The sequence below is a fragment of the Haliotis cracherodii genome, unplaced genomic scaffold (genome assembly GCF_022045235.1).
Source record: "Haliotis cracherodii isolate W230 unplaced genomic scaffold, xgHalCrac1.p SCAF_12, whole genome shotgun sequence".
Taxonomy (NCBI): Eukaryota; Metazoa; Mollusca; class Gastropoda; order Lepetellida; family Haliotidae; genus Haliotis; species Haliotis cracherodii.
Genome location: NW_027266267.1, coordinates 10,117,671 through 10,189,759, shown reverse-complemented (window position 1 = coordinate 10,189,759; position 72,089 = coordinate 10,117,671). Strand labels below are relative to the sequence as shown.

The 72,089-nt window shown below is 39.3% G+C and overlaps 1 protein-coding gene and 2 pseudogenes across 2 annotated transcripts; 2 read left to right on the top strand and 1 right to left on the bottom strand.

Moving 5' to 3' along the window:
* Window positions 1-12,625: 12,625 nt before the first annotated feature.
* On the top strand, window positions 12,626-16,028 carry LOC139456984 (uncharacterized; annotated as a pseudogene).
* Window positions 16,029-25,685: 9,657 nt separating this feature from the next.
* LOC139458170 (uncharacterized) lies at window positions 25,686-54,177 on the top strand. 2 transcript variants are annotated; one of them, XM_071239504.1, is made up of 7 exons: window positions 25,686-25,769; window positions 27,548-27,620; window positions 34,770-35,057; window positions 36,369-36,656; window positions 37,589-37,728; window positions 38,168-38,190; window positions 50,775-54,177. In XM_071239504.1, exons 2-7 carry the CDS (start codon window positions 27,548-27,550, stop codon window positions 50,872-50,874), a joined length of 912 nt encoding a protein of 303 aa, XP_071095605.1. In that variant the 5' UTR covers window positions 25,686-25,769; the 3' UTR covers window positions 50,875-54,177. The 2 variants fall into 2 exon arrangements, with proteins under 2 accessions (XP_071095605.1, XP_071095606.1); XM_071239505.1 differs by lacking the exon at window positions 38,168-38,190.
* Window positions 30,743-32,596, bottom strand: LOC139457531 (uncharacterized; annotated as a pseudogene).
* Window positions 54,178-72,089: the final 17,912 nt, after the last annotated feature.

Below are 72,089 nucleotides of genomic sequence, written 5' to 3'. Positions count from 1 at the left end.
TAGAACACGATTCATTATCGCATTGGGAAAAAATATCTAAGATTTGGAGAAACCATAACACATAAATTGAAAAAAAAAATACTTTCCTGTTGATCATTGATCATCGGAGACGAGAAAATATCCGTAGGCGGAATTAGAAATCTACTCTTTCTGAGTTGGCCAACGTTCTCTGTGCATTTATCAGGAATATAATTAATTTAGTATTTTTGCATTCTCTTGTAATTTCGTCTGACTTAAACATAAATAAATGCTTTGGTTCTGGTGTTTAATGTCATCTAGCTGCTAGACCTAGATGAAACAAAATGGATACTCCTCACGGTGAGTTGGATATGGAATGGAGATACTAATAACGTACTAAAATACTAATACTGCAAGTGAAGAAAATGAATTCTGTAAAATTACTGAGGTGAACGAAATTGATTTTTATTAGATGAGCGATATTGACTTTTATGCCTTAATTTCGGAAATGCCAGGAATCTAGCCCCAATGAAAACTATGTCGTACGCTGCTCAGAAGTGGCCGCTGACACAGATCAAAGCGACTGCTCCTGATCAGTCACAAACTTAAACCCGATTCACTATCGTATCGGGGAAAAAATACATGAATTTGAGAAACCATAAAACATATAAAGGTAGGGAAAGAAAATGAAATGAAAAAAAACACACACAAAAAAACAGTGCCTACTTGTTTTACCGAGTGGTCATCGGAGACAATATCCGTAGACGAGATTACCATATTCCGGTTTCTGAGTTGGCTGACCTTCTCCGTGCATTTAAGGCCGAGAAGAGGCGGAACATGAGGAATGACGGGACACAGAAATGGAGCCAGTAGGACCATTTCAGGTGACAAGAGACACCAGCTAAGCAAAGTATTACGGCACACATGACAAATCCTAAACTCAAAATACAGCACATCCTGACGTTGAAAATTAACACAAAACACACAAGTTTAAGAGCACTCCGTTAAATCCCCCTGTACATTCCGCATCGTCCGAATTGGTTTGCGATTATCCAAACAAAAGCAACATATTCAGAGATATTTGGTGATATTCCCAATTTGCTAGTGCCATGAAAGGTTTCACGCGTCGGGGTGTTTTCCATAACTGCTCAATAAAAGTCATTTTCAACAGCAGTAAGTATAAATTTCATCCTCATGCTCCCGTTCGACTCGAAATGCACCTCTTTACAAACTTATGTGACGTCATATATAAATCCGCGCTTGAAGGTTGACCTTGCCTCGGTGCATCGAGGCCATATTTATATGTTTGTTCACCTTGCTGTGTTTAAGATTTGATTTATCCCAAATAATGTTTGTACATTTGTTCAGAGAATGAAATTATGTTGACATATTTCTAGATTATGTTGTATATACTCAGATAACTATTTTCTTTGTGTAACTGAGTATGAGTGGGGCGCCTGAGTGGGGAAATGTGACCGAGAGCAGGCAAATACCGACAAAATAACATTGTTGCAATATTCTTCCGCGAAACCAGAGGACTTCAAATTTAAGCAAACATTGTTACGATATTATTCGGCGAGACCAGTAAACTACAAATTATTAAATTATAAGTATTTAACGTCAGTTTGGATGGGTTCATTGAAGTGTGAACGATTTAAAAGCGCTGGTCAAACTTTCGTGACAACCTCCGAGCTTGAACCCATCCAAACTGACGTTCAATTCTTAACTATCCTGTTGCAGTGACTGTGCTTAATACATAATTCCAAATAAAACAATATTGTGATAAATTTATGGCAACTCGAATGAGCAAACATGATTTTACATCCGCACAAATTAATACTTCGAAATGATAAACTCGCCTGCATCTCACAATGTAATTTCAATAACATGACCATTCAGCACAATATATATATATATATATATATATATATATATATATATATATATTATTGTTCTACACATGAATGTACTTGAAAGGTGGATCCCTGCAAACTCATACTACTCCTTTTAATATTTCCATTCTGTCCTCACTGGCAGACATTTGCACATGTCAAGGGAAACTTCTGTAGAGAGTAGAATAGTATAAAACTCAATAAATAGAAGGAAATAATTATTTCTAAATGCTACTGGCATCATGGTAATCCTATAATAATACCATTCTTGGGCAATGTGACATGAAATTCATCAATCGGGATTGTAAAATCAATAACCACCTCCATTGATAGTGGTAGAGCGTCTGCTGAAGCGAAGGTCGGGGGCATGATACCCGACCGCATCATACTCAGCCACGTTTATAGATTATAGAAGTACGGAAGAGAATTTATGGATGTCATCTTCTTTATTAAACGGTGAACACAACGTTTCGGAGTATATACTTATTCCGTTACCAGGTGAATGGATTCTATGAGACAGAGAGCACATGTATGTGCACGTAAAAACAACAAACGTAATAAGATAACAAAAGGTGGAAACTTAACTATGGAAGCCGACAGACAGTTGATGATGATATAAGTCCCGGCTTCCAGTTTCCCTTCATGATCACCTATCAGCCGTAATTACTGCAAAGTGTTGGATATTGCTTGTAACCTATCAAGGCCACTGATCCTTCCCTTGTTAAGTTTGAAGGAGTCAGTATATACTCCAAAACGTGTTTCTCATAATAAAGAAGGTGACATCTATAACTTGTCATCCTCATGTGTATCCCATCTAAATGCCGTTCATTTAAGGGGCTAAACAAGAGCAAGTGGGCTCAGAGTCAGTATACTGTGTCTGAGTGAGGTATTTATGTTAAACTGCGATATGGTATATCTCTGGGCTAGGACTGTTAAACCGGCTTAAGTCTGGACCAGTACAATCCACCAAACACTGGTGCATGCGTGTTGCTTTGTAAGTGCATTTATCGTGTACATGACGTTAAATTCCATCTCACCTCCCTTGCCTCAGATCAATAACTTTAATCTTGTTTAAATTTACAGACCGCTTACATTTAAAAAACACAATGTTCTGAAATATCAGAATATATATCATTTTTCTGACAACGAAAACAGCATGATGAAACAAAACAATGTCCTCAGAAACATAATAATTTTGAGATTAAAAAATTCCACGACAACACTTACACATCTTGGTAGTTGTTTTATAAAACAATATTAACAATATGGGAATACGTATACACCCTTGTCTAACACCGGTACGGGTTGAAATATATAGGGTTTTACTTTATATCTTGATCAGGTGAGGTTAATTCATAATGTGAGTAAATGTAAATGGTGAACTGTTATTTTTTTCTAAAGTGTTACGTGTCCATTCACAAATTAAAACAATATGTTATCCCGGAAATCTATGCGTAATAAAACTTAATATGAAACCAACAAACAACCAACACATGGGACACAATCCACATATGTAACTAGCTACTGGCAATTTCTACACAGTGCTCTCACCGGACTAGCTGTACTGGAACATTCCATATGTTTCTCCACCACACTTTACCATCCGCTGTATCCTGTGCCGGAACTTTACACACCACACCAGCATCTAAATATGGTAACTTCCTGACGACTGCTTACATTACATAGAACTTCATTCCTGACGACTAATCATTTTCAAAACAAAATGCAATGAGCGTCCGAAGAATTTGAGCAGAAACTATGTAACACAGTTACAAACATTGTTAAACAAGAAAATGCACTGCCATAAGGGGACACGGGTGGCCTAATCCCCAAAGGCTCCGCGATTCGCTGTGCAGGGTTGCGTCCCTTGGGCACGCCAGAAACCTATGATTGTGGGTTCGAATCCCGGTTCGCCTCGATTATGTTTCTAGGTTTGTCAGCACCTTACTGGTGCTCGTGGGTTTCACCAAAGTGGTAAACGTCCGAGACCTGCATCACTTCAGGCTTTCTTGCCACATCATGCTGACATGCCGCGATATAACTGGAATAATGTTAAAAACGGCGTTAAACCCAACTCACTCACTCACTGCCAAAAAGCAATAGTTTGTACTTTATTGACAGGTGGCTTATTGTGTACTCACTAATCAAACTGATTAAGGACAAAGCTACATGTAGTACATCAAGGAGACCCTATTAGTGATATTTTTAGCATCAATAGTTATACCATATTAGCGGTAGCCTGCAGCACATGCCAAATGAAGCAATATCATGGTTACTAGGTGATTGCAGTCAATTAAAAAAAAATAAAGTCAATTTGAATCAATTTAAACAAAACATCTCTGAGGTTTATACATACACTCTTCAAAAGAAGAAACGCACAGGTAGTATGTTGTTCATTGAACCTGGCTACTAAAAAAATCTGGTATACGAATTGGATAGACAAACTGTGCATCAAAACGCAACCATCGTCGATTTGCAATGTCTTAAACAGCATTGTTTTCATACTTGTTCAAAAATGTCACAGATTAAAACAGTAAAGCAAAATGCACGTGCAAGCTATGGCATTAGTAACTCGTGGTAGTGGCTATAAAAAGGCAAGCATAAGCCAATAATTTGTCATTCAATTGTCAACATTTTTCAAGTTCGAAAATGCCGATCGGAACATCGCCATAGGACGTATCCAAAGAGGGGAATCGCAGTCTTCTCTTTCTCGCCACTTCAACGTCCACCATAGCACCATTTGCGCCTTTGCAGTTCAATTCCACTGCAGACCATCCTAGAACCGACTGACCAAGAGTTACCACCCCTGCACAGGATCGCTACATTCGACTGTTCCACCTGCGTCATCGCAATGCCACAGTCACGGAGAATGCAGGACGCATCCTTGGTTTGAGGAGGATATCGGACCAGCTGAAATCCGACCTAGGAGACCAGTTATCGTCCTTTTTTACAACAGATCCATCGACAACAACGCTTGCGTTGGTGCCATACCTTAAAGCCTTGGAATTTAAGAAACCGGAGACGACTGTGGTTTAGCAATAAATCACGATTACTTCTTCAACGGCGAGATAAAAAACAACGTTTTTATCGTCGTCTAAATGAGCATTTTGTAAGTGAATTCGACAATTTCGGTGGCGGTAGTGTCATGGTGTGGGGCGCCATGTCCTACACCAGGTCTGACTTGGTTGTGGTTCAGGAAAATTTGCCAGCAAATCGCTACATGAATCAAATTCTTCAACCTCACCTTCTTCCAGTCATTGACCGCCAGGGGAGCAGTTTCAACAGGAGAACGCCCCACTGCACACAGCTCTTGTCAAGGTTGACTACCTTCATAATGCCAACATCAATGACTTGCCCTGGCCGTCGAGATCCACAGATCTCACCCAATCGAACATCTCTGGGATGAACTCGATCGACGTGTACGTCAACGTCTGATCATGCCGCAGACACTCCCAAAACTAGCCAACGTGTTACAGGCAGAATGGCGCAGAGTTCCACAGGACAGAATTCGTACACTTATCCAGTCAGTGCCGAGGAGATGCAGAGCCGTGGTTGCTGCTCGGGGCGGTCACAAGAAATTTTGAGTTTAGTGCAACCTTGTGGTCTTATGTCACATGACAAAAAAAATTTTCAATACCTTTGTACAATGACAACATGTGACTATCGAGCTCCGAAATTTCATTTTTGTATCTATAATATTAAATTTAATATATCGACTTTATTAGGTACAATAAATTTACTTTTTTGTTTGTTCAATTCCAATGGGTGCAACGAGTGAAGCCTATTTATGTTGTCCCGCACTGTGATGTTTTTGGAATGTTGGTAAATGCGATGTAAAACAATACTCACTCGTATCTTCTATCGAAAATAATGTCCACACACTTAACGTGGTATATATGTGACGGAATAAATCTGCACAAATACTGTCAAAATCTGTCACGAGTGAGGAGTGAAAATGTAACGTCACATCGGTATGTTGCAATCATATAGCAACGTAACTAATCTATATACAGGGGAACATGCTCCAAACGTGCGAGGTATTGGTTTATGTAACTATAGTCTGTGTTAAACGTCTAATTCCTTCTTTGAACGAAACAAGGGCCCCTTCCTTTACTCGGCAAAGCTATCTCCTAGTGCAGGTCGATTTGAATAACGCGACCATCGAGCATACTCATAATGGCTCTGACCTTTTTCTGACTCATACATGCTTGATAGTGTAATACTAGGTTCATGACTATTCATAGGGCCCTTTCCAAAGGAGGGATAGCCTACAATTCCCTACTACTGGTACAGAATGAACGAAATGGCATCTTAGTATTGTTTGAAATAGCTCATAGTGCACTTCGGTGATATATGCCACCATTCGAATTAGTTAAATCGTTGTTAACATGTCGAACTTTCCTCGATCACTTCCAGGGTTATGCTTGCAAGACTTTCTCTAAGTCCAGGCTCACCAGCATGGATAGATGTATACGTGTTGCATGGAATTCACAGAAGTGAAACGAGACACTACATACTGGGATATGCAGCAGAAAGCAGAGTATCTCTCTGAGTGACACTCATCTATGTTTGTATGTTTAAAGCTGCACTCAGCAATATCCCAACAACATGACGGAGGCCAGTAATAATGTTGTCCAAATCACCAAGTAAATTAGTTATTGCCTTGCGATAGGTTTACACTATGTAAATGGATACACGTTTAGTGTGTTTCAAGCCGAATTGATGAGGTGCGCACTCAACAAGCACCATCCCCTTCTTCCATCTCAACCTCCCCTTGGGGACCCGAGGAAGATAAACAAAAATGTGTCCTCACCACCCCACTGCTGCTGGTAAAAGGCAACCGAATTGGGCAGCCTGTTTGCCGTGGGCTGCGACCCTGTGTCGGCAGAGGAAGGGATTCTGGTGGTAGATCGCGACGAAGCCGGTGATAGTGCTCTTTAGTCCAACACACCAACTCGACCCTAACTTCGCCTTGACGGGCGGTAGAATGGGCCCGATTCTATCAATCGGCTTGTCCCGTCATGATATGGCTGAAATATTGCCGATCTGACGTAAAGCATAAACTCACTCACTCGCTCAAAATACATTTATTCAAAATGTCAATTCTAAATGTATGAATCTATAAACTTACTTAGAGCCCTATGCCCAGAAGGCTGTGGCTCATGGGCCAATCTGGTGATGCTGACCTCCGAATTCTGTACGTCTCCAAGTTCAACAAGGTTATTCCTCTATTTGACAGTATAAGTTTTACTATCTCCTTGATTTAATCTTCATTGATGGAAGTTGAGGGGTGTCTTAGCTTCCCAGCCTTTAACAGTGCAATAGTGACTGCACTTATCCCATACACTTGTGACATGCGGTCATGAATTTATTGGGGAGTACTTTTCTCTCAAGTAAAAATATTGATGACTGCTCGATACTCGTGGGTGTTTTTCATGCCATTGTCCATTTGGACCCCTATCACGTTCAACCGGCTGTCACTTATATACACACGGCCTCAACAGACCAACCAAACTTGTGATGAACGACGCAAACGATGTACAACATGTTCTAGTTCACTTTGTTATGGCCCATAGTTTAACAATAGTCAGGCTTAGAATTGTTTTACCAGCCCTCGTATCTTTTCGAATGGGAAGTATTGCCAATTGTTCTCTCCATTGGACGAATACCTGGGTTAGAATAGATCATCCGCAGCCCATTCTTGTGGTCAAAATGTCAATTACGGGATTGTTTGGTCTAGTATATACAGACAGCCTTCATATAGCAGGAATCGCACTTAAACTAGATTGCGTTAAACCACAAACAAACAAACAAACAGTCAACACTTGAATGCACGTCCCATGATTCTATAGCTATAGTCTCAGCCGTAACAGGTAACGACATAGTTCCTTAAGATGACATTTACACCCCACGATGTTATTGTAGTGACCTACAATCGGGTCTAATGACACATATTCACGTCAGAGTATGTCGCCATCCGATCCTGGTAAATACTAGCTATTCAGACATACATGGGAAAGTTATACATTCCCCCAATATCTAAGATGGCCAAATAGTTATAAATACTAAGATTTGATGTATAACAATATCTAAAGTTAGACTTGCGAAACCGTCTATGGTCCAATATACATTCTTTGTTAAATTTATCTGATTGCATATTCTCTGATGTCTTAATCTGTATATAATGCACATACTTTTCCTCTGTTTGTTAAATAAGTTATTATACCAATATTGTATAAGAATAGGTTGGATTTGGAATCGGAGGCATGCACTATCTCGAATCTCACTTGGACGAAGTTGGTACGAAGAATCTCCCCCATTTTAAAAACGTTTATTTTTTGAAAATATCATATAGATTTAGTTTACCTTTTCGAAACGTTCACATTTTCATACACATGAAAAACAAACGGTACCTGGCACAACTGATCACTTCAGAACCCATTTTACATTGATAACGTCACAATTAGTTATGACGTCACACTCCCGAAACACAATGCAGTCACGTCATTTTTTTAGACATTTATGGCGTTAGTGGCAATCATTTTCCCCTGACATTTTAACTGACATGTCACAAATGTGTAATTAATTATCCAATTTGTCATATGAGAGGTTTATGAGAGTAACTCCAAATATGTGGTAAACACCAAAAAAACATAATTTGCAGACACCCTTAACATGACATGAGGATGACACATATGTTGGCAATGTACTCTTGGCCATGCGCAAGACAAGTTCAGGTAGTGCAAACAGTTTAGTCCCTTGCTACAGTTGGTGCGATTATACATTATGTACTGCATTGTTTCATTATGTTTATTAGGGAACACAGACATTCACCGATACACATTGCTACTGCTAAACGTATCGTCAACTTATTATAATAAAGGCAGCCGTTGAGCGAGCGTTTTACAAACGGGTGGCAATGTGTGTGTCGTGTTGATTTACAAAAACACAGGAAGCTATCCGGTGATTCAAAAATTGTTCTTTTTGGTGAGATGCATTTGGCCAAGACTTTATAAAGTTGACGTATGCAGAAAGGTAGGTCAATTGTGCTGGATTTGGATCACACGTTATATTAGGTTTCCAGCCTTTTAGTGTTTCTCGATGATCAGATCAGATCAGAACAAGGAACGTCAGTTAGATATGAGACCGAATGCATACACAAGCAGTTTACCGTCAGGTCATAGTTATCAGTTCCCATTGTTGATATGTTTCGGAATCATTTTGTCGATTACACGTGTGACGTTGACAGACACGCCTATGCAATAGGTTATCATTTACTTGTTTCCTTCACCTGTGTTTCTACACACTACATGTTATGTGGTAGGCTCATAGGTTAGATTTCAATACCAATACAATGAGTCAGAAGGCTTTTCAATAATATTCACAGCACAATATGCAGAGCGGATCAGGCGGATGTCAAGGTGAGACATGTTTCATATAAATATTCCGACATGTCTTCATTATTATGTCTTCTCCTTGAGACGAGTACACGGCATGTTTTGAAATAGCATGTTTAAGATTCTCTACGAATAAGACAAATCTTAAACGCAATGTTTTTCCTGTCTTCCGTAGCTTTTCACGTGTTCTGGCTCTCCTATTACTGAAAACACTCGTCTGAAACACGGATACATTCGCTTCAACTGTACTAAGCTTGTTTACGTCTTTAATACATGTATGGACCGTGCCTGACTATTTGCAGAGCTCCCTAATGCAACCTATTTTTTAGAAAAAGACAAGTCATGTGTTTATGTTTCACTCTCTTCTGTTCTATCGCCAATCTTAGTTCAAAATATAAGTTAAATACTTCTTCCAGAATAATGATCACTTCTGTCATGTTTGTCTTCAAGGGCAGTTTTTGTGTTGGATTTTCTTGTGGCGAAGTCCAGCAAATGGCTTTCCTCTGTACGCATTGTCTCAAACTGTTTCTTCGTGTTCACATTGTTTTGCTCTACTGTAGATTTCAGTGTAATCAAATGTGATGTTCTTTGGTTTCTGCATGTTTATAATAGTGTGTTACACTGAAATAGTGGTTTCAACAATAATTCGTTAAGCAAAATTATATTGAAAGTAACAAAAGATAGATTTCATTTCTGATAAAAAAATGTTATTCCATCCTAAAAGCTTACTCTTCTCTGGACCACGGACATGTCATTGTATAGCCATGGCAACATATAATTTACTATTGCCATAGTGTCTAATTCCAGAGTTGGGCCAACTTCAGAATGTTATCACGAGTGAATAGACAAATTATAGTTACATGAATTACACCTGAGAAGAAACACTAATATAAATATTATAATGAATGAAACAGTAATTATACTGAAATCTTCAGAAGAACAAAACAATGTGGACATGAAGAAGCCCTAATTTCACTCATGACACATTTGCCTTAATCACTCGTACCGTGTGGGATATTCTAAAAAATATTCACATTGTCGAAATGAAATAAAGTCAAATAAATCAGGTGTGAAAGCAAACGCTGTTCTTTGAAAACTGTACTTAATGGAAATGTAAACAAAGCAAAATTTAGATTTCACACTGGGTAGCATTTTCTCATATTTTGAGAGATCTGTTCGTCTATGCGTTGCAACAGTGTCTCACATTTATTTTAGAATATGCATGGTAAGAGGATCGTAGCAATAATTTGGGCATTAATAATAGATACTTTACAATAATTTGGTAAAATCAGCAGAAATTGTCAAAGTTTCCGTCCTGCTTGACACAAATTTGTTTCTTTGTTGTTTAACACCGCACTCATCAATATTCTAACTTTATGAGGGCGGTCCGTAAATAATTAAGTCTGGGCCTGACAATCCAGTGACATGCATCAAATAAATCCGCATGTCTGACCTCTTGATCCCCTTATTCGCCTCCAGTAAGTACAACAAGCATAGTCGCTTTTATTTGGCTGCTGATAACCCTGTATCTTAAAGGGCCGCGTGACGTCATCACTGACGCAAAATCACGCACAACGACAAGGGTATTTACCTGCATGTCAGGCTGTAACTCTTGGTTACAGAAATCACAATACGCATATGCTATGTACGCATATGCTATGTACATACATTCCCTGAATCAACGAAAGTCCGTCTATAAACTTCTCGGGTACTGCCGTCAGTGAAAACGCCATTTTGTAAAAGTCGGCCAACGATAGTGATATCTCACGTAATATATTATTTTAACAAACTTGATGTATCCTTTTGAAGCTGTGCCATATACCCCTTTGGTCGAACGTATACGATTATCCTGATAACTTCATACGAAAGGAGTTTTTTTCATATTTTACTGTATAATACTGAGACGAAATGAAAAGAAAAATAACCACATAATAATAAACGAATACATGTCCAATATTGAACATATATTTATTTGTTTTGAAATAATCTTTTTTCGGTTTATGTAAATTGTATGCCTAAAAAGTGCGCACCTTGTCCAATTGAGACGCATTGTCAAGTTATCTAATTGTTTAGCTGTTTAATACATAATTTACATGGCTATCACGGTGATCTTATAGTATGTAGTAAAAGCGTCGATTTATGTTTTACCCATCCAGACTGTTCAAACTATGAAAAAGATATGGTGATAGTTATACTTATTCTATAATAAACTTATGACGTCAAACAAAATGATGTCAGCCAGTAAGTAATTCATTACACGTGATGATAACTTCGTGGCACATGAGTCAAATTACACTTACATAATCAGGTGAATGCGGAAGTTTACATGTCAGACTGGCCCCTCCATTTTGCTATTGCTTCCCTTTTTATGTTGTAAAATCTCATCATGTCTTATGATTTGTAATGCTACCTCAATGTATATGGTGTCAATATCGATATTTCTGATTTAATAGTTTGTTACCTGGCGAACAAACAAATAGGAACATATACTATCTTTGTCACAGCTTTTTATGGGTTAGTTCTAAGCACAGCAGAGTTATGCTCCTCTTTCTTTGTACGTGTGTATACCTCTCTCTGTCGTCTTTTGCCATCATAGCTGAAATTCAATTTTTAACAAGCTGTCATGATGTTGTCAAATCAACACAACAGCACACAAATCCATTAGACATGTCATTTATCGTTGAGATATTAGGTAGTATTTTGTTCACACTGTTTCCATAGGGCTGTTTAATTACAATTAATCGTCGGAAAATACTTTTGTGTACGATAAAATGTGGCGAAATGTGCTGTTTATTAAAGCATCACAAAATATCGGACAACATTTAGCCCTGTCTATTTTTCAAACCAGTTTCATATTTGCAGTTATTTTTACTTTATATTTAAATCAGGTAGAAAATGTAATATTCTACATCCCTGTGTAATTTTATGGATAGATGTGGACCAAGTGCCGCACGAGCGCATTACTTGCACAACGTTGAATTTTCGGAACTTATCTGAAAAATAACTCGACATCCACGGGTTTAATACCTGACAACGGAGGTCATTGATTCACAAATAGCATATATCAAAATATAGCATGACGTCACAACAAGAAACGTGACGCCAATACCAATACCACATACCAATAGAATACATAGCAGCCGATCGTTAGGGAAATGCTGGCTGCTAACAAGTATCAGTGACCCGGAGATTTCCACTACCATGCAAGTATTGTTATGATAATCCTATCCATTTTGCTATTACCGGTGGTATCGTGTGTAGTAAATTTAATCAGCTGATTGCTAGTATCAAGTGATATCCCCCAACATTTTCAGAAATACAAATCTTAGCCATGTACAACTCAAATAAATGTTCATGTTGTTTTCTTTATGTTTACAGATGAAACATTCACTCATCCTGAAGGTCTTTCTCCTCTCTGTAATCACCATCTTCACAGTTCACCTGGCACAGAGTGGTATGTGTCTGAAATACGTTATGTTCATCCCGTCATCTTCGAGGTACAATGGCCTGGGCTAGATGATTTACAAATTGAAGCGATTTTGGAAACAATATATTTTACAAACACCTTTCCTTCATTGTATAATGTACTGTGATTGCGGACATACACTGAATAGATAAGGTATGGACGACGGTATGTCCAAGTATTAAACATGTTTGATATGGTAACAAAATGATGATGTTATTTTCCTGTTTGTTTTCTCTTAGATACAACTGTAATACACTGTCCTGACATAGCCTACTTGGATACCTCTGCTCAAATTACCTGTTCCGCGTCTGTCGCCTTCAATAATACCATTTACAAATGCCCATGCGGAGTTGCACCACAGTGCCCGGTGTCAGGCTGCACCATTATATCAGGACAGAATGCAAGCATCATCAACCAAACACAGACTGAACTCACGATTATCAATGTACAACCCCAACATGCTGGGAACTGGTCATGTTCTGATCAAAATGCCAATGAAAACTCGTTTTGTCTTCTTGTCGTCGCAAGTAGGTAGACGTGTTATGAAGAATAAAGAGAAATAGTGGGTGAATAAAAAGGAAAAATGACTTCAAAAAAAGATAAAATAGTTATGCATGTGTTCATGAATCATTATCAAATAGTGATGATGCCATTTGTTTCCGAAAAGGTGAGCATAGCCTGAACCACCGTTGCATGAATGGAATGTAAAGAGTTAAGTTTGTGTGGTATCACCAATGCTTTCCATGTATTGCTGCATTCAAACAGATGAATACGTGACACGCATTATCCATAAATTGGTTGTTGTCACTCTCACCAACTTTCCACCAACTCCTGCATGTACATAGTCAAACAAACCAGTGGTTGATATTATGAGCAAAGGGACTCAACGAGCTAGTAGGATAATACACATCGCATGTCATCTATGAAGGCATCCAACACAGGGTACTGTGAAATAATCTCAGCTATAAGAGACTGATTATTCTTTATCAATCTTTATGCATAGTCCGATATGCTTGCCGTAAAAACTGACTATGCTTGTCGTAAAAGGCTAATAACGGGATCGGGAGGTCAGGCTCACTGAATTTGTTGATGCATGTCATCGATCCCAATAGAATGGATCGATGCTCATGATATTAATCACTGGATTGTCTTGTCCAGACTCGATTATTTACAGACCGCCGTCATATAACTGGAATGTTGCTGAGTGCGGCGTTAAACAACCAACCAACTTAAATAATCCCGATATACTTAAAATGTTCAAGCAGAAAGTCAATCTTATAGACTTTTTTCGTTAAGGTAAATAATTCAAAGTCTTTTAAACTAAAGGAGGATATTCAATTTTAGTTTTATTTCATCTCTAAACCTATTGTAATTAAAATGCAACAGATGTCATAACTTGATATAGATGTGACAATAATGATCAAAATGAAAGTTGCGGGATTCGCATATATATACAATTATTCAAAATGTGATGTTTTAGAGATTCCCTCGGTCAACATAACCAGTGATGTGGATGCTGATTCAGTGTATCTGGGTGACAGAATATCCCTCGCAGTGGACATTGGAGACTACCACTGCTCTGACGCTTACAGCTTAACACTGCAGATCGGGAGTGCCACCTATACACATGAGACTGGGAGGAACGCTACCTTCAAACACCTGACCAAAACCGTACCCATCAATGTGACACAAGCACACTTCGGGAACGTTAACCTTGTGTTTGTCTGTGGTAATCACCAGTGGAATATTACTCCTGGAGGTGTTAACGAGCTACAGCAGAATAGTAAGTATCATTTATGTCGTGATCCAGCTGCACGTTATATGACTGAAACATAATTAAGGCAGGTAACTTGTATCGTTTATCTGTGTGTGTGTGTGTGTGTGTGTGTGTGTGTGTGTGTGTGGAAGGGGGGGGGGGGGGGGGGGTGTGGTGTGTATGTGAATATTTGACAACATCAACAAAGAGCAAGCACTAGCGGTGACATTACATTGAAATTGCCATCGAAATAGACGTCGTACATGTTGTCTTCCGGGTGTCTTGGGGACAATACAATGATATGATCAGCTTGAAATACATGAAAAAGTGTAAACAGTTTCCAATTACTTTTAGATTAACATAAATCAAACGATGTCCCTTTGTTTTAGAAGGATATTCAGATGACCATATATAGGCCTATAAGTCATCACCCTTCAGACGCCATAACTTTTCAGATAAGGCAGGCAATCACAACAGACGTGTTCTGACATATCACACGCGTCCCCTGTGCTATTTAAATAGCACAGGTAAAAAGTAGTTTCAGTATGTATAAACAAGGGCTTGCATTTATGGACATACCACCATGTCAGGCTTTACTGACATTATTCTAGGTACAATGTATAACTATGTTGAATACTGAACATTGACGTCACACCTGATGACAATACTCGATGGTCTTTGATAGTGGCATCGGATTCTCCGATAAAGGGAGTCTCAAGTTAGTTCCGCGTGCAGAGAAACGCCATTGTTAACTACTGAGGATGCAACAGCAACACCATGACGACGGTGATCGTCAACTAAGCAGCAATAGGCACCTTACTAGCGCATTTAACACTGACATGAAATGATTAATTTGTCAGACAGAATGTTGTGTAACTGTGAGGACGTGATATATGGTCCATCTGATAATTCACCTCATCCTTGACATGATATATTGTGCAAATATAGTTGTCACAACAACTTATATATTTAACAAACACACACATTATGAACTGAAAATATGAGTATTGAAAATACCACAATATATTCTGTTACAGAAACTAATGTACAAACCACTATTGACACATACTGTTTCTGCAGAAAGCACCCCAAGGCCCACCGATGATTCAAAGCTGTTAGTAGTTGCAGCTGGAGCATCTTCGACTGTTGGTGTCATCATAATTATCACTGTCGTGTGCTGCTGCTATCGCTGTAGAAAACAGGTAAATCCAGCTGAAACACACGAATCCACCCTTCCCTTTGATCCTCCCTATATATATGTTGGAGGGCCAACAGGTACGGCTTATTCCGATGTGGATGTAAGTCTTCAGGACTTCAGGAGAAGTAACACCGCGAAAGGAAGCCCCAAAAACGCTGTTCCCCACCGTAACGGGACATTGGGAGATGGTGAAGATGTCCATGAAGCCACAGGAAAGGATGATGGGTCACAACTTGGAGCTGAGGGGAACATACATGCAGGGGTCATTGTACAACTAATTGTACCTGATGTAGATGAACTCTATGCCCGTGTTAATAAAACCAAGAACACAGCAGAACGCAACAATGATACTGCACTGTGATCGAAAGTGCAGCATATTTAGGGTTTTGCAACAGTTATGTCAAAATGCACTTTTGAAGATAGGGGAAAACACACAGAGCATTGCCAAGAAAATGTTGCCAATAACTGCAAGGGAGGTTAACATATGTGTATCGTCTCCTAGCATACTGTAACTGCAGCCAAAACGAGAACGACTGATATTCATTTCACCGAAATCGTCACAATGCAACCATATTGATTTCGTTTTATTTTTGCGGAGGTGACCTAGCGTCAAACGAAAGCGTTTTCTCACAACCCCGAGTCAAACACCCTTTCACACATGCAACAGTATAATTATATAGTTCATTCCAGATATCTGCCACCTAGATCGTGTATCTCAATTAATTCACCAATGTTTATTGATTACTATTGTCGTTTTTGTATAAAGGATGTTGTGTTTGTCATATGCCATTGATGTTCAATGTAGGTCTAAGCGGTAATGGTTTCACTAGAAGCTCATCGCTTTATAATGCCGGTGCGACGTTAAATTTGAACTCACTCACTCACTTCACTAGAAGCAAGGATATTTTCAATTCATTTACAATGATCTGCTTAAAAGTATGTGTGTTCATGGAGCAGTCATTTTAAAGGATAACGAAAAGATTGATTACACATAGATGTCTTTCAAACTCAACTCATCTTTAGAAAGTGCTCGTCAAAATGATTTGCAAGGCAGCGTCCTGTTATGTTTTGTTGCGGTTATATGATTTGTGGCTGACATTCGTTCTATTTGAATTCTTAACTGGAATTATGAGAAAAATAATATTATTTTCTATGATCTTTCTGATTTTTCATTACGTTTGTACATGTGTATGCTGATTCTGCTGTAAAGACGTTTGTTTCTCATCTGCCTTGCCTTGCAAAATAAAACTCTATTATTAACCTCAATTTTGTTCCAAAGCACTATCCGAAGATAATTGCCAACGGGTAGTGAATAGTTGGTTGGATTTTGCTGGAAATACCAACAACTTCATGGCGTTCAGTGTTCGAATTTGTTGATTTGGAACTATTGGTTCAATATAACCGGTCGGAGAAATATAAATGTTGGAATAGATTTTAATTGCTTTATAACGGGTAATGCAAGGTCCCACGTGAAGATCCGGGTTATAATAATTTTCGGCAACCGATGTTTGTCATAACAGGCGACTAACGGGATCGGGTGGTTAGGCTCGCTGATTTGGTTGATGCATGTCATCGTATCCCAATTGCATGGATCGATGCTCATGATGTTAATTACTGGATTGTTTTGTCCAGACTCGATTATTTACAGACCGTCGTCACATAACTGGAATATTGCTGAGTGCGCGTTAAACAACAATAAATCAGTGTAATCAGCGTTGCATTCGGAATAATGATAACTTTAGAGTGTGAGTGGGTGACTTTGATTTTACGCGGGTTTTAGCAATATTCCATCAATATCACGGCGGGGAGCACCAGAAATGGGCTTCACACATTGTACCAATGTCGGGAATTGAACACGTGTCATCGGCGTGACGAGCGAACGCTTTAACCACTAGGCTACCCGGCCGCCCCTGTTAACTTCAGAGGCATCACTAGTTTCGAAAATGGTACATTCACATTTACATGTTATTAATCTATTCTTGAAGACGATATATGCACTTTGCAAGAAATGTTTGCTTCAAAAACATACGCCATTAGGGGTAGCCTGCTGTACTTCCCAAACAAACCCAAATCATGAGTGTTTACTGGTTGCGCCTATTTGACTCAATTAAAAAACAACAATTATTTTTTAGGTTGTTACAATATTATGCAAAATAAAACATCATCAAAGTAATCTTTTCTTTATTTTAAGGATATATTTATGACTTAACCATGCTTTATCGGGAGCTTAAGGATCCCTTTTAGTTACTGATATGAATCGAGAGTATCAATGCATAGTTAATATAAAAGGTACGACTCCCTGTTGCACTATTTCGTTTGTTTGAATTGAACTGCAGGTATAATCAATCGTTCTATGGTTAATGTCACTAATGCGTCAAATCTAATACTTCAAAACAACGGTTACGTCTTTGAGAGGCATTGAGAAGAAATACTCATAAGGAAGAGAATATATGGATGTCAACTTCTTTATCATGAGGATGACAACGTTTCGGAGTATATGCTTACTCCCTCATGCACCTGATGAAAGTGAAGGAGTAAGCATATACTCCGAACGTTGTGTTCCTCATTATAAAGAAGTTGACATCCATATATTCTCTTCCTTGACGGTTTAAGTGTTGTGATGCGACTTCCCAGTGTACGCGTGTTAATTACTAGGTTCAGATTAAGGGACCGACCCTTTGTATATCCCTTGCTTTTGCATATTAAATGTTCAATTCCCTGGGGAGTTCAGACATCTTTCAGGTGGTAACTAATAAACCACTTAGGTATTTTACGTGCACAAAACATAATTTTAAAGTGCAAACGTTGAACCTTACCATGATGGTCTTGTTACCCATGTGAGTTATAATGCTATTTATCGACTCCATGTATGTGTACACTTGCACGCTATAAATACCTTTTTGAGTGAGTTGGATTTAACGATGCGTTTAACAGTATTCCAGTTTTATCACGTCGTGTCAGCCTTATCAGGGATGAAATCCCAAAGTGATGCAGGTCTCAGACGTTTACCATTTGGGTGAAACCCACGAGCACGGGTCTCGTGCTGACAAACCTAGAAACATAATCGGGGCGAACCGGGATTCAGACCCACAAACAAAAGTTTCTGGCGTGCCCAAGGGACGCAACTCTGCACAGCGAATCGCGGCGCCTTAGACAACTGGGCCGACCGTGCCCCCTTGACAATTACGAGAAATCGTTAGTTATACACCGTGGCAACACATAGCTATCTTAAACTTGCAATGCGGGAGACACTGAATAAACAGAATACAATATTTGTGTAATTCTGTGTTCACAAGGAAAAGGAAACAAGGTAAATACAACACAACCCGGAAAGTCGATACCTTGGTGCAAAGGATTATTTCAATACATAATAATACTTTTATCCAAATATTCTAGCTCTTCAAAATAGTTTCATTTGGAGTGATACATGGTAACAATACGATATGACGACAGTGATATCCCGCTAATCCGGACATTTGCGTTGTTTTAAGGAATCGACCTGACAGACGAATTTCGTCAATAGTGAATTATTTAGTTAATTGACCAGAGCTAAATACACCTTTGGTATATCCTGCATAAGCCGGGTTTTTGTGTCGGGTATCACATCAGTATGCTTTACTTGTAGCAGATATTGGTGGCTGAGACTACGAGTCCCCTACTAAAGAGTTTGCACTGCATGCTGAAACAGAAACATCAACGTCTGCCACAAAAAATATACACTCAACAACAAGACACCTGTGACACCAATATTTTAGTGTATTTTTCAAACAAGTAATGTTTGGTTTTCGATATTGTAGTACATATATGGAATCAAGTCAGAGTAGCTACAGAAAAGCATACATTCCATGCATTTCACTACCCAAGAATGGGTATAAAAACATGTGCGTTAACGGGATTCCATATGCATTGTTTAGCATCATGCTGACAACAACCACGCCGAAAAACTACGCAAAATTACGCAATTACTCAACATTACGAAATGCCAAGCCTGTCATTTGTATGACTGAATCAGGATCGAGTCAACGTGATGTTGCAAGACAATTTAACGTTCACAGGTTTATGGCAACGTTGGCAACAGACAAATGCAGTCAGTGACCATCCTCGGAGTGGCAGGCCACGCGTAACCAATAATCGACAAGAAAGCTGGATTCGAACATCACACCTACGAAATCGATTCCAGCCAGCAGCAGTGACTGCAAGAAGCATCCCTGGCCTTCGACGAATATCGTCACAAACCGTACGTCGTCGCTTCAGATGTGCAAGGGTAGTCACCAGAAGACCCGACAGACGTCCCATTTTGACAGGAAACCACCGTCAAGCACGTCTACAGTGGTGCAGACAGCGTGTACGCTGGACGGTCATGCAGTGGGGACAAGTTGTATTCACTTACGACTCTCGTTTTCACCTCAGCCACAGCGATGGACGGATTCGAGTGTACCGAATCCGAGGTGAACGTTACGTCAGTCATTGTGTCATGGAAGAAGATCGGTTCGGGGGCGGCAGCGTTATGGTATGAGGTGGGTTTACAGCAAGACAGAGGACCCGTTTGATAGTGGTAGAGGGAAATCTTAAAAGACACCGCTACGGCGAAGAGATCATCGGCCCTGTAGTTCTACCGTTTTTGCGTCGTCATGGCCCAGGCATTACCTTTCAACATGACAACGCCCGGCCTCATATTGCTCGACTTGTTCAGGAATCTCTTCAACAAAACAGCGGGAATGTCATCCCCTGGCCGGCTCACTCCCCTGATCTCTCACCAATCGAGCACATTGCGGATGAGACGAATCGGCGTCAACCACGTGTTCAACAGACACTCCATGAATTTCGAAACATGCTCCAGCAGATATGGACAGATATCCAACAAGAATTTGTGCGACGCCTGGTCCGTTCAATGAGACGAAGATGTGATGCTTGCATCGCAACCAGAGGTGGACACACAAGCTATTGATTTGTAAATTGACATTTTGGCATGTTCATGTTTTTTGTATGAAATCACGCATTTTCTGAAGTCAGTATGACCATTTGAACACTTACAGGAGTCTTTTATCTGTTACAAACCGAAATTGTTTCAGATTTGGTAAAAAACATAACTTTGCATTAAATTTTATTCAATGTCACAGGAACTTTTGTTGTTCAGCATATATATAAAAAAATCGACACCTTTATATTGACAATAACTCATCTGACAGGTATCAGTAACAACTTGCTTGGAATTGTCAATTAAGTAACTAGCAAGGCCATTATATACTCACCGATAAGAGAAACGCGAAAACTACAGCTATTAGTTAATATATGAAGAATTATTCATATTGGATTGGTTTGCTTTACAAACGAACATACTAGTATGTTGTGTGAACGTCATAAAAACTCGAGATGTCAACATTGTTTGGCGAGCCTTGGCGAGCTAAATACATTGTGTTTATTCCTAATACAGGATATTTACCATCCCCAAACACACAAGCGTGATTAACCTCTTTATCATATAGTGTCATTCTTTAGTTCTGTGCTTGAAAATCGCTTTCCCTCTCTCACAAAAATTACCGAAACATTGCGAGTTTTCCTGGAATGCGCGCATTACTATTTATAACGTCACAGGGTAAGTGATGTGTCAGTCGGACAGTGACGGTAGCCAAACAGTTCCAACTGAAATCTGTTTTTTTACACAGTGGCGAAGCAACATATACGCAAAACAACAATTGTTTTGACTTGCCTTTCGCGGCAATCCATCGGTCTATCCGCTAGAGTAACTGCCCTTTGTCAAAATGAAGCTACTCTAACCCTAGTCTATGAGACGTCACGGCCACGTTCAGTATTTGTTGACAGTGGGCCTGTCCTGTCATAACGTTTAGTGCAGTCAGATGTTCACACAGCGACAAAACGAAACAAGGTTACAATTCAAACATATTTCGGCCAAATCCAACTATTTTAATTCGTGGAAAAGGTTTCAAGCCGCAGAGGTCGACAAGCACAGATATGGCTACTGATCCGGCTTGGCTAGGCCTAGTGCCCTCGCAAAATTGTTCCGAAATTTATACCTCCAAAGTTGTCAAAACGTATGAAATGCCATAGCTACGTCACAGTTAGACACTGATTTTCAGTATATTAGACTGTTCTTTTGATAATGATAGCAATTATCCCTGTAGTTTATCCAGATTCGCGATGGTTAATTCTGACACGATCGCCGAATGACGAGGGCGACGCCATGTTTGTTTATAAACAGTGAAAGTAGTCCCTACTTGACCTTTGATATTTGCATCTCTATCCGCACATGACTCCAACGGATATCGTTTTAATCCGTTGGCTTTATTATGCCGAGAAACCCACCCATTATATGATAAAAAGTATTATCAGACGTCTTCTGGAAGTCGGTGTGTAACGTCTACTACCTCCATGTCCAATTTCCACATACTTGATTTGCCTATGAACACTCCACAACCTTGACACCACCAGGATTGAGACCTTTAGCAACGTGTCGGATTAACCTAACTCGTATTGACAATGATTTAAGCAATTATTTTTCATTCATTAATGTGCATTCATGTGAACCATGGGTATACAGCATAAATAACTCACATATCTCCGCTTCCAGTATACCATACGTCTATCTACCTTGTCAACGACACTTGAAGATTCGGGTTAGAACAGGTCTTCAGCAACCCATGCTTGTCGTAAGAGGCGACTGTGCTTGTCGTAAGAGGCGATTAAAGGGATTGGGTAGTCAGGCTGGCTAACTTGGTTGATGCACGTCATCGTATCCTAATTGCGTTGATCCATGCTCATAATGTCGATCACTAGAGTGTTTGGTCATTCGATTATTTACAGACCGCCGACATATAGCTGAAATATTGATAATCTCGCCACTGACAATCTGCCGAATGAAATACATTGTTGATAATTTGTGTCTAAAGTGTGATAAATATAGGATGCGCACTAAAGACTCGAAAGAAAGGTCCGACGATCTGACCAATAGAAAACAGGGGACTGTCGAATACTTGTTCGCTGTTCCCTGACATAAATGCTATACTAGAACTGTCTCATTTTTAATGTTTTATTTCATCGTAAATGTTGTGATTCCAACCTTAATTGTAAATCTTTGAGAATTGTCATGAGCGTACGCTTGTCCTTAAGTCAAACATAATGAAATACTTTTTAGTTAAAACAAGCGGGAAAAAGGACCAGAACTTCATATAAAGTTCAACAAAAACTACTTATTCTTAAATCAAATAAAGCATGTTTGAATACAAAGTCATGAATAAATATCCTCCAATGTAAGGCCGTGATTCACAATTTGCACGTGCATGTTAATGCACAGTGCACAATTTGGATATTTGCGTGTTTGTTGAGAGCATGATCCTAACACACGTGTATTTGTTATGTAAACATCACACAAGGATTGTTTAGCTGCAAAGTGTGTAAGGTAACACTTTTGTTTAACAATAAATAATGCTTACGCAGTACCCCGGCTTGCTGTAAAGCAAGTTGCCACGCATTTAAATGGTCACCGAACGACAATGTCATCGCTTTGGAGACGTTATCGTCAGCAGGGTAACATTCATGACTCGTCAAGTGCCGCGTCGTCAACGTGTGACGTCACGCCACTAGACAACCATATTCGGTAGGTGCATCTACAGAACTCAATACCAAACTGCCACATTAACAGCTCGGACAATTCCTGTGTTGAGATCAATAAATGGCAGATCCTTACGCAGCCAGCTGAGGGAACTCACTTCCGGCCCTGACGTCAAGAAAAAGGCCCAATTGTCCTTCCACGTCACTGTCAGACACGCCTAGTTGGTGTAGACAGCATCTGAGGTTCAGAAGACAAAATTGGGACAGTATACTGTTCTCAAGTGAGTCCAGGTTTCATCTTGACAGCTCTGATGGCCGTGTAAAGGTCTGTCAACGTAGTCCGTGTGGGGGTGGAAGTGTAATGGTATCATTGATAATGATATTTTGAATGGTGCGCTACCTGATGAGATCATGTCCTCATTCAAATACAGGGGCGTATATGACAGTTAAATGTCACACCCATAAAGCCGTATGTGTCAGTTTAATGTTACACCTATAAAGCCGTATATGTCAGTTTATTGTCACACATTCCAAGACCATGTGTCAGTTTAATGTCACACACATATAGCCCTATATGCCAGTTCAATGTCACACATATAGCGCCCTATATGCCAGTTAAATGTCACACATATAGAGCCCTACACGCCAGTTAAATGTCACATACACAGAGCTGTATATGCCAGTTAAATGTCAAACATATATAGCCTTATATTTCAATTTAATGTCACGAACATAGACCTTTATATGCCAGTTTAATGTCACACATTTAGAGTCCAATTTGCCAGTTTAATGTCACACATATAGAACCCTATGTGGCAGTTTATGTCACACACAAAGACCTATGTGTCAGTTTAATGTCAAACATATAAAACCCTATGTGTCAGTTTATTATCACACATATAGAGCCCTATGTCCTAGTTTAATGTCACACACATAGAGCCCTACACGCCAGTTAAATGTCACACACATAGAACCTTATATGCCAGTTTAATATTACACACATATAGCCCTTTATGCCAATGTCACACTTAAAGAGCCCTATAAATCAGTTTAATTTCACATATATAACGATCCAATGTGCCAGTTTAATGCCACATATATAAATCCCTGTATGCCAGTTTAATGTCACAAACATATAGCCATGTGTGCCAGTTTAATGTCACACATATAGAGTCCTATATGCAAGTTAAATGTCACATACACATATGTGTATATGACAGTGTGTAATGCCACACATTTATAGCACATATGTCAGTTTAATGTCACACACCCTGAGTCCTATATTTCAATTTAATGTCACACACACAGACCTTCATATGTCAGTTTAATGTCACCGATATATAACCCTATATGTCATTTAAAATGTCAAACATAAAGACATATGTGTCAGTTTAAAGTCGCACATATAAAACCCTATGTGGCAGTTTAATGTCACACGTATAAAACCTAATGTGTTAGTTTAATGTCACACATATAAAACCCAATGTGTCAGTTTAATGTCACACTTATAAAACCCTATGTGTCAGTTTAATGTCACATATAAAACCCTATGAATTAGTTTAATGTCACACATAAAGAGCTCTATGTACCAATTTAATGTCACACACATAGCGCTGCATATTCAAGTTTAATGTTACACACAGAGCCCTATATGCCAGTTTAATATCGCACACATATAGCCCTTTATTCAAGTTTAATGTCACACTTAAAGAGCCCTATCTATCCGTAAAATGTTACACATATAAAACCCTGTGTGTCAGTTTTATGTTACACACACACCGTATACGTCAGTTTAATGTCACATACATGTAGCCCTATATGTCAGTTCAATGTCACACATATAAAGCCCTGTATGCCTGGTTAATGTCACACACATATAGCCCTATATGCCAATTTATTGTCACACACAAATAACCTTATATGCCATTTTTTTATGTCACACATATGATTTTCTTCCTTATCAATTAAACCGAATATTGTTTGCTGTTTTGTGATGTGAGGTCATCTTAAACATTTAATCCTGGTAACATATACTTGACAGTATTAGGAATTACATGATAATAAATCAATCTCTCACACAATTTGACAACCAATCTCAACATGATACCAATCTACAGCCCGGAATATATATTTGCGTTCTGTTATCAGACGAGGCGATGTACTATGTGACCAGTGTTGTCAAACACTATGAAGTAAACGGAAAATATAGGATGATAAAAGTTACCTACAGTTCCGCATTGATCTTAGTCTATGAACCAATGGTGAAGACTGAATGTCTTTACTTTCATGATAAAACACAATACACACGTTTGCTATTAAAAGAAGTAGCACAATTAGTTATCATTTTGGGCTGCGATTTGAGACTTTCGGTTGTTGTTTTTTCATAATGGAAGCGCACATAAAATGTTAGCATTCCAGTCTCTGACGTCACGCCACTGTTCACGGGTCACATGACAGCGGACGAGATGACCGCGTGAAGATATTACGCAAAGGCACTGCAGAGGTATATTGTTTGGATCTTACTGGCACCAAGGTAAGAGATAATACGAGCGAACGTAATGTTTCTCTTTAATGACTTTCTATGGACATTAAAGGACATGTACACAAAATACTGTGATGTGTGGTCGCAGGTGAAAGCTGTGCGTGGCTGTGACCGCAGTAAAAATAAATATGCGATAAATGTTCATTATGTGGTTCACGCACAGGAGCTGCTTCGAGTTTTGGATGGTTGATTTTATCAATAATAGCTTGAACAATCCCACAGTGAACTGTAACCGTTCAAATTGTAATACAGCACCGTTTTGATGACTCTTAAACGTGAGCTTGAGGCAATTATATTCCATGAACAAAATCATGAGCCAATACAATGTAAAACCAAAAGAGCGAGTAATCACATGTTATAGCATATCATTAACTTGTATCGGATGAATATCTCGTTTCGTCTATTGGTTGAGATGCTGGTGCGTGGATCAGTCTGTTATATATCTAAATCGTCACAATCGGCGAGCCCGCTGTATATTGTCCATAACTTGAATTCCGGGGTAAAATAGGTCTTCAGCAACCCATGCTTACCGTAAAAGGCGACTATGCTTGTCGTAAAAGGCGACTAACGGGATCGGGTGGTCAGGCTCACTGACTTGGTTGATACATGTCATCGATCCCAATTGCGTGGATCGATGCTCATGATATCGCTCACTGGATTGTCTGGTTCAGACTCGATAATTTACAGACCGCCGTCATACAGCTGGAATATTGCTGATCGACAAATCGATCAACCAACCAACCATAACTTGAATGAAAGGAATCACACAAAACACCTTCCATTTCGTTGTATTTTCCATACATAAATATCAGACTTCCTTTAATATACACTGAATGAGTGAATGAGTTAGTTGTGTTTAACGCTGCTTCGAACTGTATTCAACTTACATCACGGCGTGTCAGCTTAACGTGGAAGGCAAGTTATGGAGGTCTTAGACGTTAACCTCTTTCTGTGTTTTAAATGTGAATATTTCGTTGAATGAACCGGGACACACGCTTAAAGTAGAGTATATATTTTCACAAGTTATAATCACATATTTATCTTTAATAGAGCATGGTGGACATTTGCAACACCATTTGGCTGATCAGTGCTATATTAGGGATATAAAACAATTTAAGAATGTATAACATACTGTTGTGGCTCACTGACCTCGGCTGAGAAAGGTACAATTGTAAAACAGGAAGTTTTTTTGTTTTTTTTAATGGTGGCAAACCCGACTTCCCTACGAATGTTAATCCATTGTCAATTATAAAACATTTCGAGATATGATTCTAGCCTGTTCATCAACAATTGTCCTTATTGTTGTCTGTTTTTCAATAATTAGTCCTTCAAATATGTTACAAAGGTGAGATATTTTCGAATAGCAAAACAGATCTAATAACAGATCCTCCCACATTATACTGTGCGCCCTTGTTTAACCGAACATTAGTTTTAAGAGGCGTCCTGTTAAGTCAGTGACCACCACATGTTGTTTTGTTCCATTTTTGGCTGAGAACCAACATTCATCAATCGAATGTTGGTTCTCAGCAAGTATTTTCAAGATATCAGTAATTGCAGATACCTATAATTATATACTGAACAACAAAAGTTCCTTTTGTTGTTGAGTATACGTATTTGAGATATCTGTAATTCATTTCAACATGAATCATTTCGTGTTTTCTTCACTCGCCTGGTTGAAAATGGCAATGTGCGCGTTTTGTGAACGTGTAAAACATGTTAGTTCTCATGGTGGCAGTAATTAATACCTATCACATAACTTATGTTGACAGATGAAGACTTCCATCAACAGACTTGTCCTTGCCCTCTACGTGCTGGCAAACGTCACAATACATGTCGCAGACAGTAGGTTTCTATTTTTGTTTATATGATGGTATAACTAATTTATGACAAATCACGAAATCACAATTTTTCCCCGCCGTGATGTTGCTGGAATATTGCTACAGGCGGCGTAAAACCAAACTCGCTCACTCACTCACCATGCATAGCTTTATCTTGTTCCCTCATCCTGCATGCGACTAGTTTCACCTTGTTCGTATTTCGATTACGACGAGAACGCTGTTTCGGCCTGCACGGGAAATGCAACAAAACAACCGTCTCACAAAGGACGCACAGGTTTTTGTTATCGTATTATTTTGAATGCATCAATACTTTGGCAACATTCTTTTTCATCTGACTTGAAATGTTATGCATATGCAGATGGCGTTTATTTGGATGATGTTTGTCAGCTGTGGAGTGCAAATGCAAAACAGTAGTCATTTTACCAATCGATTGACAAAATATTATAAAATAATCGTCCCTAAAACATTCGACACAACAGGCTTTTGTTCTTGCTATATAGACGGTACCCGCTACGGCTGAAGCATAAGTACATTATAGGGCTATAATTTCAGACTTTTATTGTAAATATGACATATTATTCTGATGCCATACATTACCTGGCTCTCAAAATACCTTCTTGTTCACGACCACGGGTGGCCAAGACGTCTAATGCACTGTAATTCGCTGTCTAGAGTTGCGTCCCCTAGGCGTGCCAGAAACCTATGATTGTGGGTTCTAGTCCCAGATTCGCCCTGAGTGTGTTTCTCTGTTTGTGAGGTCTAAACGCGTGCTCGTGGATTTTACTAAAGTAGTAAACTGCTATTAAGAACTGCATCACTTATGCTTTTCCTCCCACATTAGACTGACACAACTGATATAACTGAAATATTGTTCAAAGCGGCGTTAAACCCCAACCCCATCCAACTTGCAATACACTTGTGCTCGGGCGGGGCACTCATTCAATGAGCAGCATGTAGCTGAGAGATGGATCACATTAAACGTCAAATTAGCGTTTTCTCAATACATTTGTTGTGTTGCAGCATTATTAAAACACGGAGGACATTAACTTTTTATTTTAGGTTTATAGAAACGCGAAGGCAAACAAATTGCATATGTAGGCAATCAATGCTATGAAATCAATACATTAATACAGGCACTACATTAGCGATGTAACAACCCGAACATAACGGTTCAAAACATTTGAATGTATACACTCAAACATTTCTCTTCATTGTCCATTAGTGACGTTAAACTTTAACTCACTCACATTTGTTATACATCAGTGACGTTAAATGACGTTAAACTTTAACTCACACACACTTATTATACACCACTGACATTAAACGTTAACTCACTCATACTCATTGTTCATAAGTGACGTTAAACGTAAACTAACTCACACTCATTATACATTAATGACTTTAAACCTTAAATCACTTACACTCATTTTACATAAGTGACGTTAAACTTTAAATCACTCACACTCAATATACATTAGTGACGCTAAACTTAAACTCACTCACACTCATTATACATTAGTGACGTTAAACTTCATCTACTCACACTCATTATATATTCGTGACGTTAAACTCTAACTCACTCACACGCATTCTACATAAGTGACATTAAACGCAAATTAACTCACACTCATTATACATTAATGACGTTACACATTAACTCACTCACACTCATTATACATTAGTGACGTTAAACTTCATCTACTCACACACATTGTACATTAGTGACGTTAAACTTTAAATCATACACTCATTATAGATACATCAGGTTAAAATTTAACTCACTCACACTCATTATGCATTAAAGACGTTAAACTTTAAATCACTCACACTCATTATACATAAGTGGCGTTAAACGTTAACTCACTCACACTCATTATAGATAAGTGACGATAAACGTTAACTCACTCACACTCATTATAGATAAGTGACGATAAACTTTAACTCACTCACACTCATTATATATTAGTGAAGTTAAACGTTAACTCACTCACACTCATTATACACAACTGACGTTAAACGTTAACTGACTCATACTCATTATACATTAGTGACGTTAAACTTTAACTCAAACACACTCATTATACATTAGTGACGTTCAACTTAAAGTCACTCGCATTCATTGTACATATGTGACGTTAAACGTTAACTCAATCACACATTTTATACGTTAGTGACGTTAAACTTTAAATCCCTCACATGCATTATACATAAGTGACGTTAAACTTGAACTCAAACAAATTCATAAGTGACGTTAAAATTAAACTCACTCACACTCATTATAGATAAGTGACGTTAAATTTTAACTCACACACATTATAATTTAGTGACATGAAATGTTAACTTACTCACACTCATTATACATAAGTGACGTTAAACGTTAACAAACACACGCACATTATACTTTAGTGACGTTAACCTTTAACTCACTCACACTCATTATGCATTGAAAACGTTAAACTTTAAATTCGACACTTATTATAGATAAATGAGGTTAAACGTAAACTCATTCACACTCATTATACATTAACGACATTAAACTTTATCTGCTCACACTCATCATACATAAGTAAAGTTAAACATTAACTCACTCAACCTCATTATAGATAATTGACGTTAAACTTAAACTCACTCACACAAATTATAGATTAGTGACGTTAACTTTGATCTACTCACACTCATTATACATTATCCCGCGATATGCCAAGGAGAGGCACGGGCCACCGAGCCGTTGGTGCCCGTGCCTGTAATAAAACAGAAGATGAGATTGGGTTAAATGGCCGAGGGTGTGCAGGTACTAGTGGGCTACTTAGCTGCTAATTGTATATACCAAAAATGCTACCGTTGCCATGGCCACGCGCGTGGCCGACGGCGATTGCAGCTAGCGCTGCTGGCCTGAGACTGCTACCGCTGTCCGGCCCCCACGGTAGCATATTTAAACGCTACCATTGCTTGGCAACTCCCACGTTGCCAAAAGCAGCTCCACGCTGCTGGCCTAAGTCAGACTGCCGCTGCCCGGCCCCAGGTAGCCGGCCAAAGCAGATCACACTGCCCGGCCCCATTAGCAAAACCGCTTGACAAGACGACTTCCGCCGCCGGGCCCATATACGTGGCAACTGTTTGCCCCAACGTATGTTATTCTACGATTCCCCGGCTGAAAAGTCGGGAAAGACAAGGTTCCCACTGAGAAGCAGGTAACCCCGGAAAGGTTCCCGCTGAAAAGCAGGTAGCCTTAAGCACGAGTATTAATTTGGAAGCAAGTTAATTTGTTACTAGCAGTGTAGCCCACAAGAACCCCGCCACAAAGCACCAGAGTGCTACCCCACACCCACGGCCACGCGATACGCGGAGATAGCATTGTTGCCCGGCTTGCTTATGCACTGAAAGGAAACACTAACCTGTGGAGATAATATCCTTACTGGCGCAAAACGAGCGCCAGGGCATGCAATAAATTGTCCGTAAACACACACAGTCCTTTGTCACTGAGGTGGACGCCCTCCCAGGCGTACCATGTCTTGTCAGATGCCAGGATCTGGGGATGTGGCACTGTTGTACCGCCGAGCTCTTTGACTCGGTTGGTCAGTCGGCGGTTGATATTCTTCCGCATCCCCTCGATCTTTCGTGGATCCCTGGCATCGTGCCAGTAGCGCCTGGGCAGCATTGAGGATACGATGATCTTGGTGTCAGGAAGCTGGAGTTGTATCCGAAGGATTGATGCCACCATGTCAAGGTAGAGTTGGCTGCCTTTGACCGAGCACAGGTCGTTGGAGCCCAGGTGAATGATGAGGGCTCTGGGGCTGCGCCGTGTCGCCTTGACCTGTGCATCCAGAATGGTGTCCAGCTCCTTCCACCTCATCCCCCCTCGTGCCAGCCATAGCATCCTCGGTTGGTTCGGGCTGGTGCCCTTCAGGAGCAAGTACTGCCGTGCCCTGGCCATGTAGCTGGATCCCACCATCCAAACTGTAAACAATAAGAAGTGTAGTAAGTACCATGAAAGACTATTTGATTTAATTGTGCAACATTGAATTTGTTGGTAGGCGTAAGTAAGCATTGTAGCAATCTGATTTCCACCTGCCGTATTGTTGTATGAGGTGTTCAGGCACCCCGTTCATGGCTGCTGATGTGGCTGCCCCAATGCGGAAGGAGTGCGAAGAATAGCAGGCCGTGTTTATGTTGCTGTGTGCTAAGGCCTTTTTTAGGAGTGCCTGGAATTGGTACCTTGTAACGGGGGAATGGTCAAAGTGGACGAATGCATGTTGTGGGCCGGAGGGGCGCGCCTCCAGGTAGTGCTTGATGGCGACTACCGGACATAGCGGATTACCTGGTATAGGTGACATTGTAACTGTTGTCCCCATCCTGTACTGATCAGACTTTGAGTGTGGTAAATGGATTGAAAGCTGCTGGGGGTTGCCCGAGAAGCTTAAACTCTGGATGGCGCAACCTGTGTTTGAGGGTCCAGTTTGGACGAGTTCGCTAACCCTAAAGAAACCGAAGAAGGCTGTGCAGTAGACTGCCTTGAACAGCCTGGCTTCATATGCTGATGAGCATACGTGAGGCAGATTGTTGGTTACTACCTGCAGCAGATCTGCAGTGATCGGTTTTCTGGTGTCTGGTCGGCCCGCTGATTTGTGTAAGCCGGTTACAATCTTGCCTATCAGGAAATGGTTTGTACAGTCGGTGAGCCCGTGGAATTTGTGGTGTGAAGACAGCGCTGCAATGTAAGTCTTGACTGTGTTAGGGGAGTGGTGAGTGACTGACAGATAAGCAATAAAGTTTACGACCTGATCCAGCGGGACTGGCCACACCTCTTGTAGCTGGTGTGCGGACCGGAACTGGTGCAAGGCATTGATGCCTGTTTGGTAAGTGGCCCATGTATTAGTAGACAGAGATTGTTGTAGGAGTCTGCCGGCTTCCTGCCTCAGATCAGCCATATGTTGCACGGGATAGGTGTGGGGTTCTGGTCCGCGGCTGGTGCTGCCTCTCGGAAGCGTTTGAACTTATTATAGATAAATGAGGTTAAACGTAAACTCATTCACACTCATTATACATTAACGACATTAAACTTTATCTGCTCACACTCATCATACATAAGTAAAGTTAAACATTAACTCACTCAACCTCATTATAGATAATTGACGTTAAACTTTAACTCACTCACACAAATTATAGATTAGTGACGTTAACTTTGATCTACTCACACTCATTATACAATAGTGACGTTTAACGTTAACTCACTTACACTCATTATACATTAGCGACGTTAAACTTACAAAGACTCACACTCATTAAACACAAGTAAAGTTAAACGTTAACTCACTTACACTCAATATACATAAGTGACGTTAAACGTTGTCACTCACATTCATTACACATTAGTGACGTTAAACTCACTCACTCTCAGTAAAGATAAATCACGTTAAAATTCAACTCACTCACACTCATTATACATTAGTTACGTTAATAGTTAACTCACACTCATTATACATTAGTGACGTTATACTTCATCTACTTACACTTATTACATATTAATGAAGTAAAACATTAACTCAGTCACACTCATTACAGATAAGTAACGTTAAACTTAAACTCACTCACACTCATTATACATTAAAGATGTTAAACAATAACTCAATCACACTCAATATACATTAGTGACGTTAAACGTTAACTAACTCACACTCATTAAAAATGAATGACTACACAATAACTCACTTATACTCATTATACATTAGTGACGTTCAACTTTAAATCACTCGCGCACATTATACATAAAACTTTAAATATCACCCACTCTTATTATACATTAGTGACGTTAAACTTTAAATATCACTCACACTCATTATACATTAGTGACGTTAAACATGAAATCACTCTCACGTATTATACATTAGTGACTTTAAACTCTTTCTACTCACACTTATTACACATGAGTGACCATAAACATCAAATCACTGACAATCATTATACATTATTGACGTTAAACATTAACTCACTCACACTCATTATACATTAGTAACATTACGCGTTAACTCACTCACACCCATCATACATTATTGACGTTAAACGTTAACTAATGTTAAACGTTAATTCACTCATACTCATTAAACATTAGTGACGTTAAATGTTAACTCACTCACACTCATTATACATTATTGACGTTAAACGTTAACTCCCTCACACTCATCAAACATAAGTGACGTTAAACTTGAACACACTCACACTCATAATCGATGTTAAAACGAAACTTACTCACACTCATTGTGCATAAGCAACGTTAAACGTTAACTCACTCACACTCATTATAGATAAGGGACTTTAAACGTAAACTCACTCCACTGCACACACTACCTCACACATCGAACCGCATTTCAAACAACCCTCAATCTAAACAAGGCTCTCACTCTAGAAGCAATACTAAACCCACAAAATAAACTAGAAAACTTCAAGGCCTTAGGCGTATTCTTAATCAAAACGGAACTAATAAAACGCATCTAAAAAAATAATAACCTACCAAATCAAAATCACATAAACAAACAAACATCCACCATATCCAGCTCCCTTAGTTCTCCTCCCCAACCCCATCGGCATCTATTCCAAATATCAAAATTCCCAAATTATATATAAGCAACCCCTAAAGCCCCCTCTTAGGATTGCACAGACCACCTTCGCCCCTTTCGGAAACACATTAAATGGCCTGGCCGGGCCCGTGTGCGAAATACGCATCAGTCGGAAAGCGCACGTTCAATCTCCAAAGTAAGTAAGTAAGTAAGTAAGTAAACTCACTCACATGCATTATACATTAGTGACGTTAAACTTAATCTACTCAAACTCATTATATATTAGTGACATTAAACGTTAACTCACACTCATTATCCATTAAAGACGTTAAAAGTTAACTCACTCACACTCATTATACATAAGTGACGTTCAACGTTAACTCACTCCTACTCATTATAGATAAAGACGTTGAACGTTAACGCACTCATACTCGTTATACATAAGTCACGTTAGATTTTAACTCACTCGCACTCAATATACATTAATGACGGTAAACGTTAAGTCACTCACACTGAGAAAACATTACTCGCATCACAAAAGGCATTCAAGTGACCAGCTCTCCGTGTTTATGTTGTTGTATTCCTGTTCCTTCTCACAGGCACGGTTGAGATCCAGTGCCCCGAGGAATCCTACCTGAATGAGCCTACTAGTCTGACCTGCTCTACACCCCAAGCCTACTCTAACATCATTTACAAAGCTCCAACTGGGAACAGTCCACAGTGTTCACAAACGGGCTGCACACCTGTCAGCGGATTCCAGGCAGTTCCTATAAACTCAACTTGCACTCAACTAACGATACTGAGCGTACAACAGAGACATGCAGGACAATGGGGGTGTGCTGATGGCGACAATAACTTTGTGCAGAGCAGTCTTGTTGTTGCTGAAAGTAAGTACTTAGCAAGGTTTATGGTTATTATGGGGTGAACAAATGACCGTGCCATTTTTCAAAATGTACAAATTGCGTTCAAATACATCTAATTTTTCAGGATGAACTCATCATTCAGCATAACCAGGGAGACATGGTCAGTTCATCTACATGATGAGATACCTCTAACATGTACAGTTTGTTTGTTGTTTAACGCCGCACTCAGCAATATTCCAGCTGTATGACGGCGGTCTGTAAATAATGGAGTCTGGACCAGACAATCCAGTGATTGACATCATGAGCATCGATCATAGTCGCTTTTTACGGCAAGCATCCAGGACTACTATAGTTCTGCAGCTTTTATATTCTCACGTATTGTCGGGAGGGTACAGGAGCCACCGTGTAGCTACCTGAAAACGTCACTGCTTCTACAGAAATAAATATGACACTAACAGACTTTCCGTAGGTAAGACTGGAATTTATCAGCGCAAATAGTACGCTTTTTACCTGTGGTGGCGGTACGAAAATCGGTGAGTTAAGAAGAGTATTTTACCCAACGAGAGTAATATTCCTCCATTTCCAAGTATATTCTTCTGTCGAGTGCTGCAATAAGAAGCAGAACATAGGCTGTGATATACTATTATCATATACCATCCACATATTCAGCCTGTACATTTACAGTTAAAAAGATTGTCATCATGTTTGTAATATGCGATATGACCTAGAATAACCAATACACTATTTTCCTATGTCGCTTGCTGTACATATCTTTTCATTAAAATAGATGTTAAAGGCATCGGATAATAGATACTGTACCACAGAATTCAAAACTGTGACGTATATTTGTGCGTGTGGTGTATTTAAAATTTTAGAAACGTATAATGGACCTAATCTCATCTGGGCCTACAGTGTACAGTCACATGGCCTGCCGGTTCAAATAACTATGTGTACAGTTGAACCTGAGAATGAGAACGACGAAATTGTCAAAATATTAAAGTGTTATTCTTCGTACCTAATTTTAATAGGCCCTTTAGTGAGTAGAAACACTTTGGATACCGAAAAGCCGAAGTTTTTGACGTGTATCGGAGTCGCCATTTCTTTACAAATGGACGCGTACATACCACGTGATTTCATACGCGTTTTGATTGGCTGCGTTCATACAATTTGTCGTATGCAAATAGAGCATGTACTTCTTTGTACAAATCACGTACAACAAGTGGCATACCATGTGTTCCATGCAACAAATTGTATAAAACTAGTTGTAAAGTGTGAATATCCGATAACATTCCTACCAGAGTTTGATGTTAGATTGTTATGCATCATCATTTTCAGGGAACCCACCATGCAGCATAACCGTTGACACCTGTCCAGTTCTTCTGCATGAGAATATATCACTGACAGTAACCATCCAGAACTACTATTGCTCTGTAGCTTCCAAGGTTTCACTCCTTGTCGGGAGCGTTCGGGAGACACTTACAGATGTAAATGTGATTGACCCTACACAAATCACCGCTGTCAAAGAAATAAATATGACAAAAGAACACTTTGGGGATGTAAAACTGGAATTAATGTGCCAAAAGAGTAGGACAATTTCCTGTGGAGGCGTTACAGTTTTACATGGTAAGTACAGAGTGAGTGAGTCAGTAAGATTTTACGCCGCTTTTAGCAATATCCCAGCTATATCACGACAGGGGACACGAGAAATGGGCTTCACAAATTGTATTCATGTCGGGAATCGAACCCGCATCTTCGACGTGACGAGCGAACGCTTTAACCACAAGACTACTCTACCGCCCCCATAGGTACAGAATGACCATCTGCCAGTCCAACATTTTAACACGATTGTTTGTTCTGATTCATAAGTAATAATAGTTTCAATATCTAGCGTTTAAGTGAAAGTGTATATGTATGTGTCCAATATAGGAATAACCATCACAGATAACGAACATAATACGATTTCGATTCAATTGATTATTTCTAAGCATCCAAACTTCTTTACGCTTCACCTAGTTAATGTGTAAAACAACGTCAGTTATTTTATTGGTAGGATACATTGAGAATAGTACATGGATTAATGCGTGATAACGAAACTAGTGTCGCTTTTAGGAATTCGCGAAGTTGAATGGCGATACAAAGTAAATCATTATGCCGTGCTATAGAGCCCAGAAAAGTCACAGCGGCATACATTAACCCGTTCAGCACCCGGCACTGTACACTCCCATGTGTATAACAACTCCATTGGGCTCTTTGAAACGTTTTTGTGGCATAATTGCACAGTCGCGAGACGTTTAATTCAGAGAGAATGCATACAGTTCAATACAATTTGGTCACACACATATTGCACGTGCTACATTTTTTTGGTGGCATAATTGCACAGTCCCGAGACGTGTAGGCCAGGGGTCCGTCACCGTCACAATTCTTGCATATGCGGCGGCGGCCGGCCCTGGTTTCTCACGAAAATATCTCTCTGTAAAACACGTCTAATATGACCTGGTGGGTTATGTGTGTTTCCTTATTCAGGATTAAGGGAATAAAAGGAATATTTTACCTAGTTCCAGATACTTCTCCAACTCCTCCAAAGTGCCCCTTACCTCCAGACAATACAGAACAGATCACCATTGCAGTCGTGGTTACCTTCATCGTCACCAGCTTCCTATGCATTCTTCTGGGGGTTATCGTGTTCAAAAGAGAGGTAAATAAAAAGTTGTTCATCTTTTGTTGATACATCTTATTGGCTAGTCACCGTCTTGTAAAATACTACTACCAATCGGCTGCTCTGCCAGTACAGACATCAGGCCATAAAGTCTGATGTGACGTCACTTGCTTGTTACGTCATACGTGTCCCTGTTACCATACTTAAAGTGCGATGTCAGTCACAGGACAGATCTAATTGTCCCACACCTAGACGTCATTGTGTACAAGCCCACACAGCTCGTCAGAGGCACCTATCTATACAGCCTCTTGATCATCACCACATGTGCATTGTAACAGTAACGGTCCTGGCCATACACCATGTGTAAGTGGCTCAAGCATAATTAATAATTAATGGTGCGTTTTCATAAACGTAAGTAGAGTGCAGTGAACTGGTTTCTGATATAGTGTAATTTAATGTATTCCTTGTCTTCTTTCAGGAATTGAGGGATTTCATGGGAAGGTAAAACAAGTTTCAAAATGTGTTGGTGCAATTTGTATGTCAAACCTAACGTGTTATTATCCCCCGCCCAACACGTTTCGTTTCCGGAGCATAACTCAGAAACCGTTCAATATTTTTCATCCAACTTTGCAGGTCTGCCGAGTACATGCTGACCTGGTGCCTTTTGCTATTTAGAAATTTTGGAAATTTTTATTTTTTACGTTTCCATGGCAACAAGATGGACTCAGGTTCCAAACTCTTCTTTTTTGACAATTTCCATGACAAGTTCCACCTCGGTTAAAAAAGTTAGGGTTTGTTAAGATTCAATTTTGTCAAAAATTCTGCAACAGGGGCGGGGGATAAAGCCACGTTAGATTCATGTAACAAATGTTATATTTTGGGACAGCAGTTTCACAGTAAAGTACAGATTCTCCTATTTTGGGGGGTTGAGTCTCATGGGGGATTCGAACACACGCTGCTAGAGGGAGGCATGAAATCGCCAGCACACAAGGCAGCGACCGAGGCTTCCACAAAAATGGTAGTCTAGATCATGTACTTTGTGTACCCCTCTGACAAGTGTAAACTGGCAGGGCTCCCATGGCCGAAAGATATGAACACACAAATGCCACGTTGATATAGATTCGTATAAAAGCAGAACATGTTCGGTTCGTTGTACCCAGAAGTTGTAGCATCTTTACCGAATACAGATTAATAGTTCCGACTGTGTAGGATTCTCATATTACCCGTGTTCAGAGTGGAATTCGATGTCCTCTAGTTGGCACACCCGTCAGCCCTTGCCCAGCTAAATATGTTTGTCTACAACTCCCCCGTTTGGCTTCTATTTTTAATTTGAATAAATACACATATGTGTACGAGAATGCCCGAAATTGCCCGAAAAGTGACGCACGTGGAGCCTGTTCGAGGCCGTGCGCAGCTAAACGTAAACTCATTTAAGTTCTTTTTCGGATCTTAAAGACGATGTTCTTCTTCAAAGATCATTGGTATCAAGTGCTTAATATAATCTCCTTTCACAATGCCATGTGGAGCGCTTTTGGCGCATGCAATGAGAAGACAGATATTAACAGGAACAAGACACTAACTTGAAGAAAAATATATTCATTTGGCTTTTATCAGTGAATTTCTCAAGCATGAAAATGTGGTGCGGTTTCGCGATTTGACCGCAGACAGGCGGTAATGAATCCCTCTCATGTCCGAGTTTCTAGTAGCCTTAGACATTGGTGGAAAACAGGAATCGTCAAAATAAATTGAAAAGAATGAAATAATAAAGTATATATTATGTAAATGATAATTGCGTAAATTAAGGTATGATGTCAAAGGTCAAGGTCAGCATTAAGCATTAATAGTTCATTGCGTGCGTACAGTCACTTGTACGGCCATAACACTTTGTAGGTCAAGGTAACATCAAGTGTGGAGTCATTGAAATGGTGTAAGGAGGTTTAGTCATGCAAATGATGACCATCTCTTCATATCGATATTTGACCATGCTACACATGCAAATCAGAATCGTTCAGAAACAGACCGCATGTGCTTTTCCTTTCATACTGGTTTAACGTTATACTGTAGAATTAAGAATGAGGTTTGGGAGGGGACAGGAAGTGTCACCATCAGGCCGGAATTACAAGTTATTTAGAGGCATGTTAGAGGTTCTGGGAAAACATGTACGCGAAAGGCGGCAGGAGGCAGATTCAGATAAAAGCAAACGACTTTCTAGTGACCACATCCTTGTCATAGACTGCGCCTCTAGAGAACATTGCCTTTGACATTGTGACATACGATTCCTTTTGTTTTTAAGGGTACTTATTGACCTGTTCGAATATATCTCGTTTGCGTCCTTAGACAAGTTCGTTATTTGCTGCAGAAATTCATATCATGATTCATTTAAACGTTTATTTCCAGTACCTTAGGGAGTGATCGGAATAATGGGCTTGATATGAGTACATGTATGACCGGTTTTGTGATCAGTTTGACCCTCTGGGTGCCGAGTTATTTTTCTAACGCACATTTTCATATGATCTGAAAAGTTAACATTGAGCGAGAATTGAGCTCTTGGTCTACCTCCGACAATATATTTATGCAGGGATGTACACTATTATATTTCCTATATGATGGAGTAGTATATGATGCAAATATCAAACCGGTTTGAAAAAGAGACAGAACTAAGTTTTGTCCGAGTTTTGTAAAAATAACCCCAACAAATCTCACCGCTTTTCGTCGTATACCAATGACAATACGGTGCGGCTTTACGGAAACTAGCTAGTGTCTAATATATAAATGACATAATGATATATCAAATGAATTTCCATGCGTATGTATAACGTTATATATTCGATAGGAAACATAGCTTGCCATATAAGAACAGAATCGGTTTTTACCCATGACGTCAAAAGGCGACAATAGACACTCACACCAAAAGAGGGCATAACTCCGCTACGTTTAGACTCAGTCCTTTGTATCTCAGCTCAGAATGTGCTGTGGATAACGAGGAACTAAATTAGTCCAGAGCAAAGTTGGTCATTGAAGTCGTATACGTTTTGGTGCAATCACAAATCATAGGAAATGATACTACATAAGAGAGGGAACCGTGAAGACCCGGGGTAGAATAGGTCTTCAGCAACCCATGTTTATAGTAAAAGGCGACTATGCTTGTCGTAAAAGGCGACTAACGGGATCGGGTGGTCAGGCTCGCCGACTTGGTTGATGTATGTGATCGTGTCCCAAGTTTGTGGATCGATGCTCATGATGTCAATCACTGGATTGTCTGGTCCAGCTCGATTATTTACAGACCGTCGTCAAACAGCAGGAATATTTCTGAGTGTGGCGTTAAACAAACAAACAAACATTATAAAGGACGTAATAGCGAAATGTATGACCCTATCTAACCGGTAGAACTGGGCTTAAACCTCCGCATTCACCTGCTCGTGGAAATTGAATTTGCTATTGTTGCACCATTATTAAGAGAGTGCCGGTGTGACATTGAAAATGGACCCGCGTTGAAAAGTGACCCGGGAGTCAGTATTCAACGTTGAAAACATACCCGGTCTCAGTTTTCAACAGACCAGGGTGAGTTTTCAACAGTTGAAAAGTGACCCTGTGAGCTTACGAAGTCGTTAAATAGTGACCCGTGCCTCATGTTGAAAAGTGACTCCGTTGAATTGTGACTTCTAGTGTAAATAGAAAGATCGAATTTTATAATCGATAAAATTGTTTAAGTGTCTTTATCCGGGTGTTTCTGTGTGCGTAAAGGTGGGGGCGTTTCATGTTTTATTAAAACGGGAAAAATCCAGATTCAGGATTTACTGGCCAAACCTATAAATCTATACAACCAGAAATCCAGCTACCTTTCAATCTTTATTTTTGTTAAGATTTAATTAATAAACAAAGTACTTTTGCGAGCGGCTATCAAAACGTTTTGAGCCTCTATAACTTAAAGTTGATATTCTGGTTAAAGTTACAATTATTTTTCAACATAGTCCCATTCCAGTTTCACACACTTGTTTCATCTGTTGTTGTTTTTTTCCAATCATTAATGCCCGATATAAAATCCAGCCGTCAATTGTTGTCGCCAATTGCTGGTGCTTTTTCAATTTATGGGACAAGTAGAAATCACCGGGGGCTAGATCTGTAGGTCACAGGTCGAACCCACATTTTCGAACAGCATCCATCTGAACCCAACTGGCGCGTACTGGTGCGTGGTCTTGTTAGATAATCTAGAAGAGGTACTAGTATATGGGTATTCTCCATTGTATTGTATAGAATCGCTTAATGTGGTAGAGAATACTCGTCGTTATCTACTTACAACAAGTGTTTTAGGCTCAAAGCATTTGATAACGTCCACATTTCCAAAATTCATTGTGCATTGTTTTTGAAGTTTTTGAAAAAGTGCTGGTTTGGTTTCTTTTCATTTAATCGTGCATACCACTTTTCACAATCAAAACAGGCTTCTATAGGAATGGTGTAAAGTGTAACATCATTGTCAATTTTTTAAACGAGCTCAATCTCTTTGATTTTGTGTTTTTTCGAAGAGTTGCCTTCATTGCCACACCGATATGGAAGCAGTTCACTGACGTAATAGAACATTGCCCTTTTGGATAGGTTTTCAGCTTTCTTATCTTGAAATACCCATAGTATGCAGATATGTCTTTGAGCTTTACATTTGTGTGATCTATTGCGTGTTTGACATTTTAAAAACTATACTCAACAGCAAAAGTTCCTGTGACACCAATATTTTAGTGTATTTTTCAAACAAGTAAAGTTTGATTTTCATTATTGTAGTACATGTATGGAATCAAGTCACAAAACGCAACTGCTACAGAAATGCATGCATTCCATGCAAAAGTTGACTTTTATGCAAGCCCCATGCATTTCACTACCCAAGAATGGGCATTAAAACATGTGCGTTAACGGGATTCCATATGCATTGTTTAGGATCGTGCTGACAACAACCACTCAGAAAAAACAACAAAATTACGCAATTATTAGTCATTACGAAATGCCACGCCTGTCCGAAAATGAGCGTATGCCAGCCATTGGTATGCAGGATCGAGTAAACGTGATGTTGCAAGACAATTTAACGTCCACAGAAACACCAGTTGATGTTTATGGGAGTGTTGGCAACAGACGAATGCAGTCAGAGACCATCCGCGGAGTAGCAGGCCACGCGTAACCAATAATCGACAAGACAACTGGATTCGAACAACACATCTACGAAATCGATTCCAGCCAGCAACAGTGCCTGCAAGAAGAATCCCTGGCCTTCGACGAATATCTTCACAAACCGTACGTCGTCGCCTCAGATGTGCAGGGATTGTCGCCTGAAGACCCACCAGACGTCCCATTTTGACAGGACACCAACCCAAGTACTTCTACAGTGGTGCAGACAGCGTCTACGCTGGACGGCCATGCTGTGGGGACCAGTTCTATTCACCGACGAGTCTCGTTTTCACCTCAGCCAAAGCGATGGACGGATTCGAGTGTACCGACGTCGAGGTGAACATTACGTCAATCATTGTGAGGAGGGGAGGGGGTGATAGTGGTAGACGGTAATCTCAATGGACAGCGCTACCGCGACGAGTTCATCGGCCCTGTTGATCTACCGTTTTTGCGTAGTCATGGCCCGGGCTTTACCTTTCAACATGACAATGCCCGGCCTCATATGGCTCGACTTGTTCAGGATTCTCTTCAACAAAACAACGTGAATATCATCCCCTGGCCGGCTCGCTCCCCTGATCTCTCACTAATCGAGCACATGTGGGATGAAATGGATCGCCGTATTCGACGTCAACACGTGTTCCACAGACAGTCCAGGAACGTTCCTGTGGAACCATGCAACGTCTGTGCAACGTTCGACTTATTGGCTGCTTAAAAACGTTGTAGCAATATTACGACAACGTCACGTTGCTTAAACAAAGTTACGTTCTTACAACGTTGTGGGCACGTCCTTTTGGTAGCTGGTAACACTTGCAGTCTTCCCTTTCAGACCTTTGTCATGCATTAGACTAATGGTTTCTATTGAGTTCCACAGAAAACGTCCCCACGCATCGAATACGAATGGGGCTTTTAATGTTATAGTTTTTTAACTAATCTTATTGATACTAACTTCTCACAATATCGTTTATTCGTTTGTGAAGTGGGATTTCATATTTTGAAATATTACGGGGTTGAAGTTTGTATGTAAATATACCAACGTGTCAACACAAAATATATTTGCATCAATATAATAATAGAATGACTTCAAATCACAACATTTATATATGCTTGTACTGAAATATAATTGACATCACGTTAACACTTCGAAAAAATAATCATTAAACGCTATTCCTAACACCACCATGAACATTTTATGCGTGGGGACGTCTATCTAGCTTCCAGATTGTAGATATAATACCTTCGGATAATCAACTTCAACCATTCAGGACACAGTGCTCTCTCTCTCTCTCTCTCTCTCTCTCTCTCTCTCTCTCTCTCTCTCTCTCTCTCTCTCTCTCTCTCTCTCTCTCTCTCACACACACACACACACACACACACACACACATACATACATACATACATACATACATACATACATACATACATAATACTACCCTGCACCCACATACTTGCTGTAGCACACATGCACCCACCGGGCCACTTTCGTTCAGCCCGAAGACTGATGCCCCATTGTAACCACCATGGTGTTATGATTGAAATACTACCCAAAGCCACGTAAACCCAATCAAACAAACATAACACACGTGCAAGCGTACGCACAGGCAGTCACTTGACAGCTGTACATGCACACACATTTTTGGACATTTCTAAAGTGAGTGAGTGAGTTAATGCTTCACGTCACATCGGCAATATTTTAGCCATATCGTGACGACCATTTCTAAAGCCAGGAACCATGGCAATTTGTATAATTATGTATACGTTAACACATGCCTATAAATGCGTGTCACCTCCAACCCTCATCCCGAACACACTGATAAATATTTGCACCAATTTAGACATGTTGCCAAAGTCTTCTGGAAAGCAGAATAAACCACAAGTCATAATTCAACGGAGTCACTTTTCAACGCGAGGCCCGGGTCACTATTTAACGACTTCGTAAGCTCACAGGGTCACTTTTCAACTGTTGAAAACTCACCCTGGTCTGTTGAAAACTGAGACCGGGTATGTTTTCAACGTTGAATACTGACTCCCGGGTCACTTTTCAACGCGGGTCCATTTTCAATGTCACACCGGCCTTATTTCCAAATGTTATGAATTATTGAATATTTGAATGTTTTATTTACGCTTGTTTTATGTCTTAGTCGAAGTCGGAGTAAGACGACATTGTTATATATTATTAGGTCGATAGTGCATAGGCATCTAATTGACATCAATCAAATGCTCAAAGAATAGTTCAAAACATACCGATATATTTTTAATATTAGACATGTATGCACCCATTATTATGTGGTTATTTCCCTTCACCTTTGAACTTACCGAATCTTTGCAAGTGATATATTTGTAATTCACTTATTCGTGCTTCGTTAGTCTCCCCAGGTATATTCTCAAGATATTGATCCATTTCATGCAATGAATAGACGAATTGATATATCAATGTAAGAGAAACTGCTACACATTGAAGAATCTGAATGTTGCTGCCTCCGGTGGGCAGGATACGCTAACACATTCCTGTCTGAAAGTGATCCATAGACATGCTAATGACATAGTAGAAATCGTACAATCGAAATTTCTTATGACTATGGAAAGGGTTTTGTCGCTTCGATTGAGGTTATCAACGAGTACTGGTTTCAGAGCACAGCAAACGTTTTCACACCTAATATATTTCTCTTTATTCCATCTATATTAATTGTATTAGTGACAAAGACATTTGTAAATTTGATGCTAAACTGTATGAGGAATTCAGGGATGTGTGTATTGCAGTTGAGTGTGAAATACAGGCCTGTCATAGTCGGCATGTGGGAAACGTGATTTTTTAAACACTATCCAATATGGCGGAAAGCTCACTTCAGCGTTTGTGTTGACGTATTTTCTAAAACATCGTACCAAATTCTAGGGTTTTCGGCGACGTTTTTGGAATGAACGTTTTGGAATTCTCCTGTGAATACTCGATATTTAGATTTACAAAAATACATGAAACATAACGCTGTGAATGGTAAAATATCAAAAGTAGCGATAGTAGTCGGTTTTCAGTAGTTTTGTTCTTCCTTAAATGATAATGTCACAGGATAGAGAAATTCGCGCAGAATCCAAAACTGCATGGTATATGTCTGTGTGCGGGATGTAGTGCCATTTATATTCAACTTCAAAAATTAACGTGTGTGCATATATATACCGATGTGTATATACATTAATGTATGTGTATATATATATCCATGTGTATACACCTTAACGTGTGTGCATATATATACCAACGTGTATACACATTAATGTGAGTATATATATATACCCATGTGTATACACATTAATCTGTGTGTATATATACCCATGTTTATACACATTAATGTGTGTGAATATATATACCCATGTGTATACACATTAACGTGTGTGCATATATATATACCAATGTGTATACAACTTAATGTGTGTATATATATACCCATGTCTATACACATTAATATGTGTGTATATATACCCATGTGTATACACATATGTGTGTGTGTATATACCCATGTTTATACACATTAATGTGTGTGTATATATACCCATGTGTATACACATTAACGTGTGTGTATATATACCCATGTTTATACACATTAATGTGTGTGTACATATACCCATGTTTATACACATTAATGTGTGTGTATATATACCCATGTGTATACACATTAACGTGTGTGCATATATATACCCATGTGTATACAACTTAATGTGTATATATATATATATATATATATATATATATATATATATATATATATATATATATATATATCCATGTGTATACACATTAATCTGTGTGTATATATACCCATGTGTATACACATATGTGTAAAGTGTGTACATATATATATATATCCATCTGTATACACGTTAATGTGTGTGCATATACTACGGATACCCATTAACGTGTGTGTCTATAGCTATATACATATCTATATCTATATATATATATCTATATATACCTTTTAAGAGCATACCTAGGTACCCAATTGTAAAGACACTGGTGAATCACCAAGTAGCAGTGCATGCAGGGTGCTTTTAATTCTTGAATATGACAGGACGGGTAGAGCCACTGTTCTGATTTAGACCAGCATACTTTGTCTACGGCTTTAAAGAGCAAAGGCAATGGAAGAATTAAGAACGTAAACACATTATCGAGTGTTTATACAAATCCATGTGTGTTTCCTCATCATATATACATATTTGGAAATGTTCGGGAGACACCATATTCTTTAAATAAGTGTAACGAACTAAAACAAAAATGTCCCTAAATAAACCTATTAAAAGTAAAAGACAGCCAAAATTGAAACACATTCTTACTGGGGCTTATTTCTCAGAAGTCAAACAGTAAAAAAGTGTAACAGGCCTAATTGTGGTACTTGGCCTCATGTTTTACAATGTTGTTATTTTACATTCTAAGACGGCAAAAATCTCTATGTCAATGAAAATGTGAATTGTGCTTCGGAAAACTTGATTAATGTCATACAGTGTGCTGGATGCAAAGCCGAATACATTGGACAGACAGGGGACACCCTAAGAGCGAGAGTGAGGGTCCACCGACAACAAATAATGGACCCCTCTTGTCGGTGTATCCCACTCAGTCAACACATTGATCAGTTTGCCGGGAATAAAACACTACTTATATTCCCGTTTTGCAAATGTGAAAATTATGCACTGAGAAAGATAAAAGAAAGTTATTTTCAAACCAAAATTAAATGGCCTAAACAAATTGAATTATTTTATACAATTACAATACTTGTTTCTGTATGTGTAGTACGCCTGCCCTACACAGCGTAAAGGTATAACTGTACTCTTGAAAATCACATTTGTGAAACCGGTTGAGTAAATTATACAGAAGATCTTTAGACGCACGGGGTATATATGTATATATATACATACATACGGGGGTGGGGTGGGTTGGGATGGGGTGGGGTGGGTGGTGGATAAGCGTGTGCATATTATGCCTAACAGTACACATTTACAAATTTACGGGGGTTTATACATTCGCTGTGCAGAGTTGCATCACTTGGGCACACCAGAAACCTATGATTGTGGGTTTGAATCCCTGTTCGCCCCCATTGTGTTTCTAGGTTTGTCAGCACCATACCCGTGCTCGTGGGTTTCACCGAAGTGGTAAAGGTCTAAAAGCGGCGCTAAGCACAACCCACTTACTCTTTTATTCTTTGCATTGAGAATAAAACACAAAAATGTGTCATGTGTTCACATGCTTTGCCAATGCTCTGTTTTATATTGTATGGGACCCGTGAAGATTCCGGGGTAGAATAGGTCTTCAGCAACCCATGCTTGCCGTAAAAGGCGACTATGCTTGTCGTAAAAGGCGACTAACGGGATCGGGTGGTCAGGCTCGCTGACTTGGTTGATGCATGCCACCGTATCTCAATTGCGTGGATCGATGCTCATGATGTCAATCACTGGATTGTCTGGTCCAGACTCGATTATTTACTGACCGGCATTATATAGCTGGAGTATTGCTCCAAACAAACAAACAAACTGAACTACAATTTTGAATTGAAACAATCTGACTGACTAATCACCGGGCTTGTGACGTAATAGACGAATGCACATCTTCAGAGAAAAAACTTGCAAAGCTTAGGTACTGTTTGTGAAAGATATTTCTTGACGACATAATAAAGATTGGCATTATAGGATAAGAGGCAATCCCACGTATGTGCTTCGGGATGGAAACTATCCTGTATACGGAGTTAACACTTTGTATTTATCTCGCCAAGGTTTGATAAAAAGGTTAGCTCAATACAAGGTGTGTTCTGAATACAGGATATTTACCATCCAAACCCACACTCGCGTGATAACCTCTGTATATCGGGTAATTACCGTTCAACTATTTTACATCAAACCTTCAGATCCCTGAATATATCCTTCCTGGTAACGCCCGTTTGACATCATCAATGTAATAAATAATTCATAATAATACTAACGACAAAACCCTTTTCATAAATATATCAAATAAGTCAGATATTAAAGCCGGCAAACTGTGAGAATACAGTATCACAGTAGGAAAGTGACACGAAAGTGAAAATACACGGATACTGTTTGTACACGGTAGTATGCAGATACTACACGCCTATGATTGTGTATACATTCAATACATTATCCATATGTATAAACGTCTCATGAAGAGACGCGTGTAGATGGGAACGTCCCAGGCGTGAACTTAATTTCTGAAAGATATCTTGTCTGGACCACCCAGTGCCGTGGCACACCTACTTTTCTTTCACCTGTTGAATTTAAAAATCATCAAAACAGATGCAGATGTGAATTGCAACTGTACAGCTATCGTGGAAGCTTTGAACCATCCATCTCCCTACCCAGACAAATATAGAGAAAGTTGCACAGCTGATTGTGGAAACACTCCCAACCAAAATCTCCTCCCCCCCCCCCCCCCTCCCCCCACCCCCCACCCCCACCCCAGCCACACATAGAAAATACTGTACAGCTGATTGTGGAACTTTAGAACACTCACAGCCCCATTCCCCTCACCCATCCCATCCCCACCCCTCGCCCCCAGCCACACAGACAACACACTGTACAGCTGATTGTGGAACTTTAGAACACTCCCACCCCCATTCCCCTCACCCCACCCCACCCCTCGCCCCCAGTCACACAGAGAAAACACTGTACAGCTGATTGTGAAAGCTTAAAGGACGCCCACACACACACACACACACACACAAAAGATGTTTTTAGAAAATTCAAGCCTAATTTAACTGGAGGAAATGTAAGAAACGATACAATATACCAAATCGTGTATTCATTTTCGAAACGTAATGTGAACATTCAGTTTGCTTATCCTTGTGAAGATAGTATGTCGCGTGGTGTATACCTCTACGTCCTGCTAAATCCAGCCACAGGAACTCCGCCCTGAGTCATATCTATGCATGCCTTGTATCTATTTGTTGTCGAAACAAGTCCTCTGTGCTACTCGAACATGGGGTACGCAGGAATTTATAATTATTATATTTATTGGCAATTGTATTATGTTTTTGTTCACTCTTATTTTGTGAGCAGTACATTGTTATTCTTTAGGTTCAAGACGATTTTTCAAGTCATATCAATTCCTTTGAATAATAATTTGCATATGCTTCACTGCAGTGCGACAAAATGACACAATGGGTGACTGTAAATAGTCTAAACCGGACTAGTCAACGTAGTGTGATGATATGCAATAACCAATGCCTACCAGCAGTCTCATGAGACATTCTAAGGCACGACGTACCGGCTACACCTTCTTACAGGAACACCCCGTCAGTGGCGTCACATTGTACAAACGTGACACCAATTGAGTGAGTGAGTGAGTTGGGTTTAACGCTGCTTTTAATAGTATTCCAGTTATATCACGGCGTGTCAGCTTAATGTGGGAGGAAAGCCCGAAGTGATGCAGGTCTCAGACGTTTTCCACTCTCGGTGAAACCCACGAGCACGGGTATGGTGCTGACAAACCTAGAAACATAATCGGGGTGAACCGGGATTCGAACCCACAATCATAGGTTTCTGGCATGCCCGAGGGACTCAACTCTGCACAACGAATCGCGGCGCCTTAGACGACTGCGCCACCCGTGCTCCCACGTAACACCAAAAGGCACTAAATTTAAAGGAACAGTTGGTGTTTTAATATACTGTAGATTGTGTTGATTAAAGAGTGAAGTACAATAGCATGCGCTGAAGCCCGATTGGCCATGATTATACATTGATTCCAACGAATAGCATTGTTTATATGTACTATAGACCCGCGGCCTTAAAGCCTTTAATGAAAGATAAATTGATTGAATAGCGTTGATGTCACTGAGAACTGATAATCCGCATTACAATAATTCCGCAATATTATACTCAAACTCACATGTGTTTTTTTTTAAGATTCCGCTATGAATGCATAACGCTGCGTTTTTAAATTGTTTCAGAATTCACCCGGCAATGGCAAAGATGCTTGGCCCAACACCTGGGGCTCCCGAACAAACTGAGCAAGGCCATTCACAGTTCACTCCAGCAGTGAAAGTGTAAAGCTATAAATTGTTTTGAATGGTTCCAACTTATTAGTAATTCATTATATCTAGCTCTCATATACCTTGTCAGATGACAATAAATAAATAGCCACTGGGAATAATAGGTTACCAATCATGCACATTGTCTATAGAAACTTATAATTTCATAATAATCAGCGCTAATTTTACAGATTTAAGATGATATGTATCTACCAAGCTACGTGAAATTATAGCTTACCAATCATGCACATTGTCTATAGAGACTTAAAATATTATGACAACCAGCGCTAAGTTTAAACGTTTAAGAGGATATTTATCTAACTAGCTACGGGAACTTATAGCTAAGCAATCATGGATTGATTTATAATATTATAATAACCAGCGCTGCTATTCCATATGAAAGATGACAAGTACCAAACTAGCCAAGAGAAATTATAGCTTTCCAATCATGGAAATAGTCTAGAGAGACATATTAATCTGTCTTATCAAACAGTGACTTCAAATATATTTGGATGCAGTTTTGCTTTGCATATCATTGTCATTTTTGACAATGTAAAACCCCTCATCGATTTATCATCTTATTAACTATGTCAACAATTTGAATCTCAAAATCATGATTATATATACTATGGGATTGTGCTTCAGTTCAAGATGTACATGTAAACATATTAGTGAGTGAGTGAGTATGGTTTTACGCTGTTTTTGGCAATATTCCAGCAATATCACGGCGGGGGTCACCAGAAATGGTCTTCACACATTGTACCCATGTCGGGAATCGAACCCAGGTCTTCGGCGTGAAGAGCGAACGCTTTAACCACCAGGCTACCCGACGGCCCATATAAACATATTAGATGTCGTATTATGATCTATAGTATTTCATGGATAGGTCATTTCAACTGGTGTTAATTTTAATAACTTATATTTGTGTTATCTTGACGTGGCGCATTTTGCATTAAGAATACTCAAACTAGCAATAGTGTGCAATATTCGATTATGCCAATAAAAAACCCGTTGATTACTGAAAATAGATATTATCCGTCCATATTACTCAATTATAATTGTCATACTGAAAATGAATCAATTAGTGCATACTTTTCGATTATGAATAGCACTCGTAAGCAGAGTGCTTACATAAAAAAATAGTTTATGATATTTTTACAGCAATTAGACTCTATTAGGTTCAATATAGTCGTTCGCTGTGATCTTATTTTCGGACTATATGTTTATCAAATTGTATTGCGTCATCTACAGCTACCCTATCGTTCGGTAATACTTACTCTCGCGTATAGGATTTGATATACACTTCACAGCTACATTATATTCATCAATATCCAGACTAATCTAAATGTTCATGAACATTTATGATCTCTAGCACCATCATGTAAACAAAATTAATATTTACCTTAGGCTCATGTTAATGATATTACACAACATTATTTGAAATAATTTAACACTGAAATTAGAAAATATGTGTTTGTACGAGGATCGAGGGGAGGGGATGTCCAAGCGTGTGTTTTTTTAGATAACATTTAACTTTGTTACATCATAAAATTAATCATTAATATTCGTGATTTAAAAAGAGATTGCTTTTGTTTCTTAGAATCATAACAATCACGAAAAGTTGGGAGTTTTTAAAGTTGATCTGTACATACGGCCGAACCTGCGTCAACGCCAATACCAAAGTGTTACCACCATTATACCTGAGCGGACAAATCGATACATATTTCTATTCCAGAACACATCAGTAGTTGTGTCACATTGTAGTGTTGTAACGACAAATCCATTTCTCCTGACCTAATTCAATCGCTCGGGAGACTTCAGCGACTGCGAAAACTGTCTTGTATTTATATCAGTTTTTATATCAACGTAATATAAAGAGTGTTTCAGATTTAATGCCCAACTTGCAAAACAAATCTTAAAGTTTCTTAGGAACGGTGTGACTAACATTCAATGCATTTATATTTCATGTTTACGCTTCAGTTACCTCGATATTTGCTGTTGTACCAGCAGCTTTCTCACTCAGACCGCACACTACGTATTTCAATAATATCTGTGTTTAATGCATGAATTATTCATCGTTGCCTTGACGTCGACGATCAATTCAAAACAAATAAAGATTTTCCGCAGCATTGACATTTCATGACTCATAAAACACATCGCGTGTGGCATTTCTTGAGAAGTCTCAATTGGGTGTATTGAACATGTTTGAGTTAAAGTTTATATTGATATTAAGTCATCGTCAAACTTCATTCCAGTTCTTGAAACATTTATATTTGTTTGTTGGTTGTTAAACGCCGCATTGATCAATATTCAAGCAATATGACGGACGGGATATATATATATATATATATATATATATATATATATATATATAATCGAGCCGGGACCAGACAATCCAGCGATCGATATTGCGAGCTACAATCCAAGCTGTCAGGGTACGATAATGCAATAAACCAAGGTCACCGTGCCTGATCACCCGATCAGTTTGATTGCCTCTTATGACCAGCATACGTTGCTAAGATCGATCCCGTAATCCTCGCGGGTGGAAACGATTTCACCCGTCATGTATATAAAGTAACTACGATGTCAAAATACTCTTCTTTCTATGCGGAAGACTTTATCTCCTTTCAGAAGTACATCAAGGTATTACAATGTGCAGTCATCATAATGATATGACTACAAAGTCATCATTGAATGTGTATTTCTTGACGCTGATCAGCTGATGTAGACAGTGCCTCGCGTTAGCTAGTTCCATTTTCTCACGTGAGGCACTGTCTTCATCAGCTGGTGAAAGGCTATCCTTATATCGACAGATACATAAATCTTAACATATCATAACAAAACAATACATATAAACACAAAACCTAATTTATTGAAACCAAGTATATCACGCGGAGAGTTGCTTTGTCGAGACGATATCCGTTCTAATAATTGACCAAAGCGTCGTGATCAAGAATGACGCTTGGGCGACAAATTAAACTATGTAAATCTATCAATAATAAGGTTATAGATCATACTATTATGATGACGTCATATTGTAACAGATATGCGCTGATGAACTCCTAAAAGGAGAGAAAGTACTTCGCATATATTATTGACTGGCGACGTTACATACAATAGCTAAATCAATAGATTTACTATGCGCATATCTAGCTGTGAAACATGTATGTTGGAGCGTGGGTACGTTTCTGTTCAACACTGTTGAATTAAGGTTTGGCGTTATAAGTACTATACAATATAAGACAAAACTGTATAAGCTAATTACCATTATTATTATAACTATTATTTAAATTTTAAAGTAAAGTAAAACGCCACTTTATTTTTATTAGTATTGTAGATATGTAATATTCAAATTATTATTATCATTATTATTATTATTATTATTATTATTAATGTTTCATTAATATTATTAGTAGTAGTAGTATTATTAATGTTTTTTTCACAATTGATGCATTTGTATTTTAATGTGTCTCATAAGCCTACTATTGATTTTTTTAAAAAGTAAAACACCACTTTTATTTTTATGAGTATTGTAGATATATAATATTCAATTTATTATTTTTTTATATGTTTATTATTATTATTATTATTATTATTATTATTATTATTGCTGTTTTTGTTTTTTTCACTATTGATACATTTGTATTTTAATGTGTCTGATTTGCCTAATAAGGCTGGATGTACAAGCTTTTGTTTTGAACACATATTATGTCAAATGTTTTTACCATGACTGCTTGTGCTTGTGACACAAAAAAATAATATTTCTCGCTCTCTTTCTCTCTCCCTCGCTATGTATTTGTATAGCTGTCTCCTCCCTGAAAAGGGAAGGAAGATGATCATATTTTGAATGTAGCTACACCTGTTGTAGGGAGCAGGGGGAGGAGGGCACAGACAGCTACAAACATGATGTTGAATTGAAGTGTTCTCATTGCAATGTATATATTCTTATTGTGATTATATATTTGTTTATATTCTTATGATACATTAAGGCTTAAGTTTTCCGACCTGTACGCACCACGTCACTGCTTCTGATGCATTTGTTAATATGTTTCTGATTATTGTTAGACCGCATCCGTGGTCCAGTGAAAAGAGCGTCTGCCCAAGGAGCGGAAGATCGGGGCTTCAGTATCCGCCCGCGTCATACCAAAATGTTTTAAAGATGGTACTTGTTGTTACCCTGCTTGGCACTCGGTAAAAGGGGATGTAACAAGGACTGGTCGGCTCGGAGTCAGCAGACTGTGTCTGAGTGGGGTGTCCATGTTAAACTGCGGCATGGTATCTCAGTGGGCTAGCTCTATAAAATTATAAACGTATTAGCCCGCACGCGCACAAGCACGTACACACACACACTGAGACACACACTCACTCACACACACACACACACACACACACACACACACACACACACACACACACACACACACACACACACACACACACACACACACACACACACACACACACACACACACACACACACACACACACACACACACACACACATTTTACTTCTCATTTCTCATTTCTCTGGATTTGTGTAGGAAAAATATGTTATAGGTTTATATGTTATATGTTTATGTCGTAATTGTATTAAGTAATGATATGATGTTTAAGTATATAATTGATCATACCTGTAATTTCATGTAAGGGCATGATTATTCCATGTTCAGTTGTCTGTATGGTATATTGTTTGTGTGATATTTTGTCAACAAGACTGTAGTACGCTTAGTCATTTTATAGATTAGTTTCCAGTAACGCTCACATAGAGAAAGTTAACATTCCCTTCACCAAGGTGTAATCAACTGATAGATGTCATCTGTCAACATGGGTCTGTCACTCTGAGTGTACAGCAGTGGCACATAATGCCTGAAGGAAGAGACATGTAACATGATTGTTGTGAAATGTCATCCTTAGACTTTAGTCCAAAATTCAACCAGTGATGAATAATGTATAAACAAATGTACAATGTTCCGTCATTGTACCAGATTAACTGACATTTAGTTTTCCTGTTTCGAGATTCACTCGTATAACACATCCATGTACACATTTACAGACGCAAAACACATCGTTTTTATTTGAAATAAACACATATGCTTGTATGAGAATTGACATGTTGTGTTATTTTTACCCAAACTACAAGTACAATATCCATTCCATAGGGGTTCGTGGTTAGGTTAACAGCAGTCTGTTCTTGTCGTACGACGAGACTCAGTGGATTGGATGTTCAAGGTGACTTGGTTGATAGCGCACCATCTTACCCTGAGGCGTTGATCGTTGTTCATAATATCACTCATTGGTTCGTCTTGAATCGAGTCTTGGCATTCCGATATATGGCTGTCATATGGCTGTTATATTGCCCACCGTGAAGATCCGGGGTAGAACATGAGTGAATGAGTATGGTTTTACGCCGCTTTTAGCAATATTCCAGCAATATCACGGCGGGGGAACACCGGAAATGGGCTTCATTGTACCCATGTCGGGAATCGAACCAGGGTCTTCGGCGTGACGAGCTAACGCTTTAACCACTAGGCTACCCGACCGCCGCGGGTAGAACAAGAGGGCAAGTACCACAATTAGGCCTGTTTCACTTTTGAACTGTTTACCTTTTGAGAAAGAAGCCCTGGTTAGAATTTATTTGAATTATGGCTCTGACTTCTACTTTTACTAAGTTTATTAAGGGACATTTTTGCTTATTTAAAGAATACAGTGTCTCCCGAACATTTCCAAATAAATGATATATATATATATATATATATATATATATATAATGAGGAAACACACATGGGTTAGGATAAACACTCGATAATGTGTTTACGTTCTTAATTCTTCCGTTGCCTTTGCTCTTTAAAGCCGTAGACAAAGTATGCTGGTGTAAATCAGAAGAGTGGCCCTACCCGTCCCGTCATATTCAAGAATTAAGAGCACCCCGAATGCACTGCTCGTTGTCTATTCACCAGTGTATTTACAATTGGGCACATGTGTATGCGCCTAGAAGGTCCGGGGTAGAATAGGTCTTAAGCAACCTATGCTTGCCGTAAAAGGCGACTATGCCTTTCATAAGAGCCAACTAACGGGTGGTCAGGCTCGCTGACTTGTTTGAAGCATGTCATCGATCCAAATTGCGTGGATCTATGCGCATGATATCAATCACTGGATTTTCTGGTCCAGACTCCATTTATTTACAGACCGCCGACATATATCTGGAATAGTGCGGCGTAAAACAACAAACCAACCAAAATCATATTTGTCATGGCGACCTTAAATTACAAACAAACACACACACACACACACACACACACACACACACACACACACACACACACACACACACACACACACACACACACACACACACACACACACACACACACACAAATATTACAACATCACACAAACTGATCATTATATTAAATGTATGGTGTTTCTCCTTGGTTTCTATACTGTGTCGAATGTATAACATTTATATCTCTAAATGCATCGGGTGACAGGTCGAGTACAAATTGAGTGATAGTTTAGAAATTACATCAGTATAATTTTATCCGCATGCATCCAATATTCATTTCATATTTTCCATTATGTATGTTCCTTTCATGTGAGGTTTCTATGTTTCATAGGATCGGATCTATTTAAAGCTGGTCACATGTTTCATACATGAACAACAAACACGTTTCCTAGGGAAATGCAAACGCTTACAACATTAATCCCCGAGAGAGTATTTGAAATGTTAATGTCATGGTAATGATATAACTTCTGAGTCACAATCCAAACGAAAGCATTTAACAGAAGGTAACTGAAGGAGGAAATCCACGCTGTTTCAAAAGAGGCAATAAAACATATTTGACGTGAAAGTCACAGTACACAATGAACTGAAACCTTGTTATTCAGTCGACACACAGGTTTTGAGAACGACCAAATGAAATGTCATATTTCCAAATAGGTTGGAATGGGTATGACATGACACAATACAGTACCACAGACAAGCTATTTCACGTTAAAACATACACTCGAATGATATCATGATGCCCTGCATGCATTGCAGCTTTAAAACTGAACAGCACAATAGTTACCTTCAGCTGTTGCCTATAAAGCCTATTGTTAGTTGAATATGCAGTATTCATCGTGGCTACAGTGACGGGACAAAGACATCACCATCCGGTATAAAATCAATACCCACACCTGGTGTCACGAGAGCGGGACACGCCTTGAAAACTGTTCATAGAATTGTATTGCATAAGGACGAAATGTATCAGAAATCCCGCGAGACTTCCTGCATTAGATATGTACGAGTTACCTCCCATTATAAACAAGGAGGAAGGTACTGATCATTGAATACAATTACTATTGCAGGACCACTAACGTGATGCTTGTTCAACACAACAACTGTCTGTATACTGCATGCTATCAACAGCCTTGCATAGGACGTTTGTTGTCTATACCTTGTATATATTTCATGACCCCTCACATTGTCAAGAGTATATATGTCACAGGTATGGTGCTGCAAACCAAACATCACAGTCTAGGCTCCTATAGAATCATAAGCACTGCGAAAGGACGCAACACTACAGCAGATTGTGGAAGCTGAGAGCATTTGCATTCCCATCCCCCACCACACACACACACACACACACACACACACACACACACACACACACACCAACGCACGCACGCACGCGCGCACACACACACACGCACACACACACATGCACACCATCTCACCTCAGCAACACACAGAGAAAAATATGGCTAATGAAGTGAATTAAAGTAACCGCAACTGTAAAATTGAATGATATGAATTTGTGTTTGAAACAAACAAATATTAAGGACAAACTTAAGGACAGATCGATGACAGGCGTATTAGAAACGGTTTGGGCCATTTGGTTTATAAATATAACGTCACGATTTATCATTCAAAACTAGCTACATTGTAGATATCACTGCAATACAATTGCATCACAATGCTTTGAAGACCATTGTGACTTCAATTATGCCATGACGCCACAATCAAATGACATCCCTATGACTCTGCTACTGAATCTGTCAGCAGTACTCTAGACATTTATCGACTCGTATATCTATCTATCTCTCTCTCTCTCTCTCTCTCTCTCTCTCTCTCTCTCTCTCTCTCTCTCTATATATATATATATATATATATATATATATATATATATATATATATATATGATATCTAAAGTCACTTCTCCATATGTACAAGAGGGGACAAGAGATAAGAAAATATGTCAATATACCAAATGTTAAGGAACCCATCACCACTCACTCACACACATTAACGCATGCTGTGGGAGAGTCCCTCGCAAAGTGCTTCTGTTATTGTAATCCTTAAAAGTAATTGTGGGTATAACAGTATGGGGATTAGCGTATTGAACAATTTTGACACCTAGATCGTCAGTGACAATGGTCTATTTCCTTGATATGTTGAGCTAGTTGTCGCACTAACTTTACTTTTATAAGGCATTCATCCTGTAAGTACGACACATAAATATTACATATTATTGTGAATATCATTAACTTGCTTTCATTTTTGTGGTTAGAATTTTGGGTTTAACGTCACATTTAGCGATATCCCCTCATTTTCACGGTTGGGGGCACAATAAATGGGCTTCTATACTCACATCCAGAATCGAACCCGGTCCTTCGGCTGGACGACGAACGCTATAACCACCAGGCTGTCTAGCCGCCCATCTCTCGGGTGGAAAAATGTATGGTTCTTTAAAATATTAAATACATTACATAGATGGGTAGTGTTTGGGATCAAAATGAAATTATTGTGTTCTTTCACACAAGGTGAGGTGGAGTTGTGCGTTCTGAAAATAGCCGTCATATAGCTGGAATAATGCTAGTTAATGCAGCGTTAAACAACAAATAAACAAACAAACAAAAAAGCGCTCTGGAAATAAACTGAATGATTCGATAACATTGTGTGCTTATAGGCGGTATGGTAATTATTATTATATTATATTTATGTATATTATGTATGTATAATCATATCTTGTTCAATCAATCTTATAATACAAGAGCAGAGCACCTGTTACTATGTACCACGTGTATAGGTCATGCAAGGAAGATGTTTACCAAATGACTCGCACAAATCATTGTGTATGCAGTCAATACTGTAATCTCCTACATGAATATGAATTTCGTGAAACATTATCCGCTTACAGTTGGTATATCAGCACTGGATTTAGTAACACACCTGTATCAAAAGATATGAGTGTATTATATGCAGATTATAAATGTAATGTGCCACCAGTCATTGTGGTAAATACGCAGATATCAGCACCCGTCGCTACTTTCCTCGTGGTGTGGTTTAAACAAGGAAAGTAGTTATACACTTATTGTGAACAAATCATTGTGTATGCAGTCAAAAGGCTCAAACATTTGGAGGAAACATTTGTATATTTTCTGACGAAGTCTGATAACCCGATACATACATTTACTGGTTTGTGGCTTAACGAACACATGGACTTTAAGTTCACAATTAATGATCTAGCTGAATCGGCAAGTCGAGATTTCTGAATATTTTGATGCCGGTGGTTTTTCTTGTGCAAGTTATACTAAAATGTATGAATCCTTGATCTTGGCCTTAGACGTAATGCGTTAAATGTTGCCACCAGGGGAGACATGGGTTGGAAAACATGTGTCACTAACATCGAATAGAAGTGTTTCGTTTATTATTCCGCCCAATCAGTACCTGTGTGATTTACTTGGTTAAGTAAAATAGGGCGCTCATTTGAAAAGGAAGGTTGCAAGCTCGCTAGAAACTTAAACGTCGTCGACTTGATCCATGTAACATGTATGATGATATACGTTATGATGTATTGCGCGCTGTGTGTGAATGTAAGCCAGATTTCTTAAACTTATTTTCAATCGAGAAATTTATAACATTACTCAGATGTGAACACGGGTGTTATACTCTTTGTAAGTTAATTGATCAAATGCTCCATAGGCGCTTAACATTCATTTAATTCTGTGTGCGCTTTTCTACATGTATGTTATTGTGCTTGTAGGAGTGTAGGGTATGAGTGTCGGGGGTGTGTGTGTGTGTAGGGTATGTGTGTGGTGTGGGGGGTGTATGGTATGTGGGGAGGTGTGGGGTTGTGTAGGGTATGTGTGTGTAGTGTGTATGTGTGTGGTATGTATGCGTGTGTGTGTGTGTGTGTGGAGGGGGTATGGTATGTGTTTGTGTGTGTGTGTGGGGGGGGTATGACATGTGTGTGTGGTGTGTGTGTGTGGAGGGGGGTATGACATGTGTGCGTGGTGTGTGTGTAAGCTTGTGTGTGTTTTTGGTATAAGGTTTAACGTATGTACGGTATGTATGTGTGTGTGTGTGTCGGGGGTATGGTATGTGTGTGTGTGTGTGGGGGGGGGGGGGTATGACATATGTGTGTGGTGTGTGGGGGGGGGGGGGCTATGACATGTGTGTGTGTGTAAGCTTGTGTGTGTTTGTGGTGTAAGGTTTAACGTATGTATGGTATGTGGGGTTGTGTGGTGGGGAGGGGGGGAGGGGGGGTGTATGTATGGTTGGTTGTTTTGGGGGGGGGGGGGGGTGCGTTGGTAAGGGTATACAAGTGTACAGAGTGTTTATGATTCTGACAGTATGCATGTTCGTACGTGTGCCAGTGTATGTGTCTTCGTGATTGTGTATGAATACGTGCGTGGGTTATGTTGCGTGTGTGTGTGCTCTTGTATGTGAGTGTCGGGCCTCGTGACTCCCACGAGGCTTACTGACTATATTCATAAAATACACTAGGGAGCTGAGGCAAAATACAGATACAGCAGATTTGTGTTTAAACATAATGCAAAGGAAAACATATGCATTCGAAACCACAAACTATTTAGGTACTCGTGTCCGCAAACTAAATCCGAGACGTGATACCTGTCGAGTATATCCTGAACTGTATGCACAGTGTGTAAACGTGCTGGCGTTGACGCGTGGGCGTGGGTTTCACCAGTATGTGGCACACGTCTTGGACTTGCATCAGTTCGGGCTTTCCTCCAACATAAGCAGACACACCGTGACTATACCCCAAATCACTCATTCAGTCGCCCACAAATTACAACGTAGTTCAACATGATTGAAGCTTGTTTTTACAGTTTTGTTTGCAGGTGCATCATCAATAGAAAAATGGAACCCTACACCCTAAATGAAAGGAGATTAAGCTAGAGTGAGTGAGTTTTGTTTAATGCCGTCGAACAGTATTGCAGCGGACCGGGATCCGAAGCCATTATCAAAGATTTTGGGAATGCCAAAGGGACGCGACTCTGCACAGCAGATTGTGGCGCTTAGACGACTGGCCCACTCGTGCCCCGTATTTAACTAGATAAATATAATGGAGGCAAGTGATCCGGTTCAAATCGCGCAGATTACATATCAGGTGAAGGTAATCAAGGTTGGTCGCGGAGAGTAGTTGCATGGGTGACCGTGTTTCGGCAGCTTCATTCCTGAGATTTCTAGGCGTTCGGTCCTGTCCCTACTTGAAGCACATGTAGCACTAGGCATGTGACTTTGTTCGAAATATCGCTCTGTTCACTCAGCAGTGAATGGGTACACGGAAGAATGTGACGGGTAATGTGACTTTTAACTTAGCGCATGGCAGGTGCTCCAGTTGTATATGTCCCAAGGAGCTGAGAAAGTAGAGTGCAGAATGAGCCATTGACCAGGGTAATAATGAGGGTAGCGCATTGCTCAACGGATTGACTGTAGCTCATTGAAAGTATATATTTAGCATATCACTTTAATATAATCGGTGGACCACTGGTTCCAAAATTCAGCTTTACAAGGTTCAAACCTACCGAATTTTATTGTCTAAGTCGATGTCTGGAACAATCGAGACCTACGCAAGAGTATGTGCGTTTCAGCATAACCACTGATGTAAGGGAAACTACTCTATTTTACAGGCGTTGTATACAGACTAATGACATTTTATGTGAGCTTTTGGTGCCTGAAGTGAGAGTTCTTCAGATGATTTCAATGTATGCAACGTTCTGTTGTCACGTTACTGAAGTTATAGTGCTTGAAAATAAGTTGTCTAACACGCAGATGAATTAAGTTGTTTACTTAATTCAAAGTCATTCACATCTGTAAAGCCTCACAAAATGTGAAATACTAAGAATTTGAACAATTTATACATGCTACTAGCAAAAGGAAAACAATTTAAGGTTCCTCGGTCTATCATGTAGTGAGGAGAATATACAGAGCAAAAGTATTTTCAGGATTTTTAGAGCATTCCCCCACGACTAACCAACACTATTTAACACCCTACATTTACATATAACACAACAGGAAACATAACAAATATATAGTATCTAATACCAACACTGTAGTACAGTAACTGGAATCTTGATACCTGGTTGCCCGAAATGCTTACATGGAATCAATCGAATTCTGAACTTACGTAGCATTTATATATGCAATAATTATATGTAAATTGTATGTAACACTTTTGGCTCTTCAGGACGCTCAACGTATTTCCATAGCCAATCTGTCTATCATCTCTCCGTTCACCATCAATATTCATCTTCAAAATCAAACAGCGAAGTGCCATGAACCTTTATGAAGACGTTTAGTGCATGTGTTCAAGGCAATGAATTACGAAGTTAGGATGTTTCTTTTTTAAAAAATAGTTTTTCAATAACGAAGAAAACGAAAACTCATCGTATCAAAAAGTTTGTGAGCGCGTTTATCGTGATAGGATATGTAGTGGTGCAATTGGTGTTAGATCTAATCATGATATTTAGATTACACATTTAATTATGATTTATTTTCTTAAAATAAATGTGTTCTTAAAATAAATTATAGGAAATACATTTTAATCAAGTAATAGAGCTGTAGGTGTCCTCATCTGCACTGAATTCTTAAATTGTGAACAAAATATAATCCTACTTTTTGATAACATGAAACATAAGATTACACTAGATGGGATATCGTCTCAATTAAATCTACATACAACCACTTCATGAGTTAACAAAATCTGGCTCTATATAAAAGCAGATACAATTGCTTCAAGTCACATGCACGTTTATGACTATTTCAAATCAGTAATTGTGCAAAAGGGTGAACATGTTAGACATTCTCACATTGTTAAAATCTAACATTATCACATCTGATGTATCCCTTGAGGATTGTCTTTATGACTTGGATAAACAGACAAGCACGCACTCCAGCCTGATAAGGGTGAAAGAATCTCCATGGAAATAAACCAGAAGTGGTGAGGTGAAATTGGGTTTAACGTCGCGTCCAAGATTATTGCACTTATATAGCGACGTGCATGCACGTGTGTGTGTGTGTGTGTGTGTGTGTGTGTGTGTGTGTGTGTGTGTGTGTGTGTGTGTGCTTGTACTAATCTGGACTTATGCCGATTTATAGTTCTAGCACACTGAGATACCATGCCCGCAGTTTTACATGAATACCCCACTCAGACACAGTATACTGACTCCGAGCCGACCAGTCCTTGTTTTAGCCCCTTAATGCCGAGCGCCAGACAGGGTAACAAGTACTATCTTTTAACGTATTTTGGTATGACGCGGCTGGAGATCGAACCCCGGACCTTCCGCTCTCCGAGCGGACGCTCTACCACTAGACCACGGAGGCGGTCCAAACCAGAAGTTGTTATCCTCAAAGTTGTAAAGTTTATTATAGACATGCAGTAGTTTCTTCATCACGATATAGTTCAGTACGAAGATAAACATTCTGTGTTATTAATTTAGAGTTGCGTTACCTGTGGATTTATCCGCGCTATATTAGACATGGGAATCCTTATGCTGCACGTTAGGTTTCAAATTCAATTTCACAATTTCATACTCAGTTTCGTTTGATTACATCTACACTAACCCAGCTATCCACTTTTTGGTTTTAGCAAAGCTCCTGTGTGAGGCGGCATGGGTTGTGTTCAATGTTTTGGGTGGTTTGACGGTCGGAGGTATGGATATATCGATGATAAACTTTAAATAAAGTATTGTGATGAATGTGTTCCAAAATGTGTTTTTCACATCGTAAGTTTCTACTCGCAAATTTGACAGTCACTGGATGTGTATAGCATACATTTGTTAGAAGTATAACTCTCTCTTGTCCCTAAAACTTCATGTACAACCTCTTAGTCGATTAACATGACGAAATTTAAAAACAACAACTTCCCCTCACATATTTTCAATATTAAAGTAAATGTTTACATATCATTTAAAATGCCAACAATGATTGAGAAATGATTGAGAAATAAATACTTAATTATAAACGAATATGTTCTTTCGCGAATATGTTCTTTCATTCAGAGGTGAATAATACGATTTGAAACCCCTAATTGACTAATCAGTATTGATCAGTATTGATGGAATTAACATAACAATACTTATGGGAAATGGGTTGCTTGTACATGCTCTTAAGAACAGTTAATATCATACGGTGGTCATAGTCAGTGATAACTGTGTGAAGGTTTACGGTACCAGAAACGTAATATATTCGCGGATAATTCATGCAGAAAAGTATGCTAGTGTTCATTTGTCGGCCATGAATCGCCGTTTGACACAATGAATGCACCAGGGACAAGAAACAATGTGACACTAGCGCATAAATGGCAAGGAATAAACACGATTAAGCCAGGTAACTCCTTCAGAATGCGAATGATGTCAAACTAATAAGTGTGACTTTAAAATTGTTGATTTTGCATAAGAAAATAGGGGAATGTCAGAATATTGGAATGAAAACGTTAAGGGAGAGATGCATATCATCATTCAGCATTAACACGCTGTGGAATAAGTAATTGAAAGACGCACAGTTGGTGGTCATACATTAATTGCTCAGTGATGTTAAACGTACACCTCATTGCATCTACTGCCGTCATGGATGGAATATTGCTATGCACGGCGTTGAAAAAGATAGAAACCTGGTAACATGACCATTGGTTATCTGTTACATCAAATTCATGCTATCCCATAATTGTTTCAAAAAGTATATAGGATCATATTTTTTCGTATACTTTCAGCTGCTCATAGATGTTTGAAGGCTTGGGAACATTCATCTCTAGAACATCATAGTCTCCCCTACCATTGGGATGTCGGTTGCCGTCACCTTCAACGAAAACACTATTTAAGGCCAAGATACAGAAATGTTGAATCTGAGTGAGTTCCTGTATCATACAATATCCTATACATTGTATTAAGAACACAAATTGTAATTCACTAGCCTTTGGTGAGCATAATACGGAATTGTTATTACCTGTATAATTATAGTATAGGATACTGAAACACACGAGTGTAATAATCCCTTCTTCATAGAATGTAGCAGTTTCAGACTTACTTTCAGGCACTGGAGTATTTTTGGAAAATTAATATAAACACAATGCTGTAATTTGACCCACCTCACTGCATCCACGCTTGTCAACAGAATTACTAACACATTTAAAACACCTGTCTAAATATGACGGACGTGAGGCAGTTTAAGGCATTGCACCGAAGTACGAGAGCTAGAACACCCATTTCACCTCACCTCATAAACTTTCCTGCCATTTACTAGCTTAATATAAACTTTGTACCTATCTAGTTTGATACTGTTCACCGTTGTCTGTCTTTTTAAGATATTATTAATGTACATCTTCTGATAGTCACGATGTGGCTGAAATACTGCCGATGTGACTATAAATGATAACTCACTCACTCTCCGCAGTATTATCAGCGACATGCTAGTCCTTGAGATGTGATGGATGCGTATAAAATATATGATGGCATTAATCCCCATTCATATGTTGGTTTTGTTTGGCGCGGACATTAGTGTACTGCATCTACAGGCACTGATAGGGCATTATCTCGTAGCTAAGGATATTGCCTCTTTTGCAACAACAGTCGTAGAACAAAATCGTGTATGGTTTAATGTTATGGGACATAGGACACTAGGTATCATTGTCAGCACGGCTTATCATTGTATACAATGTCCAGTGTACAGTATTTGTAGAGTTTGAAAGACTGTCGCATCTACACATGATACAAACCGGGGAAGACATATCTCCTGTAACTATGAATAGTGTTGAATCCTTTGACGGCATCGGGGTCCTCATGTTTTCTTCAGTAAGCGCGCCAATGGAAACAGTGGTTTGTACACCAGTGACTATAACAGAAGACATTGGGGTATTTTCATCACTTGATTGACGTACGTCTGCAAATGTTATAAACTTTATATTCTAACATTATATGAGGAATGTGCATCCAGTCGAAGGTGTGAGGTTAATATGCTACTTATTGTTTGTTTTATGCCTCACTCAGCAGTATAGCAAGGCTCCTCTTAAGTAATTGCGTCCAGACCAGACATACCAGTGGTTCATGTTATCAGCAATGTCCTGCGACGACGGGGTGCGATAACAAACAATCAACCAAATTACAGAGCCTGTTGCCTTTTAAGATAGCACATGTAACAAATAAAAAACCGACGTCCTCACTTGGCTAAGACAGTGGCTTACGTTGCCTACACAGATAATACTTGAGTGTTCAAAAGGCATACGTAAGACAAGAACACTTACCATAATCTTCAGTTGTCGGTATTGCAATCCTCAAGACAGTTGTTGTTTTACTTCTCTTACCTGAAACGTAAAAGGAATTATAATCCGTTTATCCCCGCGCAAAATAAAGTCGGTCAATAACAGAAATATGACCTTGCTTTATTTTCTTACATGTATGTTACCGAAGTTACCTTTCATTTCAACAATTAAAACACTTACAGGGACACGCGTGGACCAAGGTGTCAAGTTAGTGAATGTGGAGAGATGTGTCAAGTGGGCATGACAGTATCCTGCGACCACGGGTCGAATTCCATATCCTTCTTCTTTTGTCAGCACAATACCCGAACTCATGGGTTTCAACGAAGTGGTAAACATCTAAGACATGTATCATTTTAGCATTTCTCCCCACACGTCGTGCTAAAAGTGCAATACTGTTCAACGTTCAGATCATTCACTCAAGTTCAAAGATTGCTAGGTATTTTACACACGTTTGCACCAATGTGTCCCGGCAACAAATGGGATGAACTATTTTGTGATCATCATAACTATTTATGTCTAAATGTGTATACATGCCTAATGACGTTGTTGTTTTTCACTAGGTGCATTTGAATCGTGGTGCTACTATAAGCCTCCTACCATTCTCGTCAGTTTTTTGTGTTTATGACAGAGGAAAGGTGGTCGATTCAGAGCTGTCAGCTGTAACAAGAAGAGGATGATGCTCATCATGATGTTAAATCAATTGGCCACTTCAGATAAGTATGTAAGTTACATACCACACATCTCCATGTAAACTAATCAGGTTAGAGGGAAACGTTTCATAACAAAATTGAAGTCATTAATATTTACACATTCGTGCCCGATATTCTACAATATTAGAGTAATAAACTTTAGAATATAGACGCAACTTAGATCCATTATCAGTTGATTTCAATGAGTACAACATTGACACTCTGGAATTTCTATCAAACAATCTGATTATAACACAAAAATAAGTTTACTGACGTTGTGCTTTTGTGGTAGGGTATGGAAGTAAAATGTAATTAAGAACTTGAATAGTTTACTGTGTCAGGGTGTCAAAATTCACTGTGCGGAGCTGCGTCCGCTAGGAGTTCCAGAATCTTGTTATCATGAGTCGATTCTTTTATGAACAACATATCAGTGGTCGTGCGTTTATGATCTAAAAAGGTCCGGGTTAGAACAACCCATCTTCAACAACCCATGCATGTCGTTAGACGGGACTGATGGGATCAGGTGGTTATGCTCCCAGACTTTGTTGATGCATGTCATCGTATCCCAATTGTGTAGATATATGCTTATGAGGTCAGTCGGATTATCCAGTCCATATTCGCCGCCATATAACTGGAACATTGCTGAATGCGGGCGTTTAAAGACAAACAAACAAACAAATAAACACATATGCAAAAAAAAACACATACATACAAAGACAAAGACCTGGAAAGTTGTAACCCTGGTCATACAACTTTGTAGCAGGAGTCATATGTATGAAAGTTGAGGTCATCCCTCGTTTCATACAGTTTTTGTCACTCTGAATCTTAGGAAGCACGGGAACGGGGGGCTTTCCTCCCACATTTAGCTGACACGCCGTGATATAAATGGAATAATGTTAAAAGTGGCATTAAACCAAACTCACTCACTCACTCATTACGCATAGAAACACATATGAAACGTTTCACGTGTCCCATTTATTTGTAGCTCATATGGGTCAAATAGTGAAAGGGAATTGGTTATTTGGCCTTTATTGAACGATATCGGATCTCTGACATACCTGACACTTATCAAATTAAACATCTCGACCTAATTCCCCTGTTTTGAATTTGATGATACGAGCATAGACCCAGACTCTGAAAGTATGCCCTTTATCACTGATTGCTTGTTTGGTTTTCGAGTGAACCTTTGAAGTATGAATGTATAATGTATCTCTGTTACGGGAATGGTAATGTGTGAAGTAAGTTGATGGTGTTGGTGACAGAGGAAAGGCGGTTGATTCAGGGCTGTCAGCTGTAATAAGAAGAGGAGGATGCTTATGATGATGTGAAATAACTCAGCCACTTCATATAAGTATATAAGTTACATACTTGAAGTGCACATCTTTATATAAACAGATGAGGCATATTAAACTCGTCATATGAAATATATAGATATATCGCCCTGTCGATACATGTACAGATTAAAGGAGTTATCTCTCTCTCACCTCTTTTTGTCTCGATCACCAAGTCATCACTGAACTTCTGATTATTATCACAAGTCCACACTGATTCCGCATCAAGCACAGAGTTAATTAGGAGATAAACATACTGTGTTTTCAATGTAGAGCTAGGTTACCTGTAGATTTAACCCCGCTAAATTGAATTTGGAACCGAACGCGCAGCGTGATGTTTCAAATGTTAAATTTAGCGCGGTTAAATCTACAGGTAACCTAGCTCTACACTGAAAACACAGTATGTTTATCTCCATTCTACCATGACCAAATAAAACGGGAACTCTTTGCTGTTAGCAAATATACTGAGTGAAGCGGCATGGGTTGAGTTCAGTGTTTTGAGTGGGTTAATTATCGATCTGAATTACGGAAACAACGAACAAAATATGGTGCTGTATATACTCAAGCAGTTTGTTTACACCGTACTACTTCACTCGATCATATGACAGGCATTGAAAGCATATAAGCACGGCAGCTTGGTAAGCTAACAAGAGGTGGGCATCCATAAAGAAAACAAAGAGAGCTTTGCGAGGCTTTCGCTCTACATCGCACGTCACCATTAAGACGTCATATCGCTCATTGTGACGCAAAGATATGACGTCACAGTCGTATATAGAAAAGCGCCAAAATTTCAAGCACTCTGTTGTCTCCAAAACGTAAATACATTCCCTTTGTTGATTTCTGTGGTCTTTTTCTGCACGAAATGCATTGCCACACATCCTTTGAATATTGTAGTAAACGCATCCGTGCACTTTGTAACCTGTAATTGTAGATATAGGTATTTAAATATGCCTACCGACACTGACTGAAAATAGTACTATTTAATGAATATTAGCTTCCGCGGTGATGCGGCCGTCAAACCAGCTGTTTCAATCAGAGGGGGTTTATTGTGATTTAATAGCTTCTGATTGACAAATTAGAATCGAGTAAATTCCAAATTCATGGTAGAATTCGGAATATCACGTTGTGAACGGCAAAGTTGGCATTAACTAAAAGACGCTCATCCACAGCCTGGTAGTCTTCTTTGTCCGACTGCTTGTCTTGTACGATTTCCGGTTTGCGGGTGGACGTTTGGAATATGTAAACATAGTTCCGATACCACAGCACTGTTGTGATATTGCGACCTGCTCCGTGTCTACAGGAAAGGGTGACATTGTTGCCATCTAGTGCTTTCAGTGGATGTGAAGTGAGATTCGGCCGTACATTCATCTGTAACATTCAAAACAAAACATCTCACAGCAATTAAACGTGGCATCAGTTGACTACGCTGAATCTGCTTTCCAAAATGTGTAGTTAAGCAGACTCTATCTTTCGTCATTGTCAAATATTTTGCAATGGATAACTAGTCGAAAGGAAAATTCAGGTTATTTCACAATATACAAATAATTTGAAAAGTAATCTCATTCTATCATATTTATAAATCCCTATATCCACATCTATTTGAAACAGCAGAGTTGACGATCGCATCTCCTAATATTTATTGTTTATAATCATTGTCCGAAGGCATTTTGCAATAAGGCGAACATATTTCTACACTGTCTGGGTTGGTACAATTACAGTTGGCCAAAAGATCTCAATAATTTAGAAAGGGGATCTTGGGCACCGCGTATTTGCATTTGGGGGCAGTTGCAGGGCGCCTTCCAGTGACTTTGATTGGTCGAGATAGACGATTGGTTAGTCGATAAAGGATCGAACAGTGCCATCAAATGTGACTTCTTATTGTAAGTATGTTGTAATTAAATGCTACTTTAGTGAGATTCTTTTTAGTGTATATCACATGTATTCATTGTCTCCTTACCAATATATTCTGAACAAAGTGTCACGTTGTAACTTGATTCATCGCCGTTTCTACACCACCACACAGATCGTTCGTCAATAGTGGTATTGAACGGGAGAATGATGTCATGTCGTCTCAGAGTTGTGTCCACAGTAATTCGCCCATATACAGAAGTGTTCCTGTTTTCATCAAGTGCCTGGTTTGGCAGGAAGTGACTTGTTTGAAAGATGATCACATTGTTTCTGTACCACTGTGCTGTTGTAATATGTATGCCCCCAGTATCTCTGCACAATATAGTTACAGCCTTTCCGTCCTTGGCAAACATTGGGTCAGAAGTCAGACGAAGACCTGGCCAAAAAAACAACATGCTTGCCGTAAAAGGCGACTATGCTTGTCATAACTAACGGGATCGGATGGTCAGGCTCATTGACATTGTTGATGTAAGTCAGCGGTCCCAATTGCGTGGATCGACGCTGAGGAAGTCAATCACCGTATTGTCTGGTCCAGCCTCGATTATTTACAGACTGCCGTCATATAGCTGGAACATTGCTGAGTATGGCGTCAAAAACAAACAAACAAACAAACAAACAAACAAACAAACCCCAATCAGACACAGTATACTGATTTCGAGCAAACCAGTCCTTGTTTATGCCCTTAACCTTTTAACGTCTTTTGGTATTACGCGGCCAGGGATCGAACCCAGGACCTTCCGCTCTCCGGACGGACGCTCTCCCTCT

Excerpts from the sequence above, each read along its gene's own strand:
- LOC139458170 (XM_071239504.1), top strand. The coding sequence starts at position 27,548 with ATGAAGACTTCCATCAACAGACTTGTCCTTGCCCTCTACGTGCTGGCA. Across the intron at positions 36,657-37,588 it reads AGGCGTTACAGTTTTACATG|TTCCAGATACTTCTCCAACT; the intron begins GTAAGTACAGAG and ends TATTTTACCTAG. Across the intron at positions 37,729-38,167 it reads TTATCGTGTTCAAAAGAGAG|GAATTGAGGGATTTCATGGG; the intron begins GTAAATAAAAAG and ends GTCTTCTTTCAG.